The sequence below is a fragment of the Callorhinus ursinus genome, unplaced genomic scaffold (genome assembly GCF_003265705.2).
Source record: "Callorhinus ursinus isolate GAN/ISIS: 27379988/994484 unplaced genomic scaffold, GSC_fseal_2.0 scaffold2, whole genome shotgun sequence".
Taxonomy (NCBI): Eukaryota; Metazoa; Chordata; class Mammalia; order Carnivora; family Otariidae; genus Callorhinus; species Callorhinus ursinus.
Genome location: NW_027397064.1, coordinates 92,929,829 through 93,001,917, shown reverse-complemented (window position 1 = coordinate 93,001,917; position 72,089 = coordinate 92,929,829). Strand labels below are relative to the sequence as shown.

The following is a 72,089-nucleotide window of genomic DNA, read 5'->3' as shown; positions in this document are numbered from 1 at the left end:
CCATTGGACATTCTTTCCTGCTTTGTCGAAGATCAGTTGACCATAGACTTGAGGGTCCATTTCTGGGCTCTCGATTCTGTTCCATTGATCTATGTGTCTGTTTTTGTGCCAGTACCATACTGTCTTGATGATGATAGCTTTGTAATAGAGCTGGAAGTCCGGAATTCTGATGCCGCCAGTTTTGCTTTACTTTTTCAATATTCCCCTGGCTATTCGGGATCTCTTCTGGTTCCATACAAATTTTAGGATTATTTGTTCCATTTCTTTGAAAAAAGTGGATGGTATTTTGATGGGGATTGCATTGAATGTGTAGATTGCTCTAGGTAGCATTGACATCTTCACAATGTTTGTTCTTCCAATCCATGAGCATGGAACGTTTTTCCATTTCTTTGTGTCTTCTTCAATTTCTTTCAGGAGTATTTTACAGTTTTCTGAGTACAGATCCTTTGCCTCTTTGGTTAAATTTATTCCTAGGTATCTTATGGTTTTGGGTGCAATTGTAAATGGGATCGACTCCTTGATTTGTCTCTCTTCTGTCTTGTTGTTGGTGTATAGGAATGCCACTGATTTCTGTGCATTGATTTTATATCCTGCTACTTTACTCAAATCCTGTATGACTTCTAGCAGTTTTGGGGTGGAGTCTTTTGGGTTTTCCACATACAGTATCATATCATCTGCAAAGAGTGAGAGTTTGACTTCCTCTTTGCCGATTTGGATGCCTTTGATTTCTTTTTGTTGTCTGATTGCTGTGGCTAGGACTTCTAATACTATGTTGAATAGCAGTGGTGATAGTGGACATCCCTGCCATGTTCCTGACCTTAGGGGAAAAGCTCTCAGCTTTTCTCCATTGAGAAGGATATTCGCTGTAGGTTTCTCATAGATGGCTTTTATGATATTGAGGTATGTACCCTCTATCCCTATACTCTGAAGAGTTTTGATCAAGAAAGGATGCTGGACTTTGTCAAATGCTTTTTCTGCATCTATTGAGAGGATCATATGATTCTTGTTCTTTCTTTTGTTAATGTATTGTATCACATTGATTGATTTGCGGATGTTGAACCAACCTTGCAGCCCAGGGATAAATCCCACTTGGTCATGGTGAATAACCCTTTTAATGTACTGTTGGATCCTATGGGCTAGTATTTTGGTGAGAATTTTTGCATCCATGTTCATCAAGGATATTGGTCTGTAATTCTCCTTTTTGATGGGGTCTTTGTCTGGTTTTGGGATCAAGGTAATGGTGGCCTCATAAAATGAGTTTGGAAGTTTTCCTTCCACTTCTATTTTTTGGAACAGTTTCAGGAGAATAGGTATCAACTCTTCTTAAAATGTCTGATAGAATTCCCCTGGGAAGCCATCTGGCCCTGGGTTCTTGTTTGTTGGGAGATTTTTGATGACTGCTTCAGTTTCCTTAGTGGTTATAGGTCTGTTCAGGTTTTCTATTTCTTCCTGGTTCAATTTTGGTAGTTGATACATTTCTAGGAATGCACCCATTTCTTCCAGGTTATCTAATTTGCTGGCATTGAGTTGCTCATAATATGTTCTTATAATTGCTTGTATTTCTTTGGTGTTGGTTTGATCTCTCCTCTTTCACTCATGATTTTGTTGATTTGGGTCATTTCTCTTTTCTTTTTGATAAGTCTGGCTAGGGTTTATCAATCTTGTTAATTCTTTCAAAGAACCAGCTCCTAGTTTCGTTGATCAGTTCTACTGTTCTTTTGGTTTCTATTTCATTGATTTCTGTTCTGATCTTTATTATTTCTCTTCTCCTGCTGGGTTTAGGCTTTATTTGCTGTTCTTTCTCCAGCTCCTTTAGGTGTAGGGTTAGGTTGTGCCCTTGAGACCTTTCTTGTTTCTTGAGAAAGGCTTGTATTGCTATATACTTTCCTCTCAGGACTGCCTTTGCTGTATCCCAAAGATTTTGAACAGTTGTGTTTTCATTTTCATTGGTTTCCATGAATTTCTTTAACTCTTCTTTAATTTCCTGGTTGACCCATTCATTCTTTAGTAGGATGCTCTTTAGCCTCCATGTATTTGAGTTCTTTCCGACTTTCCTCTTGTGATTGAGTTCTAGTTTCAAAGCATTGTGGTCTGAAAATATGCAGGGGATGATCCCAATCTTTTGATACCGGTTGAGACCTGATTTGTGACCTAGGATGTGATCAATTCTGGAGAATGTTCCATGGGCAATAGAGATGAATGTGTATTCTGTTGCTTTGGGATGGAATGTTCTGAATATGTCTGTAAAGTCCATTTGGTCCAGTGTGTCATTTAAAGTCTTTATTTCCTTGTTGATCTTTTGCTTAGATGATCTGTTCATTTCAGTCAGGGGGGTGTTAAAGTCCCCCACTATTATTGTATTCTTGTCAATGTATTTCTTTGCTTTTCTTATTAATTGCCTTATATAATTGGCTGCTCCCATGTTAGGGGCATAGATATTTACAATTCTTAGATCTTCTTGTTGGATAGACCCTTTAAGTAGGATATAATGTCCTTCTTCATCTCTTATTACAGTCTTTGTTTTAAAATCTAATTTGTCTGATATAAGGATTGCCACCCCAGCTTTCTTTTGGTGTCCATTAGCATGGTAAATAGTTTTCCACCCCCTCACTTTCAATCTGGCGGTGTCTTTGGGTCTAAAATGAGTCTCTTGCAGACAGCATATTGATGGGTCTTGATTTTTAATCCAATCTGATAGCCTGTGTCTTTTGATTGGGGCATTGAGCCCATTTACATTCAGGGTAACTATTGAAAGGTATGAATTTAGTGCCATTGTTTGCCTGTAAGGTGACTGTTACTGTATATTGTCTGTGTTCCTCTCTGATCTATGCTGCTTTTAGGCTCTCTCTTTGCTTAGAGGACCCCTTTCAATATTTTTTGGAGAGCTGGTTTCGTGTTTGCAAATTCCTTTAGTTTTTGTTTCTCCTGGGAGCTTTTTATCTCTCCTTCAATTCTCAATGACAGCCTAGCTGGATATAGTATTCTTGGCTGCATATTTTTCTCGTTTAGTGCTCTGAAGATATCATGCCAGTCCTTTCTGGCCTGCCAGGTCTCTGTGGTTAGGTCTGTTGCCAATCTAATATTTCTACCATTGTAGGTTACATATCTCTTCTCCCGAGCTGCTTTCAGGATTTTCTCTTTATCTCTGGGACTCGTAAGTTTTACTAGTAGATGTCGGGGTGTTGACCTATTTTTATTGATTTTGAGAGGGGTTCTCTGTGCCTCCTGGATTTTGATGCCTGTTTCCTTCCACACATTAGGGAAGTTCTTTGCTATTATTTGCTCCAATATACCTTCTGCCCCTCTCTCTCTTCTTCTTCTGGGATCCCCATTATTCTAATATTGTTTCATCTTATTGTATCGCTTATCTCTCGAATTCTGCCCTCGTGATCCTGTAGTTGTTTCTCTCTCTTTTTCTCAGCCTCTTTATTTTCCATCATTTGGTCTTCTATATCGCTGATTCTCTCTTCTGCCTCATTTATCCTAGCAGTTAGTGCCCCCATTTTTTAATTGCACCTCATTAATAGCCTTTTTGATCTCGACTTGGTTAGATTTTAGTTCTTTTATTTCTCCAGAAAGGGTTTCTCTAATAACTTCCACGCTTTTTTCAAGCCCAGCTAGTATCTTTAAAGTCATGATTCTGAACTCTAGGTCTGACATTGTACTAATGTCCATATTGAATAGGTCCCTGGCTGACGGTACTACCTCTTGTTCTTTTTGCTGAGGTGATTTTTTTCGTCTTGTCATTTTGTCCAGAGGAGAACAGATAAATGAGAGAACAAAATGCTAACAAGTTAACAAGGTCCCCAGCAAATATACTCTATACAAATCAGAAAAGACCTGAAACCAGGGGAAAAGAAAGGGAAGGAAAGAAAGAAGAAAGAGAAAAGTAAGAAGAAAGAAAAGAAAAAAAAGAAAAAGATAAAAACAAAAACAGAACAATACAAAAAATATGATTAAATATGATCAGGCTAGTGCATAGATCAGTGCCACACACTAGATTTTGGGCGTATTTTGGTCTGTTAGAAAAAAGTGCCTCCTAAAATTTTAAAGGAAGAAAGACTTATATATGTACAAAATAAGGGTTGATACAATGAAGGGATGGAAGATGACTTAAAGATGAAAATTTTAAAAGATTTTATAAAAGGAATTGATAAGATAAGAAGTTGTTTGAAAAAAGAAAGAAGAAGATTTAAAAAAAAAAGGAAAAAAAGGGAGAGGATGTGATCAGGCAGGAGACTAGAACAAAGCCATACACTAGTGACTTAGGGTATATTTTGATCTATTAGAAGAAACTGTATCTCAAAATTTTAAAGAGAGACAACTTATATATATATATGCCAAAAATAAGAGTAACTACTATGAAGGGATAAATTATGACTCTAAAAATGAAAAATAAAAAATGTTTTTTTAAAAAAGGGATTGATAAAATGTTGGTTGAAAAAGGAAAAAAGAAAAATTAAAAAAAAGTTAAGAAAATTAACTTCAAAAAACTAATGAATCATGGTAAAAAAAAGCCATGACTTCTATGTGCAGTATTCCCCTAGCGCTGGAGTTCTCCTGTTCTCCTTGATCGGTAAACTTGGTCTTGGCCTGCTGGCTGTTTCTGCTGATCTTCTGGGGGACGGGCCTGTTGCCGTGGTTCCCAAATGTCTTTGCCAGAGGCGGAATTGCCCGGCCCTTGTCGGTCCGGGCTAAGCACTCTGCTGCTCGGGTTGGCTCTCAGGAGCTTTTGTTCCCTGCAAGCTCTGGTACAGCTTTGGAGGACCAAGGTGAAAATGGTGGCATCCCAATCTCCACCCAGAGGAGCTGAGAACTGGGGGCCGCACTCCTCAGTGCGTCCCCAGAGAAAAGCAGTCACTCCCGTCTCCCTGGTCTCCGGCCGCATTGCATGCTCAACCGGCCTGTGACCGAGCGTTTCTATCTCTGGCACCCAACCCAGTGTGGAGTCTCCAAACCCAGCAGATCCCTGCGGTGCGCTCCTGCACCACTCCTCCCCAGGGAGGAAGGGGAGTCTCCCCGGATCTGCTGCTTGTTGGGTCCCTGCTGGAGGATCAGTGGCCCGACTGGGCCGCAGATCACAGTTTATGGCAACCCCGAGCTGAGAGTCCGCGCCTCGGTTCCGTCTCTGCAGTCGGCTTCCCCGCTCCAATACCTGGGAGTTCTGCTGCACTCAGGCACCCCCAGTCTTTCTGTGACCCCGAGGGTCCTGAGACCACACTGTCCCGTGGGGGTTCCACCCCCCCACTTAGCCACTGGAGCAACGTCCCTCAGCGGAGCCGACTTCTAAAAGTTCCGATTTTGTGCTCCGCTGCTCTATCACTTGCCAGAAGCGGCCAACGGAGGCCCCCTCCCCCGCCGTCTATCCTCCCGAATATCGCCTCGGATTCACTTCGCACGTCCTACCTTCCAGTAAGTGGTCGCTTCTCTGTTCAGAGAGTTGTTGTTACTCTGTTCTTCGGTCTCCTGTTGAGTTCGTAGGTGTTCAGAATGGTTTGATCCCTATTCAGCTGAATTCCTGAGACCAGACGAAATCCAGGTCTCCTATTCCTCCGCCATCTTGCTCTGCCCCCCAATCTTTCTTGTTTCTTGATAAAGGCTTGTATTGCTACATATTTTCCTCTTAGGACTGCCTTTGCTGCATCGCACAGATTTTGAACAGTTGTGTTTTCATTTTCATTTGTTTCCGTGATTTTTTTAATTCTTCTTTAATTTCCAGGTTGACCCATTCATTCTTTTTTTTTTTAAGATTTTATTTATTTATTTGAGAGAAAGAATGAGAGAGAGAGAGAGCACATGAGAGGGGAGAGGGTCAGAGGGAGAAGCAGACTTCCTGCCGAGCAGGGAGCCCAATGCGGGACTCGATCCCGGGACTCCAGGATCATGACCTGAGCCGAAGGCAGTGGCTTAACCAACTGAGCCACCCAAGCGCCCGACCCATTCATTCTTTAGTAGGATGCTCTTTACCCTCCATGTATTTGAGTTCATTCCAACTTTCCTCTTGTGGCTGACCTCTAGTTTCAAAGCACTGTGGTCTGAAAATATGCAGGGGATGATCCCAATCTTTTGGTACCAGTTGAGACCTGACTTGTGACCTAGGATGTGATCTATTCTGGAGAATGTTCCGTGGGCACTAGAGATGAATGTGTATTCTCTTGCTTTGGGATGGAATGTTCTGAATATATCTGTGAAGTCCATTTGGTCCAGTGTGTCATTTAAAGTCTTTATTTCCTTGTTGATCTTTTGCTTAGATGATCTGTCCATTTCAGTGAGGGGAGTGTTAAAGTCCCCTACTATTATTGTATTGTTGTCGATGTGTTTCTTTGCTTTTCTTATTAATTGCCTTATATAATTGGCTGCTCCCATGTTAGGGGCATAGATATTTACAACTGTTAGATCTTCTTGTTGGATAGACCCTTTAAGTAAGATATAATGTCCTTCTTCATCTCTTATTACAGTCTTTGTTTTAAAATCTAATTTGTCTGATATAAGGATTGCCATCCCATCTTTCATTTGATGTCCATTAGCATGGTAAATAGTTTTCCACCCCCTCACTTTAAACCTGGAGGTGTCTTTGGGTCTAAAAGAGTCTATTTCAGGCAGCATATTGATGGGTCATGTTTTTTAATCCAATCTGATAGCCTGTGTCTTTTGATTGGGACATTTAGCCCATTTATATTCAGGGTAACTATTGAAAGATATGAATTTGGGACGCCTGGGTGACTCAGTTGTTAAGCATCTGCCTTTGGCTTAGGTCATGATCCCAGTGTCCTGGGATCGAGTCCCACATCAGGCTCCTTGCTCAGTGAGGAGCCTGCTTCTCTCTCTCTCCCTCTGCTACTCCCCCCCTTGTGCTCTCTCTCTCTCTCTCTCTGACAAATAAATAAATAAAAATCTTAAAAAAAAAGAAAGATATGAATTTAGTGCCATTGTATTGCATGTAAGGTGGCTGTTACTGTATATTCTTTCTATTCCTTTCTGGACTATCTTACTTTTAGGCTCTCTCTTTGCTTAGAGGACCCCTTTCAATATTTCTGTAGGGCTGGCTTGGTGTTTGCAAACTCTTTTAGTTTTTTTTGTCCTGGAAGGTTTTTATCTCTCCTTCTATTTTCAATGACAGCCTAGCTGGATATAGTATTCTTGGCTGCATATTTTTTTCATTTAGTGCTCTGAATATATCATGCCAGTCCTTTCTGACCTGCCAGGTCTCTGTGGATAGGTCTGCTGCCAATCTAATATTTCTACTGTTGTAAGTTACAGACCTCTTGTCCTGAGCTGCTTTCAGGATTTTCTCTTTGTCTCTGAGACTTGTAAGTTTTACTATTAGATGTCGGGGTGTTGACCTATTTTTATTGATTTTAAGGGGGATTCTCTGTGCCTCCTGGATTTTGGTGCCTATTTCCTTCCCCAGATTAGGGAAGTTCTTTGCTATAATTTGCTCCAATATACCTTCTGCCCTTCTCTCTCTTTCTTCTTCTTCTGGGATCCCAATTATTCTAATATTGTTTCATCTTATCTCTCGAATTCTGACCTTGTGATCCAGTAGTTGTTTTTCTCCGTTTTTGTCAGCTTCTTTGTTCTCCATCATTTGGTCTTCTATATCACTAATTCTCTCTTCTGCCTCATTTATCAGCTAGAGCCTCCATTTTTTATTGCACCTCATTAATAGCCTTTTTTTTTCAACTTGTTTAGATTTTAGTTCTTTTATTTCTCCAGAAAGGGATTCTCTAGTATTTTCCATGCTTTTTTCAAGCCCAGCTAGTATCTTTATGATCATCAGTCTGAACTCTAGTTCTGACACCTTACTAATGTCCATATTGATTAGGTCCCTGGCAGTCAATACTGCCTCTGGTTCTTTTTTTTGAGGTGAGTTTTTCTGTCTTGTCATTTTGTCCAGAGGCTAGATGAATGAGAGAGCAAAATGTTAAAAGGGTAACAATGACCCCAGAAAAATATACACTAAAAAATCCAAGGAGACCTTCCAGAAAGTGGTCGCCTTTCTGTTCATAGAGTTGCTGCTATTCTTTTCTTCAATCTCCTGTTGAGTTTGAAGGTGTTCAGAATGGTTTGATATCTATCCAGCTGAATTCCTGGGACCAGGCGAAATTTAGGTCTCCTACTACTGCGCCATCTTGCTCCTCCTCCTAAATTACTCCTTTTCTAGATTATGTATCCACATCAGAAAGAGTCTTGCTCAATTTTAGGACTTTGATTATCAATTTTCCATTTTTCTTCTAAGGCAGGAAAAGATCCAAACTTTGCAGCTTTTTTTTTTTAAAACTGGCTGTCACTCTTGGTATGTGATGCTCAGCTGTTTTCATAGATTATGAATTTTCAGTGAAACTTTGTCTCCAGATTTGGAGCTATGAAGAAACAGCAGTCAGTTTGCTATCACACAAGTTCTAAGGACCAAAGTTTTCTTCTCTCTTCAATCTGTTCCATCCGAAGATAAAGGCTTAGGGAGGGTTTATAGTTGTACTAAAGTGGAGCCAATATTATGACTGTGAAACTGCCCAGAAACAAGAGCTGATCTTAGTGAGATGAGTTTAATCTATTCCACAACACCTTTAATCTGAGATTATATCTGAGGAAACCGGATGTTTGCTCATCCTTTCAACAGTGTTCCAGGAAGAAGTATGAGTAGTAATCACAGAGAATGCTCCAGAGCACCATTCACAGGGTGCTTGCCACTGCCCGCAGTCCGGCCCTGGATCCCTGCATCTGTCTGTCGGTCCCACAAGCCTCGGGTGGAGGACAAAAAGGGGTGTCTCTGCGGCAAGGACTAGGTCTCAGTGAGGTGATGGGAAGGACTCAAGAGAGGAGCCGAGGCGGCCACCGCTCCCGCCGATGATGCTGCCGACTCTCTGGGGCTGGAGGTGTCGGAGAGGTCGTGTCCTCGGGATTGCAGCGCCCAGAGCGAACCTCTCGCCTCTGGCATGGAGGCTGAGTGCGGGGGTGCGGTGAGCTGGGGCGGCGAGGCGGGGCTCTATAAAGGGATCTTGATGCTCTAAACTCTTGGCAATCATTGATGCAAGTTATCTAGATGATCCATTCTCACACATTCTGGAAGCAAAAGGATTAAAACTGATCTTGGAATACTGCCCAACATGATTTATGGATTAATGTAATCTCTATCAAAATCCTAGCTGGCTATTTTTTCAGAAATTGGCAGGGTTACCTAAAATCATATGGAAATATAAGGAACCCAAAATAGCCAAAACAATCTTGAAAAGGAAGAACAAAGTTGAAGGACTCATACTTCCCAATTACAAAACCTATTACAAAACTTCAGTAATCAAGACTGTGGTACTAGCATAAGGATAGACATACAGATTGATGGACTGGAACTGAAAGTCAATTAATAAACCCTAACATTTATAGTTCACTGATTTTTCAGTGAGGATGTAAAGACAATTTAATGGGGAAATAATAGTCTTTTCAACAATAGTGTCACATGCAAAAGAATGAAAGTGGATCCCAACCTCATACTATATAAAAAAAAAATTAAAATTGTTGATAAACCTCAATGTAAAAGTTAAAACTTTAACACTCTTAGGAAAAAAAAAAACATGGGAGTAAGTCTTTGGATTAGGCAATGGTTTCTTTGATATGGTACCAAAAACATAAGTCACACACACACACACACACAAAAAACAGATAAATAAGACATCAAAATTATAAGCTTTTTTTACCTCCAAGAAAACCATCAAGAAGTGAAAAGACAACCCATAGAATGGAGGAACATATTTGCAAATCTGATAAGAGACTAGAATCTATGATATGTAAAGAATTCTTACAACTCAACAATAAAAAAATCAAATAACCCAATTTAAAAATGAACAAAGTATTTGATAGACATTTCTCCAAAGAAAATGTATAAATGGCAGATAAATGCATGAAAAGATCACCATCACTTTTCATGAGGGAAATTCAAATCAAAACTACAAGAAAATACCACTTAATACCCACTAGGATGACTAGAATTAAAAAAAAAAAACAGTCAATAATAAGTGTTAGCAAGAATGTGGACATCCTTTGTAAAACAGTTCACCAGTTCCTCAAAATGTTAAGCATTTGTTAAAAGCCACTGTATGACCTAGCAATTCCCACACCTAAGTATATACCAAAGAGAATTGAAAACTTATGATCACACAAAACCCATATGCAAGTGTTCATAACAGTATTATCCATAACAGCTAAAAAGTGGAAACAACCTAAATATTCATCACCTGATAAATAAATCAAATGTGCTATATCCACACAATAGAATATAATTTGACAATAAAAATAAATGAGGTATTGGTACATGCTATAACATGGATGAACCTTGAAAACAATACACTAAGTGAAAGAAGCCAGTCACAAAAGGGCACGTATTGCATTATTCCATTTATATGAAATGTCAAAAATGGGCAAATCCATAGAAATAGTAGATTAGTGGTTGCCAGGGGCCGGGAGCTGACTGCTAATGGAGATGTCTCCTGGGGTGATGAAAATATTCTGAAATGTGATAATGTAACAGTTATATAATTCTGTAAACATACCACAAACCACTGAGTTGTGCAGAGGTGGACAGTTTCTGTAAGGGTCAGATATTAAGTATTTTAGGCCCTGTGGGTCATACAGTCTTTGTTATAACTACCCAACTCTGCTATTGTAGAGCAAAAGCAACCGTAGGCCATGCGTAAATGAGTGGTGTGGTTGTGTTCTAATAAAACTTTATTTACAAAAACAGGCAACAATCATCAGCACACAGATGTAGTTTTTGCTAACCTTTACTCTAGATGGTGAGCTCTTTGAGGCAGGGGCCATGCTTTATTCATCTCTAGGTCCCCTGAGTGGGTAGAAGGTACTCAGTATATACTTACTTGAACTGAACAAGAATGCCCTTGCACCATTTCCCTTCCATAGACAAAGGGAGTTGCTAGCATTTCTTAACCCTCTTGGCCTCTGGCAGCACATGGGGATGTAATAAACAGCTATCCTTTGGTTGGCTGTGAAAGTACTGCAACCTGCAGATACCTGGCCTAAGATTGAAAAGAAAAGGATGGAAATAGAATAAAAGCAACTACCTACCAAGTGATGAAGATTAAAACATGGAACCCATTTAACAATTGAGTTAAATGCATCTAGAGCATTCCTAAAGCAACAGCACTGGTCAGAGGAAAGAGCTCTGGCCTAGGTGTCTGCCCAGAGCCACAACATAGTGCAGACCCAAGCATATCTAGCACGTCTATCCCACCATGTGGAATAGAGTCTGTGGTTCTCCTCCAAAAAAGGACTTTGACCCGTTGTTCTAAATCTAGCTAAGGCTCTGTTTTAGTCTTTACCTAGGAGGCCCACTTGCAACATTTATCCAACTTCTCCAAGGAGGAAGGAGGGTAAATGCATTACATTTGCCATCGTGACATAATGGGGTTGTTTCAAACTGTGCATGTCCCCAAACTATTTGCTCCAACGCAGGCTAAGAAGAGAGATGGAGCAGTAAGATTGTGTTCCATTAAGGGCAGGGAGAGAAAATAGGGCACATTTTCCCTCTCTGGGTTTTCCCAGTGATGAACGATGGGGATGCTGCATTGATCATTTCTGACCCTCTGCATTCATACGTCTCAGCGCTCTCCAAATAACACAGCCCTGCTGTCCTGTCTTTGGGAAGACACCACAGAGTGAGCAGTAAGAGCAAGCTTTGAGCTGTCTCCCAGTGGTTGGGATAGATGAAAGTCACCCTCACCCTCTGACCTATTTAGAACTTAGTGACTTCACTACAGTGGCTTATTGTAGATACAGTTGAAGACAATTAAGGATAAATACTAATTTCCGAAAGACCATCTTACAGTTGTTTGATATTCAAGTAGAGAATACATTGGGGGAAAATTAAGGACTGTCTTAAGGAATCTTCTATGTCAGAACACGTCAGACAGAAATGGTTGCTATAAGCTGTGCTTCTGTTTTTGCACGAGGCTAATTTGCATGCTTGTTATGTCTAGAAAAAACAGAATATGATATTTGGAAGATACAGGTTTTCAACATATTGATCTGTGTGCCTTTTATTGTCTTTCTAAGTTTCAGCTACCAGAGGGAGAAGTTAACCGGTGTTTAGACACCAGGCTTGAAGGGGCAAAGTATCTGGTATCTCCTCAAAGCCCTGTGGGAACTAGGATAAATGGGTATTGCCAATTTGGTTACAAGCTGACAATTGGACTCAAAGGTCTGTCTTAGCTCAAGACGAGTACACATAACCTGTCATAATTCTGCATGGCTGTGATGCTCTGAAAATACCAGCCTGGCTCCTTGCTGCATCCTAATGGCAGGCATTTCAGAAATTGGTCCTGAGGGTACCAGGTCAGGAGAAGCGGTGGACACAGGCTAGAGCCTCCCCATTGAAGATGTGAAGTGGTTTGCAAGCATTTTTACTTACAGAATTTCTACCTTGCAATAAAATTTGTGAATTTTACAGGCATAAATTAAAAACACAACAAAACACAAGGCTATGCCATTTGGACACTTGTAGCTGCCAAGTAACTGAACTTACTGAGAAACTTAAACAATAAGTTATTAAATCACATAACAGGAAGACCAGAGGCAAGAAAGAGACCAGGAATGTTCTATTACAGTTCAGCTCCATATCTCTGGAACTCTCTTAGTTTACCCATTCCTCGTGTGTTGCTTTCATCAACAGGCTAGTAGTGGCTAGACGGTTATAAGCTGGTCAAGGCATCTGGACAGTAGCAGTGCTAAAAGTAAAAGGACTCTATATAATAGCCCTTTTTTGGGATCAAGAAATCATAGATGCCCCCATGCAGGATCACCTTCATACTTCATAGACTAATGGTTGGAGGGCCAATTCTGACCTGAGATGGAAACTCTGTAGGTAGGAGGCCACCTGTTTCAGTTATCCAATGTTGCATAACAAACTGTTCCCAAACTTAGTGGCTTAAAGCAACAATTATTTTATTTGCTCATAATGCTGTGAGTCAGGAATTTGGTTGGACACAATGGAGAAGATTCATTTCTGTTCAATTGGGCAACTGGCTAAGACTGTTCAATCAGGGCTATATATCTGGGACCTAGAGTTTTGTTCTTGTCTGAGTTCCTTGGTTGTCCTCCATGTTGAGAGCTCACATGGCTAACATGAGCTTCCTCACAGCATTGTGATCTCAGAGTTCAAAGAACATAGTTCCAATGTGCAAATGCTTATCAGACCTCTAATTTATCACATTTGCCATTATCTCATTGGCCAAAGCAAGTTACCTGGCTGAGCCCAGAGTCAATATAGGAGGGACTATACAGTGTGAAGACTGGGAGACATGGCTTACTGGGGCCATGAATGTAACAGTTACCACATCAAGCTGGTTCATCCTGAGTTCTGTCCAGCCCTGATCTTGTGCGCCAGTTCTGATGATTATGCTTCTGCTGTCTCCAGGAAACTGTCACCTTTAGCAGCTTACTCTATACCCACAACCTAAGTCACAGGTAATCTATAAAAAGCAGCTACACCTCTCTTTTCTTTAGCTCAGGAATTTTTCCAGACTCTGCCTTTTTCACTCCTCTTTGAAACACTTCTCTCTCATCTGCTTATCCATCTTTCTACCTATAAATATTATTATATCCACCCTCTCTGCCTAGTGTCTTTCAAATGACAGCTATTACATAGGGCAAGCTGTTTGAGTCTGGGTTTCAACCCACATTCTGCCCCTTAGACTATCTCCTTATTTCTATGCATCAGAGACTACTGGAAGGGATTCCCATCCCAGGGTTCTGCCTGGACTTCTGGGTCTAGCACCTTGGACTCTGCTTGGCTGAGGAAAGCACTCAGATTTCTTTATTCACCTCATGATCCTGAGCCCATGACTTGGAACTCATTTAGGACCCCAGTCCAGTTCCTCTAGAACTGTCAGCTACCCCTGCTCTCCCCACAGGAGAAGCCCAGCCCAGAAGTGGAGACTTGGCGGTTGGCTGACATATTATCATGGTACTAAGAGCTACCTATCTTCTAAGAAGTCCAACATCTCCAGGTCCAGGGATCCCTTTGTACACTATCTGCCTGGAAGGACAACCCTGCTGCTTCATTATGAATGGGACAAACCAGCTTAAGCAGGAGATGGTGATTTATGGGTAACATAATCAAATCATGGGGAGGTGGAACCGGCCTCAGAAATAATGGATGCCAGGACTGGAGCATAGTCAGGACCTGCTTTCTAGTTCCACCTCTCACCATTGATGTCTCTAAATGTTGGCTTCACCTTCACTCTCTAAAGACAGCTTTCTCTAATGTCAGGAACCATGGCCATCAACAGTCCTGGAATCTCTAGTGGGTATGAATTTCAACACTCAAATTAAAATTCTTTAGCCTTCTCTCAGAGTGGATGATTTTATGCCAAAGCTTGTTAGCAATAAAAAGAGAAGAAAGACAGGTGTATATCTTCTTTTGAAACATTTATTTTTGCTTCTCTTCCCACCCTGTTGTGACCTATGGAAGAAAAGGAGACTAGAAGCAGGTCAGGCCCACAGGTCCCCTGAGGTCTGGGAGTCCTCATAGTATTCCTCACAGTGGTCGCAGGTGGGTCCAAGTTCCGTGAAGCTGCACCACCTTAGGGTGGCTTAGGAAAGGCTTTTACATACTTGGTTGGGTATATAAATCCAAAACCATTAGCCAAGACCTTTGGAGTCAGATGAGTTTTAGAACTTTTCTGATTTTGGAAACGTAATATGGAGTACATACCATGTATTATATATCACTTCCACTGGGATGTGAAGCCACACTCCATAATCTAACTCATTAACTGTTTTATGGTAAAACATATGAATATTCACACTTTTAAGATAAATTATGTTTACAAAGATCTTATTGTTAGGGCAGGTCAGCCTTTGCTACTAAATGCATAAAACCTTTTGGTTTTTAGAATTTGAGGATTTCAGAATAAGGGATAAGAGATTGCAGATGTGGAAAGTGATAACCAATGCCTGGGCTATTGGTTCCCAGTGTTAAAAAACTGTCTCTGATGGGAGCTGGAGTCTGTGAGCTTGTGTCATGTGCTTACTCCTATGTTCCATGCCTCTACCCTACCAATGCCATGCCTCCACCATCAGGAACACCAAGAAGCACCCCTTCCCCAATATTTTCTGCCTCACTGCTACCATCTGCCTAAGAATCTACTTTCAAAAAAGAGGTGACACTCACAATGGATTGTCCACCTCCCAGCAGAAGATCATCCCATCCAGCCCTACCTTCCTGTTCCCTAGGTTCTCATTAGATGTCCACAATCTCAAGTCTTTTTTCTCCACCTGGACTCTCATCTCCATATAGTTCAAAATATTCCCTAATCAAACCCAATTTCCTATTCTTTCAAACTCTTTCACCATGCCCTCTGAAACTCATGGTCCATCATCAGCAAATTCCCTCCATTCTTAACCTCTGAATGTTTCCCTCTCCTTACTCTGGTGAAGGCAGGCTCTTCCTGAGGACACCTTCCCTCACCCCCACAGCCCTCTCAAGTTATAGACTTATCTTATCCCACTCACACCACTAAGCCTGTGTGCGGAAAATGTCCTTACTCCTCATTGCCGTTTTCAGACCTTCATTCCTCGATATAAGCACACACATACACACACACACACACACACACACACACACACACAAATGGCTTCTTTGAAACTTCTGCACCATACTAAAGCATCTGTTGCTTCTCCTTATTGGAGTCATCTAAAAGTCTTTGGATTACTCCTCTTCATTCCCTTTCTCTCCCTCTTACTACCCCTACAATACTTGAGGATTTCAGTCTTCATATGGATGATACCTCCTGGACCTTTACCTCTTAATTTCTCAGTCTTTTCCTCTCCACTTACCTTGCCCACCTAACCTCTACTTACCCTCACTTTATTCTTGTCATTACCATTTCCCGACCCCTTCCTTAATCTGTGTTTCAAATATCCCATTCTCCAAGCACAGTCTCTCAGGCTTCCTCCTTCTATACTCCTAGACCACATTGAGATCTCTAACCCTGTCCAGTCGTACCCCAACCTCCTTCATTAGAGTCCATGCTCCATTATTATAAACATTCCTTCACATTCATAATCAACTCATTTGCTCCTTTCTTCCTCTCAGGTCATACTTACCTGGCAGAAAACTCAGTCCTGGTTAAATCCAGCTTTCTGCCTGCTCCATACCCACAGAGCTGAAAGTAGAGAAAAAGCATAAAATTAAGATGACTTGTCTCTCTTTAGTCACTCCAGTGAGCCTGTAGTGCTGTTTGTCATCCTACCACATTCCCTTAGTCAGCTCACTCCCCACTCAATGATGAGTAATTCACACCTTCTTTTCTCTTCTCAAGTTGCCCACCCTCTTCCCATTCCTACTCTAAGCTGAAGACCTTGCCTGTTATTTCATGACGAAAATAGAAATAATCAAAAGAGAACTTTTTTATGCCTCCATATGGTTTTCTCACCCTCTCATACTCATACTTATTTTTTTTTTATCCTATGTGGTCTTTCATTTCAACTTTTCTCTGGGTGTTTAATTCAGTCTCTTCTTTCTGAAGATCATTGTTCCTGTCTCAGTTTTTCACTACCGTGAATTCTACCATAGCCACCTCAGATAGGTAACCTCAGCCCCCAGGACCACTTGACTTGTTTCTCAGTGCTCCAACTTCAAATTCCCGGTATGGAAACCTGACTGGCCCAGGTTGGGTCAAGTGTTCACCTCCAGTTCAGTCAGCTGTGGCCATGGAAGAGGGGTACATTGCACATGAGACTCTTATAAAGAGACCATGCTCTGAAAAGGTGGTGTAGGGCAATTAAAAATATAAGGCAGGGGGGAAAAAGGAAAAGAAAATAGAGGGCAGCAAACAGCCAAAAACAAAGCAGAAAGCCCCTCCAAAATTCTGTGTTCTACTGGAAAAAAAAAAAGCACATATCAATACAAGGCATTTAAAAATTTAGAGAACAAGGCTTTACAGGAACTACCGAGAAAAAGGGAGAGAAGATTATAAGAGGAATCTGAGGAAAGCATGGGTATAATTGCACATGTATTTTGCTCTGTATCTGGTAGACTTTAAGAGTCCCAGAGCCCAGAACTGGCCCTACTAATATTTATAATATAGTATGTAACCTGGTACCCAGCATCCACTATTTGCTGGATTGAATAAAATCCCCTGGTAGATAACAGGGGGGAAAATGACAGCATCATGAGCACTGTAATTCTCCTCATCTATTGACAGGCAGAATTCAAGTTTTCTCAGAGAGTCAAATTTTCCTCTAGCACTCAGTATTGTGAGGAATTATGAAGAGAAATCTTTATTTGGGTGACATTTGGTCACATAATGCACAATGGCTTCATCTAAGGCTTTGCAAAAGATTTAGACATGCCCTTCAACTGTCTGTTTCTTATATTATCCTTCTCTAAAAGCCAAGGGCATAACGCTACATCATAACTCCGGAATGGCATTTCCATGGAGAGATGAGTTAATGTGGTGGAGTGGGTTGTTTCTGACCAAAGGCAGGAAGAAAGCTGAGAAAATCTGGAGATGTGTCACTGAGCTATGGGTGGAGGACTGGGAGACAAAGAGGTAAATCACAATCACCTGGGAGAATTTTTCAAAATGTATATCTTCCCTCTGCCATGATTCTAATATTACCTGGGTCCCTGAGAGTAGGTAGGGGTAAGGAAAGATCAGAAAGAATCCTGGCATATATATTTTGAAAAATATAGCTCTCTTTCCCTTCCTCTCCCCTTCTCTGTCTTGAATACGACCTAGAAGGATGCATTTGTATTTGATACGTCTTTCTCAAATATCAGTATACCTTTTATGTATGCATATATGTATGTATTTATATGCCATCTCATTCCAGAAAGGATGGCAGATGGCTTACAAAGCTACATAAAATACAAAAAAAAAAAAAAAAAAAAAAGGAGCATAAAAAATAGAAACAAAATACCAAGGAGAAAAAAAAAAGTTGGAAATTTAAATGTGAGTAGCCCTAAGTGCATTTTCACAAAGTTCATTTGGCTCTGATTCAAGAGAGGCTGAGCTCACTGAAAGGAGACACAAGGGATAAATGCAAGCTTGGTGTTCAGGGAGCACATGAGCTTTAGGTACTGGAGAAACTGATCATCTGTTACCTGACTTGAGTTCTCAGAAAATGGAAGCAATCTTGCCTGAAAGGGAGGTGGGCAGCAAGGAGTCCCATTTTGTAAAACCAGGGATGTTTCAATGTCCCCCGTGAGAAAGCCTGGACAAGATAAAAGTTAGAATTTAAGGAGTCAGCAGGCAAGGTCAAGGATTGTTATTGTTAGTTGGTCTTCTTATTACCTCTCCTAACCAGAGAGATGCCTCAGATTGAAGCACCTGGAATCCAGCCTTTTATACTCAGATTCCATCTTGACCAATGTCTGAATTACAGATTAGATGTCTGGGTCTTCCTAATCCTGATTCTGTTTGATTAATTTTGCCAACTACACACAACAAATTTGTGCTTGGATGTGACCAGGCATTTATGTAAGATCTCATGATAGGAATGAAAATGGTGGTATATCTGTGGAATGTTGGGGCTGGAAAGGCATAGGTGACAGAGGGTAGAATATCAATTAATTCCATCCCTGGATAATAATTATTATAGCTAATATTACTCAGGACTTGCTAGGTGCTGGATATATAAAATAAACCAATCATGGATATGTCTTAATGATCCAGGAAGAGTACCTCCTGGTTCTCTCTATGATTGCAGATCCTTCAAGTAGTTATCATGAGAAATGGCATATAGGTATTAAATATATAGTTTGCTGATTATACAAAATTCAGGATAGATAGAGAGAAATGAACAAACTAAAAGCCAAAATGCCCTCAAAAGTATTCATGCAAAAAGGATGAGAAGAAATGTTTCTCTCATGGTTAGGTCTAATGAAAAGAATAGATACCAACTACTTATTAAGTGTCTACTATATGCCAAACTCTTTACAGTCTCTCTAATCCTTACAACTTCCATGAAGCAGTATCCCATTCAAAGAGGAAGAAACTGGAATCCAAGCTACTTTCCCTACAAAAAAGAAGGAATAGGAATAGACTCCAAGTGACAAGAACATCCTTTCCCAATTCTGTCATCTCTTCACCTCAATGCTGAAAGCTAACAATGCAAAGATAAACAAATTAAAGGGAAAATTAGCCAGCCTGTTAATTGGGGGGGGGTGCCTTACTAAACTTTTTGGGACCCAGTAGAATGTACATCATGATATAAATGGTGACCATTAAGGTCCTTAAATCGTGTTGGCTCTGTATCCTACCTTTCTCTTCCACTCCCTCTCCACTCCTACTAAGTTCAGGTGGAAGAAATGTAAACTTGAATCAGGCTAAATTTACTGATAAGGGCTCTATAATTGTTAATTTTATGTGTCACCTTGACTGGGCTACAAGGTGCCCAGTTATTTGGTCAAACATTATTCTGAGTGTTTCTGTGATGATGTTTTTGGATAAGATTAACATTTAAGTCAGCACACTGAGTAAATCAGACTGCCCTTCCTAATGTGACTGAATGGGTCAGAAAGGCTGACCTCAGTAGGGGAGAGTTCACCTGCCTGAGAGCCTTCAAACTAGGATATCAACATTTTCTTCTCTTCATACTTGAAATGAAACCTCAATTCTTCCTGGCTATCAAGCCTGCCCACTGTCAGACTGGAACTAAACCATCACCCCCACCCCGGGTCTCCAGCTTGCCAACTCACCTTGCAAATCTTGGGACTGGCTAACCTCCATAATTGCATGAGCCAATTCCTTATAATAAATTTCTTTATTTGTATGTGTGTGTGTATACATTTGATTAGTTCTCTTGAGAACTCTAATACAGGCTCACTGAGCAGAGAATCCCTATTTTGATGATTTAGCCCAAGGAGATGGGAATATGGGAATAGCTCTAACATTTTGCTTGGTTAACCAAAATATGTATCCCAAGGTGGTCTACGGTAAACGAAGATGAAATAGCATAACTTCCATTGGTGTACTGTATAGGAGGGTATTCAAAGGCCTAAGGAGATTAGAAAGCTAGAAGGGACTGATCACATAAGACTTCCTCATCCATTTGGGAAGGGCCCAGAGGATACACCCTTCACTAAGGCTGTAATAAATTCATGAGGGGACCTTCTCCCCCAGCATCCTTGAAAGAGTTGGTGGTTGCTGTTCTCTGTAAGTCAGATATTAGGGTGTGAATTGTGATTCCTAAATGCAATAGGGATGTTAGGATTCTGTGGGGCCAAGTGACAGAAGAGTAATCAAAGCAGTAATCAAAATAGTCTGGCTCACAGAGATCTTTGGCATTGGCTGGTTGATCATGCTGTCTTTAGTACTAAAATAGTTAGAGAACCTATTAAAGTCTTATTGTATCTGTATAGGCAGAAAAGCTCTAAGTCTAGTGAACAGAAATCTGGCTTATGTCACCAAATTAGAGAGTCACAGCCTCTCAATCAATTCCCAGACTGTAGCTGATTTACCAACCCAGAGTCAGTGGGTCCTTAAAGAAAAAGCCTGCTGCACTGTCAAAAATTTATGTTGTTTACCTTCCTCCCTGCCTTCTCCAAAAGGACCTGTAACTATTTACCGGGGTGACTGTGCATTAAGGAAGGAGAAACAATCAGACTCTCCAGCTATTGTGGGACACCCTGTGTCCCACAATAATTCCTGAAAGTCTGAGGTGTCACTGTGGTTCGCCAGCTTGAGTAGGGGGTTATGAAGGTCAACGTCTAATGGCTTTTTGGTTCAGACCATCTCAAAGTGGGCCCAGTGGGTCCATCCTGTGGTTATTTCCCCAGTTCTGGAGTGCACTGTTGGAATAGATGTACTCAGCAGAATCCCCACATTCGTTCCCTAATCTGTAGAGTGAGAGTTATTATGGTAGGAAAAGCCAGGTGGGAGTCACTAGTACTCTATACCTAGGAAAATAGGAAACCAAATGCAATACTACATTTCTGGAGAGATCGAAGGGATTAGTGTCACCATCAAGAACCTGAGAGATGGTGAGTACCACTACCACATCTTTGTACAACTAGCCTATAATAGTATGCCTCTGAGGAAAACAGCTGGGCTGTGGCTGTCTTAAACTTAATCACGTGGTGACTTCTATTGTAGCTCCTCTTCCAGATTGTGGTTTTGTTGTTGGGGGAAATCAGCACATCTCCTGGGACCTGGTATATACAGCTATTGGTCAAATGCCCTTTTCTCTATAAATCTTAATAAGACCATCAGAAGTAGTTTTCTTTCAGCTGACAAGGCCAGGAATTCACCTTCACTGTTCTACAACAGGGCTATAGAAACTCTCCAGTCCTAGCCTATTATCTAGTCCATAGGGACATGACCACCTGGGCAAGATGATGGAATGGTCTTTTGAAGACTCAGTTACCACCAACTCTGGGTAGGTGGTAAAATATTGAAGGGGTGGAACTGTCCCCTCTAGGGTGCAGAATATACTCTGAATCAGCATATGGTGCTATTTCTCTATAGCCAAGATTCAGAGGTTTAGAAGGCAAATGGAACTTGCACCACTTATTAAGGCCCCTAGTGATCTACTAGTAAAATTTTGCTTTCCGTCCCCTTAACTTTAGATTCTGCTGGGCTAGAGGTCTTAGTTCCAAAGGGAGAAATGCTTCCACTAGCAGCACAACAATGATTCCATTGAACTCGACTGCCATCTGGCCATTTGGAGCTCCCTGTGCAAGTGAATCAACAGGCCAGAAAGAGGTGGGTGGGGAGAGTTACTTTACAGGTTGAGGAAATTGACCCTGCCTATCAAGGGAAAACTGGGTTGCTACTACACAGGAATGGTCAGGAGGAGTATATCTGGATTGCAGATAATCCTCTGAGCCACTTCTTAGTATTTCCATGCTCTGAATTAAATTCAACAACCCCATTCAGACAGGACTACTAAGGGCCCCGACCCTACAGCAATGAAGGTTTGGGTCATCCACCACTAGGCAAGGAAGCTCAATAAGCTGAGGTGAGTGTTGAAGGCAAAAATATGGAAGGTAGTAGAAGAAGGTAGTTAGAAAAACCAGCTACGACTCTGACCAGTTACATACAAGACTATAATAGTTATGAATATTCCTTATTTTAGTCTGAGTGTTCAGACGCATATTAACTGAATATTTTTCTTTCTCTCTGTCTTCCACTTATCATCTTACATCAACTGTATTACTGTATTAATAGATATTAACTTTATATTATAGTATTTAAAGCAGAAGATACAAAAGGGGGAGTATGAATGTCCTGGGGAAGAATGAAAATTACCCAGAGCCAAAAAAAGAACTTTATATCCTCTTTCAGAGAAAGAGTATTTCTGTTTGCACCCCGGATAGTTGTATTATGTTAGATGGGAGCATGACTTTGTTATTGTCTTTATTTGGAGATTAAATATGCTTTCAGGAGTGTGTATGAATGCCAAGTGGTCAAGAAGAGGACTGTGGTGACTTTGTAATGTAGCAACTTGATTAGGCTGAGCGACATTTTCTGGAATTCCCTTTCCTGTGTGTTTCTGGTTAGGGTGAGCCACAACAGCCATTCTTGTGGGAGACTGGGGTTGGGTGGGTGTTGGCAATGGAAGGGAAGCGGGAGGTGCTTTGTAGCTTGCACATGTTCTCACTTATCTGCTGGTACATCTCCTTGGTGTGAGCGAGTAGTCAGGCCTACGACTGCCCTAACATCCCCTAAATCCTTTTCCAACATAGGCAACTCTTGGGCCGGGTGTGTGTTTCGCTCTTAGATGAAGAGACTGAGCTTCCTCCAGGATGCCCATACCACCAAGGCCAGATGCAAAGAGAACTGACATGGGTTTCAGTTCATCCTCACAGGGTCCCACTCGTGCTCAAGGGCTCCAGCTTGTCCCTGCTCACTTGTACTTTACATTTACATAAATGTATATGTATATACAATGTATTACCAGTATTTGACGTTTTTGACTCTATGCAGAACAAGACAGTTCCCATTATTTACTGGTAATGTCATATATATATTCCCCTAGTGGTTCTGCTTCTCTGATTGAATCCTGACAGGTCTGATACCGGAGACGTTGTAGTTCTTGGTGCTGGAGACCTCAACCACCAGCCGGTGCCAGGTTCTTGACTTTGCCAGAGAAAGAATTCAAGGATGAGTCAGAGTAAGTATATCAGAAGAAGCTTTATTGCAAAAAAGTACACAGTAGAGAAGAGGAAGTGCGAGTGCACTCAGAGAGAGAATCTGAGCCGCCCTGGGTGGATGTGGGGCTCTGATTCCTAAAGGTGGTTATAATTTGGGCACAGAAGAGTCACACGAGGCTCTGAGAGCGGGCGGGGAATTCCAAGAACTCTGTATATCATTACGCACGCTCTGTGTTAGCTATGATGCGCAGGCGCAGTCTGATTTTTCTGACAGACTTCCAAATATACTCTAAATATACTATTGTCCCTCTAGCGCCCCCAGTGGAGGGGTCATTCTCGGTCACTTGCAAGCTAACTGGGTCTGTGGGCACATGCGTGCTGTTGAGCAACAACGGGATTTTTGTGGCCGTGGGAGCAACAACGGGATTTTTGTGGCCGTGGGAAACCGCAGGGGTCTCGCAAGGTCTCGCAAGGTTGCCTGATGACCACAAACGCTGTTAGGTGTCAGACTCAGTTCCCGGTTTGTTTTTCCTCCTGCATTTACCCAGAATTTCTCTATTCTACCTGCTTCAGGTACCTAGCTCTAGCTCAAAGTATTAGAGACCCATGACCAGCAGGTACACGTACCATGAGACTTTGAAGAGCTCCCATCCAGGGCAACTGCCACCATAAAACTCTCAGCTTTGTGTTTAAAGGAGAAGACTTCACACCTTCTGCTCTCTTCTGCTAGGCTGATCCTTTTCCCCCATTGCACCATCTCGGGGAAGGGTTTATGAGAGGGATGATTCCAGAGCAAGACATGCTGAGGAAATGAGAAATAACTGCCAAGACCCTTGAATTATGTCCCTGGACTAGAATAATCATACATCAGCCAGGCTTTTCAAGGCCCCAAGATTCCTTCCTTATCTTTGCCCATCTTGGGAGAATGTGATTTCCTGCTCCTTCCCAGTGAACCATGAACCTCCTCCAGCTTTTCACTAGGAAGCACATGTTCCTGTCATGTGAAACTGCACATATTCCTGCTCTTGTCTGAGAAAGGTCTGTGAGTTCCCATTCTGAAAGCCTTCTGTCCTGCCATCCACTGTCTCTAGTGCTTTCTCTGTGAATCCCCCCTCTCCCCTACGCGCCAGCAGTTGCCCTGACCGTTCCCGAAGGGCTGATAACATCGCCCTCTACCTTTAATCTTCCTGAGAATTTCAGATGTTTCCTCTCCCAGAGCTATTTTTCTAGTGTGGCTCAGGAGCAGGGATGGAGACAGAGACTTCCACTCAGAGGTAAAGGGGAAAGCAGGGCTCCTCTCCTCCCTGCCTCCTCACTCTGTGTGTCAGAGGTAGTGATAGGAACCCTTCTCTCTCCAGACATCTCTACCCCTTTGAATCCCGCACCCTTTTCCTTCCTATAGGACAGTGCCACCCCTGAGTTATAACCAGGGAGACCTGGGTCTCAGTGAGCCACACTGTAGCGGGCACCCAAAGGGGCTTGAGAGACTGACCAGAGTGAGGGGTGAAGTCAGGAGTCAAGGTGAGACCAAAGTCAAGAGCACTATTTGGAGGGTAAATCCTTAATACTGACTTGCTTAGTGTATAAGAGCCATTAAAAATACCCTTACCTCCTATAAACAAGTATATATAAAATGTTCATCTCAAGCATTCTTTAGAATATAAAAATGCCAAACAAGATGAGCGTTCAGTAACAGAATATTGAGCAGCTATGAAAAATCACATTTTCATTATTTTTAGTAAAAAAGAAGTGACCACAAAATTGCTAAATCTTTTTTTAAGAGTAAATGGCAGAATGATATAAGTCCATTTTTTGATTTGCTTTAAATTTTAAATTACTGACTATGCTCCCCCACCCCCCACCCCTCCACCCAAAGTCTCAAGCCCTTGGCAGTGATTTCCCTTGGGGAGTGCATTTGGAAAGGAGAAAATTTCTCATTCCCATTATCTACAATTCTGAATCCTTGGGTCTCCTGAACAGCAATTATTATAGTAATTAAAAAATAAGGATTAAAAATCATGTTTTTGAAGACTGGAAAATGACAGAAAATGCTTACGATACAAGGTTAATTTTTGAAAGCAGGATGCAGAATATATAAAAGCTAAAATCGCATAAAATGTCACCAAGAAAAGGGAGGGGGGAGGGAGGAAGATACTGGAAGGAAGGAAAAATAATTCAACACGCAAATGCAGATCATTTGGGGCTATTAATATTAGAGGTGACTTATGTCCTCCAGGATACTTTTTGTATTCTCAAAACTTCTAATTTGTGAATGAATTTTTTAAATCAGAAAAGATAGACATTTATTTTTATAGTCAGGCTTTATATTAATATACAGTGAAGCACTAGGCCGGGGCAGCTGTGTAGAGCCCACATTTCCTTCTTTTTTTTTCCTCCAAACAAAAATTCTTCGGGGATAGTTTTTCCCATGGATGCTGCAGTAGCTGTGTTCTTGTGGCAAAAGTTAAGGAACAGAACTTGGAACTCTCTGCCCGAGAAGCAGCTCCATGGGCCACCTGGACTGTTGGCTGCCTGGTCAACCATTCCCGCTGCCAGGGGCAGCTGTGGTCTCCACCTTATCAATTCACTGGTTGTTAATTAACCTTCTTCTTAGACAGACTTTTTTTTTTTAATCCAGTTCTCTAATTCATTCCTACTTTGAGGCATCATTCTCTTTATTTTACCAATAATAAATGTTGAATCGACAGTATTTAACTCACTGCCCAAAAAGGGAATTCAATAGCAGGGCCAGAACCAGACACCCAGCCCAATTATTGCTGCATTTATTCAAGCTCCTAGTGTGTGCCAGTCGTCATTGACACTAAGGATGTAAAAATTACACTGGCATAATCTTTGTCATTTGGGTGCTCATAATAAGTGGTTGGAGAAGGGGAAGAGAGCCAGGGAGGAGCAGGAAACAGTTTTAAAACTAAAGGAATCACTAGTAGTGATGCTAGTGAGCAAAGGAAGACCATAGCCATTGCCATAGAAACGGAGAGAAAACGTAGGACATGGCAGTGGAGGAAAGCAGAGCTTACACTTGTCCATTTTCTGAGAGGTATGGTCCCAGGACCAAAGCAGCAGCATCTCCTGGGGCCTTATTAGAAATGCATATCACTGGATCCCACCCCAGTCCTCCTGGAAATCGGAAACTCTGGAGGTGGGACCCAGCCATCTGCATTTCCCGCCCTCCTCCTCCTTCCCCGCCTCCAGTTCCCTCAGCCCGGCCCCCACCACCACCACCAGGGTGCGATTCTAACACCTGCTGAAGCTTGAGGACCACCTCAAGTTCAGTGAGTGGCAGCTTCTAAATAACTCGGGAAGGCGAACCTACAGCAGAAAACCTGGCGCAGATGAGTCCCCTACGTCCCCTGGAAAGGTGTCCGTGATAGAGGCACTCTCAAGATAAGCTCCCCCCAAATGCCCTGATCCAGTTGCAGATGGAGATCTGGGACCGTTTATGATACACTAGTTCCAAAGGTAAGTTAAATGCCTATTGGAACAACTCCAAGCAAGTAATCTATCGTCTGTGTTTCAGCCATTCCCAGGGGTGCTGAGCTCAACAACAGCCAAAGTCCGTGAATCTAGAGAATCATGTAAATTCCAACCTGCACAGGTGGTAGGACGTGATAAGTGCTTTATTAGAAATGTGAACACAATGCCACGGAGTACACAGGAAGCATCCCTGCTGCCTAGAGACAGTTAACAGAAGGCATTACCGACAGACAGCATTTAATATGGAGCTTTGATGACCAGTAGAATTTTACCAGGTAGAGGAAGGACCAGGAGCAAAGTTTAGGGAGGTCTCAAAGGCCTCCGGGTAGGAGGGAAGGATAGAAAGGTAGACCCCAGAAGAGCCCAGGGCCCGACCAAGGAGGATAAACTTGCTTCTGTCGGAAGTGGAGAAAACCTTGCAAGTTTTGAAGCAGAGAAATGGTGTGTTGAAATCCACGAATAGATCATCTTGTGCGGGTGGCAACGGGTTGTAGAGGGGCCAGTTAAATAAGATTCTGGGTGATTTTTATTTTTAGTGCTTTGTATTTTTTTCTACCGTGAATGTCTTTTAACCACCACTTTCTTTGCAATTAAGAAGTGTGGCCTTGAAGGGAAGTGACCCAGGGCATGGCCACCCCAGAGACCCAGACTTAGGAGACGAGAAGAGCAGGAACCCAGGCCACAAGTAGAGCATTAGCACTGGCCAAGAGGAGGGGCCCTTTGCCCTTTGAGATCAGGAAGGAGGGGATGCAAATTCATGAAATGTAAATCTTTGAAGTAGAGTCGAGTCCAGATCCTTTGTAGCCGAGGCCTCCGTTTCCTCAGCAGTGAAAACAGTAACCTCATCGCCTGAGAATCCAGGGTCAGGGCTGGAGGTGGGAGCTGGGGGAGAGCTGCAGAGGTTTGGCACAAGTTACCGCCAACACCCCCCACAATGTGTGTTATGTGTCAGGCACAGTCCTAAGTGTTTTATGTAGATACTGATGCATTTAATCCTCACAGCGATATCAGGCGGTAGACACTATTATTATCAGACCCGTTTTACAGAAGAGAACACTGAGGCCCCAGAGAGGTACAGTCATGCACGTGGTAGGAGCCAAAGGTAGGAGTGGAACCCAGGCAGCCACCAATGGGTGCCAGGCTTTGGAGAAGGAATACCCCTGATGACTGAAAGATCATTAAGTAGTATTGAAACGTCACAGGAGTTTAAAAGCCATCTCTGGGGTTGGGGGGGGCACTGGTGTGATGCAGTCAGTTAGGCATCAGACTCTTGATTTCGGCTCAGGTCATGATCTCAGGGTCCTGGGATCGAGCCCCGCGTGGGGCTCTGCCCTCAGAGCAGAGTCTGCTTGAGATTCTCTCTCCCTGTGCCCCACCTCCTCCATGTGTGTTCGCCTGCTCTCTCTAAAATAAATAAATACATCTTAAAAAACTAAAAAATAAAAAACCCATTTCTGTGCCATGGCGTCCGTCCTGTTTGGCCCACTGGCACAGAGAGAAGCTTTAGAAGGGCCGTGGCGGTTCTCTGGAGGAAAGCCTTGCAGGGCCACCCTCAGCGTCGCCGGGGGCTGCGTCTACAGCCAGTGAGAAAGCCTGGGCTGGCTCGTTCCCGCCGCCGGGAAAGCCGCCTGTGGGCCTCGGTCCTCATCGGGCAGAGCAGGGAGCTGCGGTGGGAAGGGGGCCCGCTTCCCAGCCCCGAGTCCTGGCCTCCGCCGAAATGCTGAATTGGAAGTTCTTCAAGTATTTGGGGGAAGAGCCGCGGCCAACTAAGCGGAATCAAAGGATCTAAAAATAGTTAAAGAAAACATAAAGACAGAATGTGAAAATCCGATTATTTGGGAAGCCAAGCCGAACTTAGGAAACCTACAGGATGGGTGGGGAGCAAGAAAACAGAAGGACAGCCTCCGTCCCCAGTGACCTTGGCAGCTCGGGCTGTCGTCTGGCTGCTTAGCCGTGCTCCCTCAGGCCACCCTCACTGTACACCAGAGCGTCCAGGGCAGGTAAGCAAGCCGCCTGGTCCAGTCCTGTGCTGGCATCAAACACAATCCTGGGCCGGGAGAGGAGTCCCTACACCATTCCCTACCATCGGTGGGATAGACCTGCCTTCCTTGCAAACCCTAAGTGTCTCCAAAAAGTGCCCAGGCCCCTGGACCTTACATGCAACATTTTGAGGTGCCCACAGGGGACGCAGCCGACGTTTGGGTCAGTTAGGATGCATTCGGTGGCCACATCATGACTTCACCCGAGTGTATACATATTCCCCCTGCATTCTCAGTGCATCAGTCAGTGCATGGCGGTGGGGAGGGGTGCACAACCTCAGTGTTGGCCACAGGCCGACTTCTGAACACCCTGCCCTTAGCAGGGGGCAGTAACATATTTCCCAGCTATAACCCATGTCAGTCTCTCTGACCTTTTCTGTCTTCTGGAGGCCACCCGCCTTCCTTGGCTCATGGCCCCTTTGTCCATCTTCAGAGCACACCACGGCAACCTCCACTTCATTACCATGTCTCTTGCCCCCTCCTCTGACCCTCTTGTCACCTCTTTATAAGGACCTTTATGGTTGCATTGGGCCCACCTGGACCATCCAGAGCAGTCTCCCCATCTCAAGATCCTTAATGACATCTGCAAAGTCCCTTTTGCCCTTGTGAGTTAACACATTCATAGGTCCTGAGGATTAGGAGGTGGACATCCTTAGGGGGACGTTGTTCAGCCTACCATAAGGGCTTGGAAATATTTCCTTAGCCATGTTCTCTATGCTCTCCCACTAAAGAAACAAGCTACCCTTCCTAAAGATTTATGTCAGATAATTCTGGAAATTTCCACATGTGTTCCTTAGCCCTATTGGCTACCCCATGGCAGTTTGGCTGTCCCATGGCAGATATAATTAGGTTAGTGGTGGCCCTTTAATTTGGGTCACCATGGGGATGCTTCTTGACAGTATGTATTAGGGTTTCCCAGAGAAACAGAATCAACAGAATATATATATATGTAGAGAGAGAGAGAGAATTTATATGTATATATATATATATATATATATATAGAGAGAGAGAGAGAGAGAGAGGTGTTATTGAAAATTGGATCACACAATTATGTAGTCCAACAAGTCCAAAATCTGCAGAGCCCAGTTTGAGTCCAAAGGCCGGAAGCTGCTATAGAACCAGGAAGAGCTGGTGTCCCCCATTTGACATGTATCAGGAAGAATTCTCTCTTACTCAGGGAGGATCAGCCTTTTTGTTTTATTCAGGCCTTCACCTGATTGGATAAGTCCCACCCACATTCAGGAAGTCAATCTGTTTTACTCAATCTGACAGTTTAAATGTTAATCTCATCCAAAAACACCCTGTGAGAAGCACCCAGAATAATGTTTGATCAACTATCTGGGCACTTCCCGGCACAGGCAAGCTGACCCTTAAAATTAACCATCACACGCGCTGAGGTAGAGGGTGGTAGCTGTCCTGCTCAGGCCCCACTGAGCCCTGCTGGGTTGAGGGTAACCAAGTATGGACACAGTCCCTGGTACCCTCTTGTCTGCACTGGGGGTGCCCTGAGGTCCCCAACCCCATCGCCTGTCAGCACAGTCAACATACCACCTGGAACCAGTGGGTTGCTGCAGACAGCCTAAGGTCCCACAAAGAAGGCAAAATCATAACTAGGGCTGTTTGCACCAACCCCTTTATCGGGGATCCCTCTTCCCAGCAGAGGCACACGGCGTGGCCCACCTCACTTCATCCCCTTCCTTACCCTTTGAGCCAAACTATGCACTTGAACTTTCTCTTCCCTTGTCTCTCACACCCCCTCCCCCACCATCAGCTCTGCCTGTGATCAGCAAGCCTGAGCACAAAGATAAACACAATCCACAATTTCAGCCAGGCTGGGGAGCCTGCTGGAGATCTCAAAGTCTTCAAGAGGAAAGGAATTACTTTCTGACATCAGCAGCTACTTGAGTTTCTGGGGGCAGAAAAGAAGCGGGAAGTTAGGGGACCTGGGATATGATGGGGGTGCGGGGGCCTCAAGTTATACAAGATAGGCCCTCCCTGTCCTGTCTATTGGCTGAACGGTTTTCTTAAAAACAATCCTGTTTCCCAGCCACCCCCCACAGAACCTGTCCTTGGGCAGCCTTGCTGGTCCTGAGCTGCCCTGGAAACCTGAGTATGCTCCAGCCAGGACTCCTCTCCCTCTCCTGTCCGTGAAGGGCAAAGCAGTGGAACAAAAGAGTGCCTCCCCTCGGCCTGATTTATCAATCAGCCTGGCTGATCTGGATAGATACAGATTTCCCCAGACCATAGGAAAAGGCATCAATATTTCATGGAATCCTAATCTATTTGAGTGTGTGGAGGTTGGATAAGAAAATCCTTGGCCAGGGGGGCGAGGGGGGGCAAGAAGGATCAGAATGTGCAGGTGGCCTCCTGGAAGCTGAGAGCTCGAAGGCCCCAGGAGGGAGGCTGACGTCTTGGGCCTGGCCTACAGAGGTAGGGGGACAGCAGAGCCCCTGAGCAGGCTTCAGGTTTAGGGAGCACAAGCTGCTCGGGGGCCCTTCATGGAAACAAAAGCCGGGTCAAGAAAGGGGCTGACTGGCAGCTCTGCCCCAAACAGACACCCATACAGCTTGTTTCCCAAAGCTTAGCCATGAGTACTCTTGCCTCACAGTGATACAGGGTAGCCGCTAAGGGCACAGGCTTGGACTCAGATAGCTCTGGGTCTCAATTCCCGCTTGGCCCTTTATAAGAAGAAGTGAAGCCAATTACTTCCTCTCAGAGCTATCTCAGAGATAGAGATTATATATCTATAAAGACCTGTCTCATATGAGATTTAATAACAGCATCTTTAACAGCTCCACAGTGTCATTCAGGACCCAGATTTCTCTTTTTACCTTGTCTTCCTAGCATGTGGCTTCCATTCTCAAGGTTACTGATGATCCGAGATATCCTTGGAGCTTCCACATTGCGGGCTAGAAGGAGGAGGAAAGTCAAAATGGCAAAAAAATAAACAAAAAAAACACAAGTCTTTCCAGTTTATTTAGCTCGTTTTAAGCAGCCTGTCCTGCTCATGTGGCATATATTTATGCTTTTCTTTCAAAGAGGGAAGCCTGGTCTCATGACCAAGCTGTAAGGTACAAGGGCACCTGGGAAATACCTTTTTATGGGATTTGTTAAACTAGGTTTATTGCTCACCACCCCCAAATAAAAATCAGGCTCCTGTTACAAAGGAAGAAGGAGAAATGAATGTCTGGGGAGGCAACAAACAGTTGCCACAAAAGCTCCCATCCTCCCAAGTCCTCTCCTAGGTCACCCCCATGACAGCCATCCTGCTCACTACCCGCTCCCATAAGGACTAGGGGCAGGCTTCCAGAGAGCAGGACTGGGACTAGGGCACAAAATTTGAGGAGACCCTCACTCTCAGGTTTGTGCCGGGGCCGACACTATACTTGCGTGGACCTGGAAGTGAGAGCCTCCTTAAATTTTGCCTTGCAGGCCTCACCCTGGTCCCAGCTCTACTGTCGAGTTGCCAGGGAGAAAATTCTCCTCTGTTCTTTCTTCTCACCACACTGTGCAGGGCAACTTCTTCCCATTATGTCTGTTTTTCCAAAATGGACAAATCTTCTATGTGAACCTCAGAATTTCTATTAGTTTAGGGTTCTCAGAAATCTCAGGCCTCTTCAGACCCTCTAGAACACACAGGCCTCACGCTCATAGCCATGCACCCTGTAGGGAGCAAAATGGAGTCTCTCATGTCAAGCAGGGTCCCGGTCAAACAGGGGCCCGGTCAAGCAATGACGCAAGCAGTTAAAGTACTGCCGCTAGGAGATATCTCCGGGACCAAAGTCAGCTGACACCCAGAACTGATAATGAGCAGAACAGAGGAGGTCTGCAGACACCCAAAACTGATGAAATCCCTTTAAAAAGGGAAGGATTTGGGTAGCAAACTGTTAGACTCTTCAGACATGATGCCCCTATGTCTGACCACTTAAAAAAGGCAACTGCTGCCGAAGGCTCTGCCCGATGGCTCTCCAAACAAAGCCAAGAGCCTTCCCTGCGTGAACATCAGAGGCAGTAAGTGGCAAGGGCTTATCTCAACTGCGCGCCTCCAGACTGACATTGTGTTGGGTTCGTTCACTTCCTGCGCCTTCTGTTATCTTGTTTGTTGTGTGGCTTGTCTCTGTCCTGCTCTGTGTGCTGTGCAAGAAGCCAAGTTTAATCCCATGGTGACTTGTCATTGAGTTTGGAATCCTGAACCGGCTTTATCATTGTGATTTAACTTTGCTTTATGATTGGATAAAGCTGCCATTGTGGAAAGACACAACTCGTGTCTTTCACACACATGCCTTCACACACCCATTCCCCCAGAGAACAGGGGAACACATGTGGACAGTCAGGCTGGATGCCGCTTTGCCAGGAGGGGCAAAAACAATCAGCCCTGTGGCACAGCTTCTCATTGCTCTGGATTTCAGATGTGCTGCAGAGGCTGGGAAGAAGCAAGGGCTGCAGCCGCCACTGTCCCCCCCACCTCCCACCTCTTCTTTGAGTTCTTCCAAGAACACACCAACCATGCTAACGTTAGCACTTCTACACCAGCTGCCCTGAAACAAGTTTGGATATGTTGTGGCTTCCATATACAGTGGGTTAATTTCCAGTCCAATTATAATAATGGTAGTAATTGGTCACACTCAGGGGGCTGGCAATTACCACTATTTTTAACTTGCATCACTAAGGCAAATAGCTTTAGATACAGCTGGTTCCAAGAGGGCTGAGTTTTCTCCAGCTGGGAAAATCATGCACCAGAGCTATGGCCCATCCCTCTTTTCTCTGATGTTCTTCTTCCAGTATGGCATCACCCACGAATCCCAGGTTCATGGGACCATCAACCTGTTTCTTCCTTCTTGCCCTTCCTTCCCAGCTGGCTCTCCAAGCCAGCAGAGATCTGACTTATCCTGTTACTACCGGTGGATCCCCAGTGGCCCTTGAACTCTGAGGCCCACTCCAGGGCCCCATCCTTACCCCACCATTCCCAAAGAATGTGTATTCTTAGTTCTATTTTGACAGCGCTCTTTCTGAACCCTGACGTGGGTCTCCTGGCTCCGGGAGTTTTTCTGACATCATCATGGGCCTGATCTCCTCTCTCACAACCTTGGCCAAGAGAGAAGAGGTGTTGGCAGAACACCAGGAGGCCCACACCTACTGGGAATCAGGAGGAAGGGAACAGGACAAAGGAGACATTCAGCTTTCAACTCTTGCCCCATGGATGAGAAGGAGTGGGTCTAGAGAATTTCTTGTGAAGGGCCTGGAAGGATTCTGGGGCAGCCAAAAACCTCTGGAGGAGCATGACCCCTGCTTTGCACCACCCCTTTCTGTGATACTTGTGTCTCTCTCTTATCTCCCTTTCTAAACCATGAACTCCTTAAAGGCAGAGATTGTGTATTTTGCTCTTGTCAGCCAGCACAATTTCTGACACTGTCTGGGCCTAGTAAGTATTTTTAAGTGAACAAATACCCCTGGACACAAATATCCACAGCCTGGATATGTTCAGACCTTGCCAACCGAGGATTCAAAATAAGTCACATTAATATCATTCATGGATTGTATATGTCATATTGGAAGGAGCCCATAGACAATTTTCCTCTGTGTGTTCTTCCTTGGGTTGTTAAGAAGAGATAAAGGAGAGGACAGAGACACCACCAGGGTAAGGAGAGAAAGGCATTCAACGCAGGTACAGAATTTAAGAGGGCGCCAAAAAACTCTGCGATTGAGATAAATCATATTTTAATGCACTCGCGATGGTTTCCTTGGGCTGCTGCCATTAGAAAGTCCCACAGACTGGAGAGCTCCAAACACCAGAAATTGATTCTGTCGCAGTTCTGGAGGCTAGAAGTCAGAAGTCAGGGCGTCAGCAGGGCCGTTCTTCCCCCAACAGCTCTAAGGATGACGCTTGCCTTGCCTCTTCCCAGCTTCTGCTGGTTGCCGCCATCTTTGCCCTTCCTTGGCTTGTCACTGCATCCCTCTGGTCTCCACCTCTGTCTTCACGTGTGGGTCTTCCATTTGTGTCTCTGTGTATCACATGGTCCTCTCATAAAGACACCAGTCCCTGGACTTAGAGATTGCCCTGCTCCCTTGTGACCCTTTTTTTTTTTTAAGGGTAGCACTAGGATTTATTGAACTGTGCCTTAGTACAGGCGCTGGGGCTTGCCCATGGTGCTCTTGATGGATAAAGCCCGGACATTCTGCCAATTCTTCTTGAGCAAGGACACCAGGAAATTGACCACTAAGTGGATGTTGTACACAAGCTCGTCATCTGTCATCTTCACATGGCCAACAGCCACTGCCAGACACAGCACCTTCTTCCAATCTGGAATTTGATGGTGGACTTCACTTCATCCACTTTGGCCACCATGTTCTCATTGTGGGTCAGCAAGGAAGGGAACTTGCCAGCCTTATTCTGGCCTGGGCCCAGGATTCATGGGATCTGCTTGATCAGAGATTCTGAAGCCAAAAGGGCATCATACTTCTTGGCCACTTCTTGACTAATTTCTTATTCTTGTTGAGTTTCTTCAGCACCTCAGTGTCCATGTGGGGAATATCCACTGCCTTGGCCTCATCACAGTGCTGCTGATCCTCCAAAACGCATACGGAGAACGTGGGGTGGGAGTGGACTTAAGCCTGATAGTGCCGGAGAAGTGTTTGTCCTTCTGAGGGTCAGAATTCTTCAGGTTGATCTGCAGCTCCACCGTCTCCAAAAACTTCCGGCGCTTTCGCTGGCTCCCGTGCAGGACTTCCCACACCACCTTGTACAGGGGTGTCACAGGAGACTTTGCTGCTCATGGTTCTTCGCGCCACAGTAGCCGGAAAAGAGAGTCCATGTGACCTATCTTAATGGACTACACCCACAAAGACTGTTTCCAAATCAGTTCCCGTTCTAAGGTTCTGAACTTAAGGAGGGGGACACTATTCAATCCAATAGAGCAGTATCTTTTAATCAAAATTCATGCAAAAAAAATCCATGAAAAGCAAAATTCTAGAATTCTAAATAAAGATGGGATCCACCCCTGCAGAGCGTGACGCACCTCCTTCAGCCACCCCCCAGGCCCAGCCCTGATGGAAGAGCGTCTGTAAAAAGCCTCCACAACGACATCAGGGAGCTAGAGAGACAGGACCATCATGGATTTCTCCTCCCGATTTGCCCTGTTCACGTGCTCCTGAGCAACTCTTGTCTGTGTGTGGGATTTGACCTCGCAGGTGTCAAGGAGCACGAGCTCATTTGCAAACACTTCCTGCCCCTCTGGTACCAGCCGGCCATACTGACATGACTCATTCTTAACGAAAGAAAGGCGTTGCAGAGACAGGCGGGCCCCCTGCTCTCTGCCAGATGAGCTGTAATGATTGCCAGGGTCTGAGAGAAGAAGCACCAGTCAGGACAAGAGGAACCCTCGCCCAGGCTCCAGCCTGGTGAGTCCTAGGGAAACATACGTGTGTTTACACAGCGGACTTTCCAGAATTTCCAGATCTGCCCCTTTACAGAACACACAATTTCTACTTGTCCGTTGGTTTCTCTGCAAGGGAACATAAGAAACAGCACCGCCTGGGTGGCAGCTTTTCAGAAGTGGGTCATAAATATCCTTGAATCAAATTACTCAGGCTAATGGCTGGCAGAGGACACCCAAGCACACAGGTTCCACATGGCTTATGTTTCTTCCCTTTCTGGAGCTGCGGAGACAAAAACACTGAAATCTTCAAGTCTCTCTCACTATGAACAAAAAGGGCAGATAATTCGGTATTTTTAGTATCTATGGATTTTTAGTATCTATAAAATTCTATGAACTTTCTAAATGTAATTTCCATGAAATCAAACTTAGGAGGTTGATACCAAATCATCTTTGTTTTTGAAGTGAGGAAAATCTGAGAGAGAGAGAGAGAGAGAGAGAGATCTGACTCACCCAGTGTTTCCCAAGCCGTAAGTGTGGTATGAGGATTTGAACTCAGGACATAGGCATTCCTCCAGACACCTGGAATCCTCCATCTGGTTCACAGACGACAAGCAAAGTAGCGATTCTAATAGATTCATGTCCCTACAGGTTCTTCTGGGAAATTCAAAGACTGAAAACAAATTTGTTCTACATCACAAGTCTTTGAAATGGGCATTCCATCACCCAAGCAATCCCACTTCAGGGAATTTGCCTCAGGGACACAATGACTAATATACCCAAACTTTACCTATAAGGCTGCTTATACCAGTGTTATGAATGACAGCAGAAAATGGGGAAAAAATACACCAAATAAGGCATGTTTAAACAAATTAATATACACTTATGGCTAAAGTGTCCCAGGCTTTCCAGCCTTGTGTGGTCACCCTGTTATTTAATACTCAAATAAAATAACTGGACTTCTCATTCTTTATGACACAGGGATTCCTGAATGTTTCTCATAATCCGTGGGAGTAGCTGCAGTGGTTGGAGGTAGCTGACACCCCCTGATTCATGTTGCTCTCAATGTCTAATGTCTTTTGGCCATATTTCTACCCTCCTTCCACTTCACTGCAAACATGAAAATATCCCCCTTCCTTCATTTTTCAAGGCATCAATGGGGTGTGCAACTGTGTGTGCAATAGTCTTTCCTTGATTTTTATGATAAAAGAAGACAAGACAGGAAAATAAAACTTATGTCAAAGTGAGACATCAATATTCCTAAATCCATCTTTTGTGCCTCAGTGCAATGGACTTCTTGCTGACCATCTCACCTCTGTCCTGGCCCACTTCCCCCTGCTGGAGTTCATTTGTACTTGTATCCAAGTCCTCCTCCCTTTCCTGTATCCGAGGCTGCAACCCCTGACTCCAAACTCCCAAAGAAAGCCAAAACTCTACAACCGTCAGAACAACTCAAGGAGACAACTTTTTCACCACCATTTATCTCCTTCTTAACCTAAAACTTTGGCTCCAGTGAAGGCATTACTTCTTGCCTTCGTATAATCAAAAGGCTCATTAAAGTGTTTCTTTTATCCCAATTAAAACAAAATAATAATCTCTCCCTTAAATAAATTGTGCCACCACGCCCCAGAGAAACCAAGACAAACTGCCAATGGCTTTGAAAATAGCAATGTAGTTTCCTTCCCACCACACATTTAATTGAATTCCTCAGAGCCATTAAAAGTCATGTTGTAGAAAAGTATTTAATGACATGGAAACAATGTTCATGGCATATGGATAAGTGACAAAAAAAAAAGACCCATCACAAAGTACGTGCAGCAGAATCCAAATTATGTGAACGTTGTGTATATATTTGATTATGAAAAGAGGGTAAGATTTGGAAACATATTGTTGTGTTTTTCTATTTTGCCTTCCTACATCCATCTGCCTCGAGGCCAGGCATATTACAGATGCCAAGAGAAAGAATTACTCTTTAGCTTTTGACATTCAAAATAGGCGTTTACACCTGAGATGAGCTTGAAAGCTGGGAACTAGGAGAAGAGGGTCATTCAACATATCAGTGGCTTTGCATAAGAGATTAAAGGGGAGAGAAATGGACACAGAGTTGGGGAGATTTGAGGGAGAAGAAGCTATGCCCCCTGAGCTAGAGGGACCATGGGCAGACAGAACCTTCACCTAATCTCCTCTGGGTACTCAGGGCAGAGACCACTGTGCAAGGCAAGCTCAAGGCACGTGACCAATAAGGCCGAGAGACAGGGCTGAGTCCAGCAAGCATCCCCTCAGGGTATGGACCCCAAGTTAGGACATGGACAGGTGACCGCATGAGGGAGCCAAGCCAGTTAAGAGTAAATAGAAGATGTGGCAGAAACTCAGGGGTCTACAGTAACTGCTGGAGCTATGGAAAGACCTAGATAGCAGAGGGAGGCCCCTGGTCCCTGGACAATCTGAGAAAGAACAGGATTGTCACAAATGTGTCAGCGGTCACAAATGTGTCAGTGGTCACAAATGTCGGGGCAAATGCCTGCAGAATGTCCAAAGATGAGATCGGGCCAGCTATCTCTCAGCACCAGCACTCAGCACCAAGGGGAACATCAGCACAAGGCCATGTGTCCCTCTAGCCCTGTGGACATGGACACGCAAAGCCCACATTCCCAGACACCGTCTTTAGAGGAGTGGATAAGTTTGACAGGGAAAATATCTGAAAGACTGAGCAATTGTCCCAAGAAGACAAAGTTAAACCTAAATGGGCTGTATAAATGATTGGCTTGGACTAAGTTTAAACTCCAATGAGCTAAATTGAGAATCTTTTCTGGCAATCCCATATAGCAGATGGGGAAGGGGTCAGAGTGGGGCATGGTTTAGAGGGCAGGTGAGTTATAGAGCAGTAGTTCTCAGACTTTAGTATACATTAGAATCACCTGCAAGGCTGGTTAAATGAGACATCTCTGGGCCCACCCCCAGACTCTTACTCCCAGGAGGTCTGAAAATTTGCATTACTAAAAAGGTCCCAAAGCATGCCTATGTTGCTAGTCTGAGAATGACACCTTGTGAAACCCACTCTTCTGGAGAGTCAAGAACTCCCTTGTCTTGGCACAGCCAAATGTAGTGATGTTGTGGCTTGTGTGTCTACCTACCTACCAACCTACATGCTGTCTCTGACCAGAAGTACACATACGAAATGGCAGTGTGGTTACTTTTTTTTAATTATTATTTTTTTTCTTTAAAGGCAGTGTGGTTATAACTAGACAGAAGGATTATGGATGATTTGTATTTCTCACCTTGTATATTCTGGACTTTTCTAATTACCTAAAGTAAGCATGTATTACTTTTGAAATCTGCCCCCCCCAAATATATCAAAAGTGTTACTCAAAAGATAAAAGGAGTTGGTGGGGGGAACCGTCTATCACAATCCAAGAAAACGAGGCTGACCAAAGGGTCAGCCTCAGTGTTTCTTCCAGGCCCGGGCTGGTGCTTCCCTTACCTGAACCCTATTCTGCGGAAACTTTACAGCAAAGACCAGTCTCTTTTATAGACAAAGAAAGCAGTCACAAAATAGGTGTGATATAAGTGGTAAAGCAAATCCCACAGGCCCTTAAATATCTCCCTCACCTACCTGCTGTGGTACCAGAAATTGCTCAGTAGGCACATCCCTAAAGAATTTTTGAAGATGTGTGCTGGTACTAATGCAACCTGTGTGTTACCTGGTGAGGATCCTTGTTCACTTTGCAGCCAGGAAAGTTGTACTATAATACAACACCTGGATTGACCACAGGTCACTAAGAGACAGCAGGAGTCTAAGGGGTCGGGACAGGTGACAGATTGATTTTTCTGGCAGGTTTAGTACCAAAAGTTCAGTGCACCCAGCCCAGCCTGAACAAAACAGCAGACTGCTGGGGCATCTAGGACTCAGCCTGGGGAAAGGGGGAGAAAGAGGAGACAGAGAATAAAAAGACTGAGAAGCTCCTGCCCCTGCGAGTTCTCCTGGGCTGCACTGCAGTCCCAAGCTGGGCCCATGCTGCCTCAGGACAGGTGACATGCACAGGGGTTTGGCAGGAGGCCTGCCGCAAAGGCCAAATGGCCAATACAGGTGGAAGTAGTACATTTCACGCATGATTAAGTTTTAAAAGCAGTTGCAGGCTTGTCCTTTGAATGTCTTGAGACATCTTATTTTCCCTAAGGCAAGATTTTCTGGACAAGAAGTGCTGGAGTCCCAAATCTGGCTCTTAATGAAAACCACAGAATGCATGGCAATGGTTTTTGAAAAGAAATCTCAATTCTTACAGAGACCCAGCTTGCCCCCTGCAAGCACACGGTCTCACCTTATTTCCAGTCTATCGCCTTTGTTTATATAAATAACTCAAATATAGATTTCTTAAACTCGGCTTCAGGGGTGTCCCAAGCTTAGAGGCTGAGCAGGCTGATGTATAGCTCTGAGCAGACCAAAAGGATCCATTTAGTTAAGGCATTAGACTCTGTCTTATTTGGCTCTAATACTCTGTTGATGTTATTTGCCTCCCAGCTCAGGAAATAAATCCCTCCGTGGGCGACATTAGCAAGCTGTGCAGTGGTTCTTCTGAAGTCTGCGCCAGAGCTGACGATCCATGGCCTCTGTAGAAAAGGTGATGCATGCATTGCACGCAGGGACACAGGGGAAGTCCTGGTCCAGCTCAAGGTGCTGGAGGTTTCCAGCGGAGCTGGCAGAGCACACCATCTGGAGGGGCTGACCGGAGCCTGGCACCATGCCGAGACAGCAGTCAGCACCAAGAATCTGACAAGAGTGACCTGCTGGACAGCAGGCCCTGGCAAAAGGACTCTCCCTGCTGGTCAGATGTGAAAACCAAGCGGGCAGGCTTGGTACAAGTCTGTCAGCAAGTAGTGAAGCCGGAGATGCCGGATTAGGAACAAGAGACCGGACTCTAATCCAACGTTACAAACAGAGAGGCAGGAATCCAGTTCAGGACAGAAGCACGAGGGGAGACCAGGCAAGGTGTTGGTCAGACTCCTGAGGGAAGATGTTTAATATATTCACCTCCTGGTTTGTTTTTAAAGTAAGGACATCCTTACTGGGCGGGGGGTGGGGGGGTGGGGGGGCGTGATCATTATAAAATAAAATTAAGCAATACAAAATAGAACAAAGATCAAAGAATAAAACTCATTAGATATCATTACCGAGGAGTAAACCTTGTTATTGTTAGATAGATTTCATTTCAGACAACTTTCTAAGCACATATACACAGAGAAACATAGATAAATAAGTGGATGGACTCACAGATGGATGCTTGAACAGACAGGTAGATATTTACTAAACATTATTTTTAGAGTATTAAAGTTTATTTTACTTGATTTTACTTAAATTAATTTAAATTTCACTTAAATTTGTAACCCAAATTCATATTTCCTCATGATTTGAAAAACCTCAACCTAAAAGGGTGTTTTCAAATCATACCAGACTGTGATATTGCTTTAAGGCATTGAGTGGAGCAACTGCATTTCCTCTCTGAAGATCCCACCTTCATCCCAGGTCCCTGAGAATTTCTACAAATCAGGTTCCAAGGAAAATGAGCAGCTTAGAATTTAATGTCACAAAACACAGAGGAAAACAAGTTGCCATGGTTGAGAGTAAGCCAAAACAAAAGAGGGCTGAAACAATATGAAATATTTCAGGTATTAGAATTATCAGACACATAATTTGTAATTATGTTTAATATGTTAAAAGAAATAGAGGGACGCTTGAAAATCAGCAAGGAACTATAAATACAAAGTATACCCAAACAAGAAGAACCAAATGGAACTTTGAGAAATGAAAACAAAAATATTTAAAAACAAACAAACAAACAAAAGTTTAAAAAGCATGAAGGATGGAGTATGAAGGTACAACATATGTATACTGAGAATTCCAGAAAGGAGAGTGAAGCAGAAGCAATCTTTGAAGAAATAAGAGCTAACACTTTCTAAAGATGACAAATTACTCTTGTCTGCAGATTTTAAAAGGAGAATGGATAAAGAGAAATATAGCCTGAGATACATCATAATCAAATGGGAAAATATCCAAAACAAAAAACATAAAAGTAACAAGGCAGAAAAGACAAATTCATTTCAAAGGAATAAAAATTAAACTACAAATCTCTTCTCAACATAAACCAGAATGTAGTGGAATGAGATCCTTCAGTAGCAGAAATAAGCAATTATGTGGTATCTGTAATGTGCCTAGAAACTTTCTAAGGGCTTCACTTGCATTAACCCATTTAATCTTCAAAACCACAATGAGGTAGGCACTACTATTTTACTATTTTCTTATTTTGTACACAAGAAAAACTGGAGTAAAAAACTTAAATAATTTCTCCACATTCATTCAGCTATTAAGTGTCAGAGTTGGAATTCAAATTAAGTTAGCCTTGTTTCTGAAACTATGCCACTGACCGCTACATTTAAATTAATTAAATAATTTAAATAATTAAGTAATTCAGAAATAAATGAATTTTTTACCTGTAAAATTATCTTTCTATAATGAGGCCACAGTAATTTCCTCCTCTGGTAATGGCAGGCTACGTAATTCAATTAAATCTTGAATCTGTAATTAAAAGCTTTCCCACAAGGAAAACTCCAGGTCCAGATGGCTTCCCTAGAAAATTCTACCAGATATTTAATAAAAAATAAAGCAAATCTTACACAAACTCTACCAAAGTAAAGAAAAAAGGGAACAGCCCAAATTCATTTTTTGAGGCAAACATAATCCTGATACCCAAATCTAGCAAGAACATTACAAGAAAGCAAAACTGTAAGCCAGTCTTACTCATGAACATAGATGCAAAAATCTTAATCTAAGTAGTCGTAAACCAAACCTACGAGGACAGTTTGGAAAAATCTGTTCAATTAAAAATGTATTTACTCTATGACACTGTGTTCTTGCAGGTAGGTATTATTTCACTTGTGTTATTGCTCCCCCAGTTCTTTTTACCATGGCCTCTCCATTCACCTCTTGGGTGACTGGATTTTATCATGAAGTAGTTGTTCACAATTCTGGGAATTTGTTCTATAGATTTAACTATCCTTATATAAAATGACAGTGTTCACTATACTATTCATTACATCATTGTTTGTATTAGTAAAAGATTGGAGATAACCCAAGGTTTTAACAATACAGTCCTCATTAAATAAATCATTGTACATCCATACAGTGGAATATTGAACAATACATTGAAATGAATAATAACAACCTTTATGTATTGATATGAAAAAATTCTAAAATATACTGTTAAATTTTAAAAATCAAAGTACAGAACATATATTTACAGAATGCTGGCTATCATATAAGAAAGTAGAAAATAAGAATTTGTATTCATAGCTATTTGCATATGAATACTAAGAAATACCAGATTACAAAAACCATTTTTGTGGGAAAGTGTGTGAGGAGGTGGATTGTAGTCAGTGTTAGGAGAAAGAATTTTTTATTGAACTTCCCCTTTTTTATTGTGTTTTGAATTTTTGAACCATGGAACTATATTATAAAAACTACATGAGGGGCACCTGGGTGGTGCAGTCAGTTAAGCATCCAACTCTTGGTTTCAGCTCAGTTCGTGATCTCTGGGTCGTGAGATCAAAGCCCTGTGTCAGGTTTGGTGTAAGGAATCTGCTTAAGAATCTCTCTCTGCCCCTCACCCCCAACTCTCTAAATAAATAAATAAATCTTTAAAATTTTTAAAATTAAAAAAACAAATGAATAAATATCAAAGAATAATAATGTCTTGTGGGAGAAAGTAAAATAAGGTTACAGTGAAAATATATGACAAAAGCATATAAGGAAAAAAGAGCATGACTGGAATTGGCAACCATTGTTTGATATATTGAGCAAACATATTGGTTAACTTTGGAATGTAGTAAGTTAAGCATTCATGTTTTTCATTCATGTTCATAAGCTTTTACTAAAAGAATAGATATAGTATTACTTAACTTCTGAATCCATAGAAGAAAAAAATGGAATTTAAAAAAATATTCAATTTCTCCAAAAGAAGAAAGAAAAACTACAATGTAAAAGGTACAATAGGGGCACCTGGGTGGCTCAGTCGTTAAGCGTCTGCCTTCGGCTCAGGTCATGATTCCGGGGTCCTGGGATCAAGGCCCTCATCGGGCTCCCTGCTCAGCAGAGAACCTGCTTCTCCCTCTCCCACTCCCCACTGCTCGAGTTCCCTCTCTCACTGTTTCTCTCTCTATCAAATAAATTTAAAAAATCTTTAAAAAAAAATAAAAGATACAATAAATACTACACACAACATAAGACAATGGAAATAAACTAAAAATACAATAGCAATATATATAAATAGATTGAACATTCATTAATCCACAGACTGTCAGAATTTTTAAAATCCAATTACATGCTGTTTATAAGAGCATGTAAATAAAATGTGAAGATACAGGAAGGTTGAAAAAAAGTAAAAACAATAGAATGGAAAAGCTGTGCCAGGTAAATATTAATCAAAATAAAGCTATTCAAGTTATATTAATACAATAATATTAATACAATTAATACACTTAATACATTAATAATAATTAATACAATAAATATATTAATACAATAATATATTGATACAATACAATATTAATATGATTAATATATAATAATATATTCATAAATCATGCCAATTTTAAGGCATAAAGACTTTCTGGAAATGAAGTTTAACTTATACAACATTTGCTATAAGATTGACTTAATTGATGTAATATATATATATACCCCACAATCATAGTGGGAGATTTTAATATACCTATCAGAAATGTATGGCTTCAAGAAGACAAAAAGTAAGTAAGGATATAGAAGATTTGAACAACATAAATGATCTTGACCTAATGCGTAACTCTGGACCCAATGATAAGAGAACACATGAAGCACACATTAGCATTTGTAAGAATTGACTTAGTACTGGGCCATAAAATACATCTCAGTAAATTCCAAGCAACTGGTAGCATCAGACTATGCTTTCTTACTACTACACTTATATTAATATATAAATTCACAACTAAAATGCATATTACATTATAACATCTAAAGAAAATTAATTCCAGTCTAACATAACTACCCAAAGGTTATAAAATAAGAATAATACACTCCAACTCATATTATGAGGTGAACATAACCTTGATTTGAAAACAAAGCAAAACGCTATAAGAAAATAACATTACAGGGGCACCTGGGTGGCTCAGTCAGTTGAAAGCTCAGATCATGACCTCAGGGTCATGATCTCAGGCTCATGAGATCAAGCACCCCCTCAGACTCCACAATGAGCATGGAGTCTGCTTAAGATTCTCTCTTTCCCGCTGCCCCTCCTCCCCACTCATGTGCACTCTCTCTCTCTAAAAAAAAAAAGTAACAAAAGTCCAACCCCACTCATGAACATAAATCCAAAAGCTCTACACTAAACATCATGCTCTATTAGAAGAGCAAGGAAAAGATAGAAATCAAAGTGGTAGAGATACTGAGGCCAGAATAGGGCATGGTATAAAGGCAGCAGCAGGCCAAGGAAGAAGGTCCCCAGAGTTCCTGCTCATCACTAGAGGACTTCAGCTCTATGTTTTGCAAGAGTTCTGGGTCTCAGCATCAAACCGAGCTCTGACATGTGTGGTTTGGGGGCAGGGCGCAGAGGGGAGTCCTCACCTTTCTACCATATGATCAACTTAGCCATAAACTTATCTTTACCTCAGAACTTGGTAGGTACTATTTCACTGTGTTCTTGCAGGTAGGTATTATTTCACTTGTGTTATTGCTCCCCCAGTTCTTTTTACCATGGCCTCTCCATTCACCTCTTGGGTGACTGGATTTTATCATGAAGTAGTTGTTGACTTATTTGCTTCCAGAATGGCTCACATGTGTTTAATCCCCTGATTCTTTCATGTTTGTTAATTGCTGATAATAAGTCGTCACAACATACCTTCCCTCATATGATTGTAGATACTGTTTCACTGAATGTTGCTGTGCAGAGTCTAAAGATCATCTGACCCTTGTTAAAAAGACTTCCTTATTCTTGGGGTGACTGGGTGGCTCCATTAGTTAAATGTCTGTTTTCGGCTCAGGTCATGATCCCAGGGTCCTGGGATCAAGCCCCGCATCAGGATCTCTGCTCCGTGGGGAGCCTGCTTCTCCCTCTCCCTCTGCCTGCCACTCTGCCTGCTTGTGTGCTCTCTCTGTCAAATAAATAAGTTAAAAACCCTTTTTAAAAAAAGACTTCTTATTCTTCATGGCGACCTAGAGAATGATTTTTTTCTTCTCCAATAAATTTAAAAGGATATACCTCAGAGTCTACCATCCAGATGAATGTTTTTCTACAGCACAGCTTGTTTTTTACATCCATCTCGGGCATTCCTTTCAGGGAAATTTTTCTTCTATTGAATCTTTTAATGATTGTTCTATTCCATTCATTGTGTTTTCTACTTCCTGTTTATCATCACCTGATTATTATTACCTTTCTTCATAGCTGTTATCTTCTTCTCCTCTAATTCCTTTAGTCTCTTTCTAAGTCATTTAAATTTGTTGAAATTGTCTCTAGCTTTTCCTGGATTTCAAAGATTACATTTCCAGCCACACTTATTATGTTCCTTCTTATTTCTAATCTGGTTATTACTTCTATAGTGATCATGCTTTAGTCTTCATTTTTGTTCCTTAGTTTTGCAACCTTCATTTCTAGTTCATTCAGTTGATGTATCATATAATTTCTGAGCTCTTCTAAAAACTGAATTTAAATTCTTGTTAAATGGTATAGAATTTAAATATTTGCAAAGAATTTTCTTCTGTTCCTTAGGTTACTTCTCCCCCAGAATGGAATCTTCGGCTGTCAACTACATTCTATGTTCCTTTCACTTATTGTTATTATTTATATTATTACTATTATTTTTGGTTGCTATAGTACATTGACTTAGTGTCATGTGGTTTCTTTTGATCTTGCTTGGTTTAACGGGGATGCTTTCTCCTCCAATGGAAGGTGGGTGAATTCTCAAGGGCTCTCCACTTGAAATCTGTTTCCCATCACTCCAAACTTTGATTGAAGGGCTGAGTGTGAAACTCTATCCACTTGAAGACAGAGGAAGAAATCAGCTTGTTCTGGGTGCAGTTTTTGTTGAAAAACGTGTCTCTGACCTTTTTCATGTCAGATTCAGTTAAATGTCTTATAAAAGGGTTCATTCCACTTAATAAAATGGGCAACGTTAGTCCTACATGTCAGCTCTAGATTATACTCTAAATTCAGTGTGACTCCCTGGAGACTACATGTCATATGAGACTGTCAGTTCCAGTTGCTTACTTCCTCTTTGCACCCATGTCTTTCCAACAGCTGCTTTTACTTCCCTACACAGAGAAGATCCTAATCTTCCTGTTCAACTTTTGTTCTTTTTCCCTACAAATTTGAGGATATTTGCAAAAATTCCCAGGATTTTTTTGAGTGACCTTCTTTTTTCATATCCTACTTCCGGGAGTTGGAAAGAGAAGCCTTCATCTTCTCAATCACTATCTTATGATGGTGTTGTGTTTTTCTTTAATTTGGTTGCTGTTGGGTTTTATATTTGTATTCGGTTTTGTTTTTTTGCTGCTTTTATTTCTTTAGACATAGAAGGAAATCAATTCTATGCTCCACCTTCATTCTATACATTTATGCGTAAACTAGATGGATACATACTGACATGGAGAGATAATATATAAATTGTTGAATAAAAAAAGATTATAAAATATTATTTACAATTATTTTGTTATTAGAACACATATTTGATCAATTTGGGTGTGCATGTATATCTATATTGGTGTCTCTAGATACAGATATGCAGATACAGGCTGTATATGTATCAATATGCGTAGATACATATAACTGTAATATATACATATTGTATTATATTTATATTTATACATTTTACGTAAAAATTTGTCAAGGTATATACCAAAATGTTAATATTGGTATTCCCTAAATGAATAGTTTTCACTGTCTTCTTTATCCCTATCTACATTTCATAAACTTTCTGTAATACACGTATTGCTTTTTTTTGGTATTGCTCTTTTTTAAAAAGACATGCTATTGTTTCCTTTTTTTCTTGATTTTATTTATAGCCTGCCTTTTTCCAAAATGCATTTTACATGGTTTTCAGCAGAAGAAATATGCAATGAGATTAATGAAATAGAAAATTGGGACCAAGGGAAAAACAAAGAAAGCAAATAAGAAAAGGGGGAAGGAAAAGAATCATGAAGGATGATTTGATTGTGTCGTGAAGTTGCTGCCATGAGTAGGCTGGCTCTGTTAGGAAGTCAGTGGGATCCAGTTAGGAAAAGGGGAGTCATACAAGGTAATGAAACAGAGACTGAGCCTACATCTGTCCTTGAGCTGGAGGTTATTTCCCCATAGATCCCAGCAGAAAGTACAATATGCAGACAGGTCTTCAATAAGGAAGCTGCACTTTACACCTAGAAGCAGCCCAGCCAATACCATCGAGAACCATATATGAATGTGCTTACAGGGCAATTTAAACAAATCAACATTTGGAACAATAAATAGGACATTAAAACTGAAAGCTAACATGGGGACAATTCAGAAATTGGCTAATTATGCTCCACTGCAAGAACAATACCTTCATATGACTGTAATGTTTGAGGTAGATTATTATCTAGGCATGTGGTTTGGACAGGCAACCCAGTTGTTCTGCCCAGGTACACATACCTAGACTGTTCTTTTGTTTGATGCTGCCTCATTTTTGTTAAGCACGGCAGAGTCCATTTCATCACCTACCGCCCACCCTGCCCCAGTCCTGATGCCTCCCCACTGTCTACAAGATGAAATACAACTTCTACAGACTGACATTTAAAGCTCCCAACACTCAGTCACACCCCGTCCATCTAAATTATTTCCGACTCAATTAGCAAAGACTTACTTATACTGATAGATGGGGGTGTATAATTGCATAAGCTGCTCCCTAAAATCTGATTGCCTCACAGGAGAGATAAGTATACAAATGCCAATAATACAACCTTATAGAGAGGTGAAGGGGCTGATAGAAAAACCCAGAAGTGGCTAAGAGTCATCTGAGTAGGGTCTTGGAGTAGGAAGGGGAATTTTGCCAGTAAGTAAGCTAAAAAAGTTATTCCAGGTAGGATGAGAAAAGAGTACAAAAGTGTACATGTAAATTTTGGGGAGGAAGGAGACAGAGAGCAATCCAGAGATGGTAAAGTATAGCAGGGCTATTCCTATGAAACTCCAGAACACTGACAACACCATGTGGAGTGGGAGACCATTTATATGAAATACCGTGTGCATGGCGCCCCTAAGCATGCACATGTGACTAGAAAGATAGGTTTAGGCTAGGTTATAAGGGACTGAATTCTAAGTAATTTATACTGTGTTCTGTGGAAATTAAGAGAGCTATCAGGAATTGGTAAGTTCTTGGAGTGACTCAATCATGTTTGAGTATTCAAAAAGATAATAATTTTTGAAAGATCAGTCTTCAAGTAGTCAAGAAGATTTTGTGTGTGTGTGTGTGTAGAGGAAGAGAGGTGGGGAGAGACAGAGACTAGAAATCAGTTAGGAGGTGATTCTAATAGCTTTGGTCAATGATCATGAAGGCCTTGGGTAGAGCAGTGGGAGGAGAATCAAAGGAATAGAATGTGGGAGACTCCAGTGAAATCAGTAACCTGGTGATGTGGTGGTAAGAGAGAAGGAGGAGTCAACCGTCCAGATATTGGGTGGACTGGGTTGATGAGAATGGAATTCACCAAGACAAGAAATTCCAGGTAGGAACCCATTTGTGGAAAAAAAAGATTATGAGTTCCATGTAAGATATGTAAATTTAAGAGGCTTATAGAACATTAGAATAACTAGAGATAAAGGTCTGGGATTCCTTAGCAAAGTCCTGGCTCAAAAGAGAGAACTGAGAATTATCATGTCGGTATTAGTTGAAAGTCATGTGACCAGGTTTCCAGCTTCCTGTTCTGATGTAGACAATTGCTATGGATCCTAACACTCACCATAACAACCAGAAAAAAGAGAATGTGCATTTTTTTTTAAATAACATTAGAGAATTGCAGAAGCAAAGACGTTGAAAGGAACAAAGTGCCAGCAAAGGGTGAGACCTCCTGAGGGAGAAGAGACCAGCGTGTCTCTCTGTGAGCCTTGGCACAAATCTGTGGAGAATCCAGTGTATGGTGGATACAGGGACTTTACAGGGATAAGGAGAAACCAGTGAAGCTTCGAACAACTTTGCGGCTGGCAAGAGACATTGCAATCTGTAAGAGCTTTGAATGCAGAACTAGTTCTCCACGTGCGCCAGTTGTCCCTGTGTCATTTTTGCTGGGTCTGCAGTCATAGCAGTGAGGCAAGTTGGAGCTGGACTGGAGAACAGAGAGAGGAAGTGCTTGGCAGCCAGAGTCCTGCTAGGGGCAAGGGTTCATAACATACACAGGATGGCACCTTAGCCTCTATCTCTCACCATGTGCAAAAATTAATGTAAGGTAGATAATATGAACTGTGAAAGCTAAAATTATTTTTAAAAAGTGACAAATTGGACTTGGTCAAAACAAAAACCTTTTGTTCATGACAAAACACCATTAAGAGAATTGAAAAGTAAGCCACAGTCTGGGAGAAAATATTCACTGTGTATATCTGACATAACTTGTATCCAGAATATGTAAAGAGGGCCTAGAAATCAATAGGTAAAGCTACCCAATTAAGAAACAGGCAAAAGAATTGAGAAGGCATTTCACAAAAGAAGATACCTGGATGATCAAAAAGCATGTGAAAAAATGCTTAAAATAATTAGTCATCAGGGAAATGCCAAAGAAAACCACGGAGTTATTACTGTACAACCCCCAGAATGAGCTAAAATAAAAAGGTGACAACTGCAAGCATTGGTGAGGATGTGGAGCAACTGGAATTCTCCATAAACAGCTGGTATGAGTGTAAAATGTAAACCACTTTAGAAAACTAGCACTTTCTAAAAAAGGTAAGCATAATCTTTCTCTATGGCCCAGCAATTCTACTGCAAGCTAATTACCCAAGATATATAAGACTATATATCCACAAAAAGCTCATAAATGGTTTTTCATTACAATTTTATTCACAATGGCTGAAAACTAAAAATACTGCCCATCAACAAGAAAATGAATAAACAAATTGTGAGAAATTCATACAATGAAATACTCAATGACAATTTAAAAAAAAGAATGGACTATTGATGTATCTATCCAACATGGAAGAATCTCAAAAAATTATGTTAAATGAAGGAAGTAAGACATAAAAGAATACCGACTACACGATTCCATTTATATGCAATCCAAAGACATGGAAGAGTAATATTCAATAATAGAAGGAAGAATAATGTTTCCCTTGGTCTGGGGAGTAGGAGTAGGCATTGACTGGCAAGGGGCACAAGAAAACTTCTTGAGTGGATGGAAATATTCTAGATTCTGATTCTGTTGGTTATGTGGGTATATGAATATGCCAAAAAGTCACCAAGACATACACTTATGATTCATGCATTTTTCTGCATGTAAGTTATACCTCTCGATGTAATTAATACCCTGCAAAGACAATAATCTCACCTACTCAGTATTCTGGCAAAGAATGCATAACCTTGACCTAATCACAAGGAAATATCAGGTGAACCCCAAATGAGGAAATTTCTATTTTAAAAAAAAAACAAAACAAAAACAAAAGGTAATGTCATAAAATACAAAGAAACACTGTGGAAAAGTTTCATATTAAAGAAAGTTGGAGGGACATGACAAGTAAATGTAATACCTGACCTTAAATGGAAGGAAGGACAAGTGCTATAAAAGACATTATTCAAAGAACTGACCAAACTCGTTTGTAGACAGTAGATTAAAATATCAGCATAAACTTATGAAGTTGACAACTGTACCACAGTGATATAAGAGAATATCCTTATTCTTAGAATATACACCTTCAAGAATTTAGAGATAAAGGCCTTCAAATGATAAAAAGAGAGAGAATGAATGATAAAGCTAATGAGATAAGGTAAATCTAGGTGAGTTGTCCTTTCATAGTATTGTTTCAATTTTTCAAATTCTTGTTAATATGAAATTATCTCCAAATAAAAAGGTTTTTAAAACAGAAATGTTTTAGGGCACCTGGTGGCTCAGTCGTTAAGCGTCTGCCTTCGGCTCAGGTCATGATCCCAGGGTCCTGGGGTTGAACTCCGTGTTAGGCTCCCTGCTCCGCGGGAAGCCTGCTTCTCCCTCTCCCGCTCCCCCTGCTTGTGTTCCCTCTCTCGTTGTGTCTCTCTCTTTCAAATAAATACATAAAAATCTTAAAAAAGAAAAAAAAAACAGAAATGTTTTAAAAGATGCCCATAGTAAGGAAAGAGCAGATTACATTGGATATGTGTTAGATAACCCTATCAAATTGTTAGTAGTGGTTATTTCTGGAGGGTGGGTTTTTGTAGAGATAGGGGAGAAACATTAAATTTTTCTCGATTATTTGAAATTTTCTGTTTTTAATATTTTCAGGGGAAAGGTTATTTCAACCCTTCAGGAAAAAGGTATTTTGTTAAGTACAAAATGATCACTGAAATGTGATTTGACTCATTTTCTTTGGTAACTTAGGCTTGGGGCAAAAGCCAAAACTTGAAACACCTAAGTCCTTTTCATTATTTAAAACTCAGCTCAGATTTCACCTCCTCTGCGAAGCCTTCACAAGGATTCTTTTAGTTACAAGTCACACACACCCAACCCAAACTAACAAATACCAGTGGTGAGTATGTTAGCTGTTGAAATACAAGGAAGTCTTGGACAAACAGTACAAGCGAAGGAAGAAGTTATGACTGGGCTGTCTGAACAACTAGAGAACCATGAGAATAAAGGCCACCAGACTCCACTTCCTGAATCTCTCTTCGTTTAGGCCCCTTCTTTCACGGCAGCCCATTTTTCTCCAAGTGGCAAGAAATATGCTGCCTAAAGCTCACTGCAACTTTCCCTCCTAAAATGAAAGCTCTTAGAAAAAAACCCAAAACTCTCAGTTTTAGTATGAAATATTTCAGCGAAAGAAGCAGACTGGTCAAGCTTGGCCTGGTTCCTTCCCTGGATCAATTAACCATGAAACCGGGGGTATGGATCAACTTGAGTGATGTCCCAAAAGTTGGACCAAGAGTTGAAATTATGTACAGACATGGAAACTCTTTCAGAAACCATAAAAGGAGGTAATACAATACTCTCCTGTGATTCTTAGTTTCCAGTTCTCAGACCTTCTACTTGTGTTATGCTATTTGTGTGTTTACCATAACTCATCAGTAGACTGTAAGTTTTGTGGGGTAAGGACCATGACTTTCTCTCCATGGATAGTCTCTAAATTGATGACACAATGTTTTCCATATAACAGATGAATTACAAGCTCCAAGAGGAAAGAGATGTTTTCCACCATTTTCACTGAAACCTGAACTATGCCTGGAGCATGGCACACATTCAGTAAATGTTTGTTGAACCAAAGAATAATATATACTTAACTATATAAGATGGATGGATGGACGGATGGATGGATGGATGGATGGAAGGAAATACAGGTTTTCTTCCAGTAAAGATAAGCTTGTCTTCTGGGGAAACCGAAGTATGCTTCCTGAGCTTTGATGGAGCTAACTGTGGCCACCAGTCATGCACAGTTCATTAGCACTTGGAATGATCAGACTCCACTCTTAACTTCATTATCTGCAACATGTGCATTGTAGCCTTTGGACTGTGGGTGAACTGGAAGCTCAGTCAGTCTTCTAAAACTTTCTCTCTATGAAAGATGAAAAGATATCTAAAAACCCAGCTTAGAAACATTGATATCTGTATGAATCCAATTAGCAAATTCTTGGACACCTCCAGGGGACCAGACACTATTCTAAGTCAGGGGGCCTGGTAGAGAAAGAACCGGACAGATATAGATGTGCTAGTGCTATGAAAGAACAATACAAATGTTACCCAGGTATATAACTGGGAAGTCTAACCTAGCCTTGGGGTCATGAAAGCTCTCCAGGGGAAGTGACATTTTAAGCTCAGACTCAAAGGAATACATAGAACTTAACAAATTAGAGAGCCTGGAGACAGGGAAGTGTTTCAGGTAAAGGGTATGAAAGCCCACAGCTCGGCACTTAAGAGAACTGAAAAATAAACAAGTATGTGAGTCAAGAGTTATCTATAAGGATAACCATTATAGTATTATTTATGAGCCTGACAAATAAAAATACCAGGGGAATGATTCAATAAGCTGTGCCGGAGAGGATTTTTAGGGCAGTGTAAGTGTGATGGGTACATTCCATTAAACATTTGTCCAAATCCATAGAAAGTAAAGAGTCAGGCCTAATATAAACCATGGACTTTGAGTGATTAGATATTTCAATGTAGGCTCATCAGTTGTGATAAACGTACCACTCTGGTGGGGGATTTTCATATTGGGGGAGGCTAGGCATGTGTGGGCTCAGAGGGTATGTAGGGGTTTAACACCTTTTTTTTTTAAGTTTATTTATTTTAGTAATCACTACACCCAATGTGGGCCTCGAACCACAACCCTGACATCAAGAGTCGCATGTTCTTCTGGCTGAGCCAGCCAGGCGCCCCAGAGGGTATGTGGAAAATCTCTGTACCTTCCCCTTAATGTTGCTGTGAACCTAAAACTGCTCTAAAAAAAGTCTTAAGTTAAAAAGTCTTAAATAAAAGGGGTGCCTGGGTGGCTCAGTCAGTTAAGCGTCTGCCTTCAGCTCAGGTCACGATCCCAGGGTCTTGGGATTGAGCCCTGTGTCAGGCTCCTCGCTCAGCAGGGAGTCTGCTTCTCCCTCTGCCCCTCCTCCCCACTTGTGCTCTCTCGTGCACTCTCTCAAATAAATAAATAAAACCTTAAAAAAAAAGGTCTTAAATAAAAAATCTTAAATAAACCATGCTACCCATGCAATAGAATCCAACAAAGCATTAAAACCACACTACAGATGACAATGCTCAAGATATATTAAGTTTAGGGGCACCTGGGTGGCTCCGTTGGTTAAGCATCTGCCTTTGGCTCAGGTCATGATCTCAGAGGTCATGGGATCGAGCCCCGCATGGAGTTACCTGCTCAGCAGGTAGTCTGCTTGTCCCTCTCTCCCTGCCCCTACCCCCCTCATGTTCGAGTGCTCTCTCTCTCAAATAAATAAATAAATAATTTTTAAAAAAATAAAAAAGTACAAGGGTATACAATCAATATGATCAAAATTTTGCTCTATCTCTATTTGACTGTGTGTATGCCTCGCATGTACTGGCCAGTCACCCCACAACTCTACCTGTAGTCATATCTGGGTAGTGAATACAAGCAATGATTTTCTACTTTGTGCTTTTCAAAAAAAAAATGTTAAATGAACATGTACTCATTTTGTTGTGGAAGCAATTTTGAAGAAGAATCAGGCTTGTTTTTCTGCTCCCTCTCTGGGTGTACTGCTCCCTGGGAAGAGCATCCATGAGCGTGATCCGGTCCCGGCCGATGGCTCAGCCGAGTGGATGCAAGTCTGCATCCCTTGGGTCCCTCTGGTGCCACCTTCCACGGGAGGCCCCACATCAGGGTTGTCTGGGGTTGTGCTGTTCCTGCTTCAGCCACCCCCATGTGTGGGCGTTCTGCTCCCTCATGAGGGTTGTTTTACCTTCATCACACAAGGACAGCTGCTGCAAGGGACCTAGCTCCATGAAAGGAGATTTATGAAGGCACCTGACAGCAGGGGGAACACGAGAGCTGGAACCAAGCTGCTCCTGGCTGAGTAGTCTGGTAACAGGGGCTTACCCCTGTGGCCACAGCACCAGGACACAGGCAGGCCTACGTCTGTTTGCTGAGGGAGTAGGGGCCACTGCTTCTCCACCACCCATCGCCACCTCCCCACCCAGTGTGAAAGGAGCCCCTTCTGCCCCCAAACAATGGACTCCTAAAACCAAGGTGGGAAGATCCCATGAGCGAGGCAGGGACGGGGTGGGTGGGCACTTCTGGATGAGGATGCATGCATATCTTGGTTTCAAACCTTTGGTCTCAGCCTTGTCCCACAGGTGATATCTCTTGGAAAGCTTTCCAAAATACTAATGCCTGCGGGCCACACCTGGAGGGCCTGATTAAATCTGTGTGCGGTGTGACCTGAGCCTGGGGATCCGGTACCCTTTTTACCTCCCCCTCAAGCTTGATTCCTGCATTGCATTTCCCCCCTTGAACTCTTCCCTAGGCAAGAATGCCCTCCCCATGCCACATACCGCCATGCTCTCTCTCCTTTCCATCTTTTAAGCCAGTTCTGAAATCCCATTTCCCGGAGGAACTTCCAGTTCTGCTGTTAAGGTCATGTGGTATTAAGGCAAGTCTCTTAACCTTTGAGCCTTATTTCTTCAACTCAGACAGACATGGTTTACAGTTCTTCCAACACTGGAGAACCAGCCTTATGGTGTCCCCTCCCTGGGACACCAGCAAGAGCCAGACCGCAAGCCTCTCCTCAGCCGTCTGAGTTTGGCTCCTCCAAGTGTTAATAATTCCAGCCCTTCTATTGGTCCCCGAGTTCTAGAGAGTAAAGCTGCTTCTTACAACTACTACCTCCTTGACACCTTAATACTGAGTAGGAGTAAGAAAACCTTTCTGGCCAAGGATGAGATGGAAATTGTATTACACTTTGCACACTATGTGGTCTCTGTCGAGACTATTTAACTTTGTCATAAGTTAAAGCCCCAAGCAGCCAGAAACAATATGCAAGCAACTGAGCATGGCTGGGTTCCAATAAAACTTTATTAACAAAAACTGGCAGCAAACCAGATGTGGCCCACAGATTGTGGTTTGCACACTCCTACTTTATTCTCTTTTTACCCACTCAGTTACCTAGTTAACCACATTATACCTAGTTAAAAATTCTTTATATTAAATTCTTACTGTTCAAATAACTATTGTTATTTTTGGCTCCTAGCTGGACTCAGCCTGATACCACTTCTCCAATATATATACATATATATATATATACATATATTTAAGTAGGGGGAAAATTTAAAGTGTTCTCTTCAACACTATTGGATTGTTTGAATTTTTCATAAGCATATTCTTTTTTTTTGGAAAAATTACACCTAAAAATGTGTTCTCCTTTAATAAGTACTTAGTACTGCCTTTTGTCTGCTTTAGCAGGAGAGGGAGATTTTTTGTGTTAAATATTTCATTTCATTTAAATTTTCCCTCTGAGGTTGAAATTGTTGTATTCTCAGAAATATCGTTGCTTATTTATCATTGTGACTTTTTGCTCAGATTCTGGCAAATTGTGTTTTAAATATATATATTTTTAGGAGAACAAGTTAAAAAAAAAAAAGCACAGTAACCCCAGGGTGGTTGCAAAAAACAAATTAGATACTAGATGGACAAAAAGCTTTGAGAAGTTAAAAGTGCTGTGCAGATATGAGGAGGTGGAAGGAATCACAAAACCTTTTCAGCCTTCCTAATAGCGGCTCTTAATGTACCTTAGGGAAATATTTAATCTACTTATTTTCCGGTGCTTAAGTGCTTTCTTGTATAAGTGGATATTCACTGTGTGTTCGTCCTAGTCACCTGCATTATGTATGCACAAGATGACAGGCAGAGGCCACGTCTCCACCCTCAGCAGGGCAGAGCCATGGGTCACTGAGCACTTGGTAAGTGCCTTGGGACTGGAGATGGGGCCCCATCCTGCTTCTTTGTCCTTGACGCCTCCGAAGAGAATCTACTCACATGGAAGCAATGCATTCCAGTGTCATCATTGCTAGAGAATACCTGGGGAAGGAGGAAATTTACATCACCCTAGAGCAGAGTTCTTGTCTAGGATCTGTGTCCTTGGTTGGACAAAAAAAAAAAAAAAAAATGAAGTTAAGCATTTCCTTCCATTCTGAATATAGGCAACAGTGTTGGCCGTACTTGTGACTTTAGTCCTGACCTAACAGAAATCACAGGCATTTTCATATCACGTTACAATTGTTGTATCTGGAAAAATATCCTATGCTCATGGTTACTTCAAAATCCATGGTGGTTATTAGACCCCCTGCTTTTTTATGTAAAGTGTAAGTAACAAAGCACGTACGTTACAATACCTCAAATTTGTTTCCTTTTTTATATTTTGATAATTAGATTTCATATATAATTGGTTTCCTTTGTAATACTATGTATTTCATTTTATGCATTTAAAGAAAGCTATAGTCTTCACCAGACTGCCAAGAAGTACAGGACACAGAGTAGGCTGAGAACCCTCACCCTAGAAAGATAGATACGTTCTCCGAAGATGTTTTATTTTATTTTTTTTCTCAGTATATATCTTCATCCTCACTGGGTGGGCTCTTTAACTCCCAAATTCTTATATGCACTCATCCCAACCTCAAATCCCTCACCTGACTCACCCGACTCAACTACACTAAGCGTTCACCTCAACAACATTGTCAGGGTGCTCAACAAAATGAGGGTCCCTCTAGCTAAAAAACTCACCTTCCTTTGAAGACAGTTGACAGATTATGGGGTTTTTCTTTCCCTTGAGGAATACCTTGGAGTCTTAGCTACTACATCATAGGCTTATTAAACTACTCTGCTCAAGAATAATTTTAATAAATTATTGCAGAAAATAAGACCTCAGACTCCAGGCTTTGAGGAAGTCTTTATTTACCCAAAAGCCTCATACAGGAACACAGGAAGGAAAAACATGGACAACACATTGTATAACTCCCAGTTTCCTAACTGATCTTTTTAGGAATACAATTTAAATCTATCAAAATGAACAATGGATTCTTTTAGGTCCATTAAATTAAGAAGCAAACCGATCATGGCAAAATATGCCAACATGGCAATATAATCTCTGCCGTTCTTTCCAAAATAGAGCCTGGGTTAGCGATTTCTAGACAGCCATTTGTAAAGTATACTCATAATTGACTTTTAAAACAGGTCACCTTATTTGTTCAGGGCAACTAAAACTTAAGGTTTTTATTTGTTTCCCAAGGTCTAACCAGCAGTATGTGATACGCAGCTTTATTGTTGAGGGATGAAGTGAGAGAATAGATCTCTTCTGCCGAATGTCATGTCTCCATCTTACTATACCAAGCTTACAGTGCTCTCTGTGAATGACACAGGAAAATGTCACACAGTAACTATCAAGTCAAGGAGTTGCAGGGCAGAGAGAAAACAGTTTTTCCTGATAAGCAGTAACAAGCTAAAACACAAGCAAAGACTACTGAAAGTCATATGGGCCATATGAAAACCCAAATGGGGCTCTGAACCCATAATATGGGACCTGAGATATTTGACCTGAATCTCTGTACATGTCACTGGGACTTCCTTACAATCCTGAGTACCCCTACAGTGGATGCCAGAAAGCAATACCTCTTGACTTTGTCCTCATTCTTGGAAGATATTTTCACTGGGTGCAGGATTCTAAGTTGACAGTTGTTTTCTTGAACCCCATTGAGGATATAGTTTTCTGGCTTCCATGCTTGGTATTTGGAAGTCGGGTGTCAGTCTGATAGCAACTCCTTTGGTGGTGGTCTGTCTTTTCTCTCGGTCTGCTTTTAAGATACTCTCTTTGCCATTAGTTTTCTATAGTTGTGGATTTCTTTTCTTTTCTTTGTAATCTTCCTTGGAGTTTCTGATTCTCCTAAATCTGAGGCTTTGGGCAATATTCTTTTTCTTTTTTTCCTTAAGAGAGAGAGTATGCCCACGTGAGTGGGGGGAGGGGCAGAGGGTGAGGGAGAGAGAGAATCCCAAGCAGACTCCTGCCAAGTACGGAGCCTGACATGGGGCTCGATCTCACAACCCTGAGATCATGACCTGAGCCAAAGTCAAGAATCAGATGTTCAACCTACCGAGCCACCCAAGAGCCCCTAGGCAATATTCTAAAAAATCAGTAAATAAAAATCTCATAACATTGCCTCTGTCCTATTCTCTATCTCTTCTATTTCTGAAATTCCAATTCATGTGTTAGACCTTTTCACTCTATTCTCCTTGTCTCTTCATTGCTTTTTCATATTTTCCACCTCTCTGTCTCTCTGAGCTGCCATCCATAATTTTCCTCTCACTTAGATTTTGGCCTGAAAATTATACGCACCCTTGTCATCTCTTCAATGCTTTCAAGAAGATTTTAAAACTGCATTTTGTACAGCATTTCTGGTAGTTTTCATTAGTATGGTTGCTTTGCACCCTTAGTCCACCACATTCCCAGAGGCTGAGGTTTGTGGTTGGAATCTGATGATTTAGGCTATCCTTACATTTTGGAAAATTTGTCCCATTAAATGGGAACCTGGTCTAGGTGATTTGTGGGGAACCTAAAATATATAAATATTTTCGACCACATGCATGTGTTTGTTTCTGGGCTCTCTGTTGTATTTCATTGATCTGTGTGCCTGTTTTTAATGCCAGTACTCTACTGTTTTGATAATATAGCTATGGCGTAGAGTTTGAGATCAGGGAGTGTGATGCCTCCAGCTTTGTTCTTCTTTCTCAAGACTGTTTAGTCTATTTTGGGTCTTTTATGGTTCCATACAAATTTTAGGATTGTTTTTTCTATTTCTTTGAAAAATGCCATTGAAATGTTGATAGTGATTGCATTGAATCTACAGATGGCTTTGGGTAGTGTGGATATTTAACAATATTAATTCTTACAGTTGATGAACATGGAATATCTTTCTAATTATTTGTGTCTTCCTCAATTTCTTTTATCAGTGTTTCATAGCTTTCAGTGTACAGATCTCTGACCTCCTTGGTTAAATTTGTTCCTAAGTATTTCATTGTCTTTAATGCTATTGCAAATGAAATTGTTTTCTTTGTTTTTTCTATCAAATATTTTGTTGTTAGTATATAGAAATGCAACTGATTGCTGTATGTTGATTTTTCTAGCCTGCAACTTTACTGAATTCTTTTATTCTAACAGCCTCTGTGTGTGTGTGTGTAATTTTTAAAATTATCTCTATATAAGATCATGTCATCTGCAAACACAGATAGTTTTACTTCTTCCCTTCCAGTTTGGATGCCTTTTATTTCTTCTTGCCTAATTGGGACTAGGCTAGGACTTCTAGAGTTGAGTGTGATGTTAGCTAGGGGCTTGTCATATAGGCCTTTATTATGTTTTATTACAGTCCTCTATACCCAATGTGTTGAAAACTTTTTTATCATGAAGTGGTGTTGAATTTTGTCAAACACTTTTCTACATCTCCTGAGAGGATAATATGATTTTTATCCCTTATTCTATTAATGTGGTATATTATATTTATTCATTTGCATATGTTAAACTACCTTTGTATCCCAAGGATAGATACCAATTGATCATGGTATATGATCCTTTTAAAGTGGAGTCAATGTAGCTTGCTAGAATTTTGTTCAGAATATTTGTTTCTATATTCATCAGGTATATTGGCCTATAATTTTCCTTTCTTGTAGTCCTTAATCTGGATTTGATATCAGGGTAATGCTGGCCTCATAGAATGAATTTGGGAGTGTTCTGTCCTCTTTAATTTTTTGGAAGAGTTTAAAAAGGATTTACATCAATTCTTCTTTAAAATCTGGTAGAATTCACTGGTGAAATCATCCAGTCCTGGGCTTTTGTTTGTTGGGAAATGTTTGACTGTTAATCCAAACTCCTTATTCATTATTCATCTGTTCAGATTTTCTATGTCTTCCTGATTCAGTCTTGTTAGGTTGTATGTTTCTAGGAATTTTTCCATTTATGCTATTTTATCCAATCTCTGCTAGGTGATTTTTTTGTATTTTTGTGGTGTCAGTTATAATGTTTCTTCTTTCATTTGTTTATTTGAGTCCTCTTTTTTTTTTCTTGGTTAGTCTAGCTAAAGGTATAACAATTTTGTTTATCTTTTCTAAAACCAACTCTTAGTTTCATTGTTTTTTTTCTATTTTCTAATTTCTATTTTATTTATTTGTGCTACAATCTTTATCATTTCCTTCCTCCTGCTAACTTTTGGTTTACCTTGCTCTCCTTCCAGTTCCTTGAGATATAAAAATGTTATTTATTTGAAATATTTCTTTTTCCTTAATGTAGGCATTTATCACTATAGATGTTCTTATTAGAACTGCTTTTGGCTACATCCTGTAAGTTTCAGTATGCTGTATTTTTATTTTCCTTTGTCTGAAGATACTTTCTGATTTCCCTTTGATTTCTTCTTTGACCCATTGGTTATTCAGTAGTGTGTGGTTTAATTTCCACATATTTGTGAACTTTCCAGTCTTCCTCCTGCTGCTAATTCCTAGTTTCATACCATCGTGGTTGGAAAAATACTGGATATTATTTCAGTCTTCTTAATTTTTTTTTAAAGATTTTATTTATTTATTTGAGAGAGAGAATGAGATAGAACATGAGAGAGGGGAGGGTCAGAGGGAGAAGCAGACTCACTGCTGAGCAGGGAGCCCGATGCGGGACTCGATCCCGGAACTCCAGGATCATGACCTGAGCTGAAGGCAGTCGCTTAACCAACTGAGCCACCCAGGCGCCCTCAGTCTTCTTAAATTTGTTTAGGGTTTCTTCATGGCCCAACATATGATCTGTGTGGGCTAATATTCCATATGTGTTTGAGAAGAATGTGTATTCTGGTGCTATTGGATGAAATGTTCTGTATGTCTGTTAGGTCCATTGGGTCCATAACATTATTCAAGACCACTATTTCCTGAATAGTTTTCTGTCTGAATGATCAATGTCAACAGTAGATCATCGAAGTCCCCTACTATTAGTGTATTGCTATCTATTTTTTCTTTTACTTCTTTTAATATTTGCTTTAAATAGATGGTCCAATGTTGGGTGCATGTATATTTACAATTGTTATATCTTCTTGATGAATTGACCCCTTTACCTCTACATAGTGGCCTTCTTTGTCTCTTGTGATCAATTTTGACTAAAAGTTTATCTTATCTGATATAACTACTCCTGTTCTCTGTTGGTTACCATTTTCATGGGAGACCTTTTACCCACCTCTTCACTTTCAGCTTATATGTTTTGTTAAAACAAGCATGACTCTCTTGTAGGCAACATATTGTTGCATCTTGGTATTTTTATCCTTTTAGCTATTATCTTTTGATTGGAAAATTCAGTTTATTTAACTTAAAGTAATTATTGATGGGTAAGAACATACTATTGTCATTTTGCTCATTGTTTTCAGATTGTTTTTTAGTCCCTTTCTCTCTTACTGTCTTCCTTTGTGATACATTTTTTACAGAGGTATGCTTTATTCTTTCTTTATCTTTTTTAATCTACTATAGAACTTTTCTTTATGGTTACCATGAGACTTACATAAACATTTTATAGATGTAACAGTCTATTTTAAACTGACAACAAGTTATCTTCAATTGCATCCAAAAACTCTACACTTTTGCTTTTCCTTCCTGCAACATGCTATGCTATTATTGTCACACTTTACATATTTTTATATTGTGCACTCAATATCAACTTACTGTACCTGTAATTATTTTTAATATTATCATTTTTTAACTTTTATACTAGAAATACAGTGACTTACACACCACCATTACAGTATTAGGGTATTCTGAATTTGACTATATCTTTACCTTTACCAGTGAATTTTTTTACTTTTATGTGCTTTCATGTTGTTACTAGTATCCCTTCATTTCAACCTGAAGAACTCCCTTTGGCATTTCTTGTAAGCCAGGTCTTGTGGGGATGAACTCCCTTAGCTTTTGTTTCTCTGGGAGTATCTATTTCTCCTTCATTTCTCAGGGACAGTTTTTCCCCAGTGCAGTATTCTTCGTTGGCAGGTTTTTTTTTTTTTCTTTCTTTCAGAACTTTGAATTTTTCATCCCACTCCTTCCTGGCCTGCAGAGTTTCACAGAGAAATTCACTGACAACCTTATTGGGAGTGGAGATTCCCTTGCATATGATGAGTTGTTTTTCTCTTGCTGCTTTCAGAATTCTTGCTTGTCTTTGACTTTTAAGATTATGATTATAATGGGTCTCATAGTAGTCTTTGTGATGATCACGTTTGGGATCCTTTGAACTTCTTGTACATGAATGTCCACATCTCTCCCAAGATTTGGGAAGTTTTCAGCTGCTATTTCTTTAAGTAAAACTTCTGCCCCCTTTTCTCTCTCTACTTCTTCTGGGACTCCCATGATATACACGTTTATTTGCTTGATGTGTCCTGTAATTTACATAGGCCTTCTTTACTTTTTTTAATTCTTTTTTCTTTTTGTTCCTCTAAGTGGTTATTTTCAAATGATCTGTATTTGAGTTCACTGATTCTTTCTTCTCTATGACTATCTGGAGTTGAAACTCTTTACTGAACTTTTCAGTTCTGTTATTTTATTCTTCAGCTCTAGGATTTCTGTTTGAGTCTTTTGTATGGCTTCTATTCTCTTTATTGAACTTCTCATTTTCATCATGTGTTGTTTTTCTGATTTTGTTTAGTTGTCAGTCTGTGTTCTCTTGGATTTCATTCAGTTTCACTAAGATAATTATTTTGAATTGCCAGGTAAACCATAGATTTCTACTTCTTTGGGGTCAGTTGCTGAAGCTTTCTTACATTCACTTGGCGGTATTATGTTGGTGATTCTTTGTGATCCATGTCATCTTGCACTGGTGTCTGTACCTTTGAAGGAACAAACATCTCTTCCATTCTTTATCGACTGGTTTAATCAGGTAAAGCCCTTCTCCTGTCTGTTCCCTGGGCTGATAGGATCACCTCTGGAATCGTAGTTGTGTGGGTTGGAGCCAGTTATACAGCTGTTGCTTCGTCTCCATTGGAGTCCACAATTGGCCAGCTTGTCACCAGGGGCTCAAGTGGGCATGGATCATATCTAGTCCCTGGATGGATGGCACTGTTTTCAGTACTTTGTTCAGTTGGTGGCTCTAGTACAAGAATTTCCATGGCAGCGTCCTCAGTCAGCAAGCCTATTACCATATGCATGGTGGGAATGGCTCCCATCAGATTCCTGGGAAGGCTGCTGACTGACAACTGGATAGGTTCCTGGCTGAGCAGAATGGCCCTGCGCTATGGCTGAAAAGGCCTGGAACAAAGCCCTTGAGCTGTTTTAGATTCCACAGACATGATTCAGGTATATAGACCCAGCTCTGTTTATAAAGGCAACAAAAATAAAAATAAACAAGTGGAACTACATCAAACTAAAAAGCTTCTGCACAGCAAAAGGAACCATTAATAAAAAGAAGGGCAACCTTCCAAATGGGCGAAAATATTTGAAAATCATATATCTCATAAGAGATTAATATCCAAAATACATAAAGAACTTACACAATTCAATAGCAGAAAACTAAACAATATGATTTTTAAAAGGGCAGAAGATCTGAATAGATTTTTTTTTCCAAATAAGACACATAGATGGCCAACGAGTATATGAAAAGATGTTCAATATCACTAAGCATCAGAGAAATGCTAACCAAACCACAATGAGACATCACCTCACTCCTGTTGGAATGGCTCTTATCAAGAAGCCAAGAGATAACAAGTGTTGGCAAGGATATGGAAAAGAGGGAACCCTTGTGCACTGTTGGTGGGAATGCAAACTGGTGCAGCTACTGTGGAGAACAGTACGGAGGTTCCTCAAAAAATTAATAATAGAACTACCATATGATTCAGCAGTTTCACTTTGGGGCATTTATCCGAAAAAAAGTAAAAACACTAACTTAAAAAGATATGTTCACCCTCAAGTTTATTGCAGCATTATTTACATTAGCCACGATATGGAGCAACCTATGTGTCCATCAATGAATGAATGGATAAAGAAAATGTTATACACACACACACACACACACACACGCACACACACACTGGAATATTATCCAACCATAAAAAAGAAGGAAAACTTGCCATTTGTGATAACATTTGGGTGGACCTTGAGGGCATTATGCTAAGCAAAATAAGTCAAACAGAGAAAGATAAATACCCTATGATCTCACTTATATGTGGAATCTAGGGGAAAAAAAAATACCAAGCTCATAAATACAGAGAACAGATTGATAGTCACTAGAGGCAAGGGGTGGAGGGTGGGAGAAATGGATGAAGGTGGTCAAAAGGTACAAATTTCGAATTATAAAATAAGTCATGGGGATATAATGTACATCATGGTGACTACAGTTAATAAGACTGTATTGCATATTTGAAAATTTCTAAGAGAGTAGATCTTAAAAGCTCTCATCACAAGAAAAAAATGTATAACTATGTATGGTAACACATGTTAACTAGACTTATTGTGGTGATCATTTCACTACATATAAATATTGAATCCTTATGTTGTACACCTGAAACTAATACAAATTCTTTGTCAATTATGTTTCAATTTAAAAAAAGAATAATAGAAAATATAATTGAGTTTAACCAGATAAAATACATTGTAAGATAAACAAATATTAGAAAAAAGTGACAGATACTACACTGTAAAATTTTACTCAGAACAAGATAAAGAACTGCATATAAACAAAAAACAGTTGTTTAACAGGAGATGTACAAAACCTATCCAGGAAAACTTGAAAAAATTCCTGAAGGTCACAAGAGCAAAAGAGTGAAAACAAGTAGGGTCCAGCAGTAAGAGATCAGGCTAATAGATCATGGCAAAGCCACAGAAAAGAATACCATACAGCTAAACCAAAAAGAATGTAGAGGCTCTCTATGTACAAAAATAAAAAAAGACCTACAAGTTGTATAGTAAGTGAAGAAAGCAAGGTATTTAACAGTGTCTTTATTATGCTACTTTTTTATGAGAGAAAGCAGAGAAATAAGAATAAATACTCATACTTGCTTATATTGCAAAAACAAACACTAGGATGATAAATGAAAAATTAATGTAAATAGTTGCCCTTTGGGGAACTAGCTGGAGGGAGTGGCTGGGAAAAAGGTAAGCGTAAACATCTAGTGCATACTTTTTTATGTTGTTTTGATTTGATTGAACCATGAAACCATATTACCTATTCAAATAAAATGAAATTTATCCAAAATGTTCAAGTGGAAACATTTCTCTAGATGCATATGTTTTTTAGATTCTACTAAAGGTTTTACTAGCACCAATTCACAAAAGGCGCCATTTTTTATAATTGTAGCTAGCATAACACAATTACAATGCATTTCAACTGAAATCCCACATCATGTTACATTTGCATAAAGCAATTACTCCTTTCTCTATGGAAAAAAACAACAAATCACATTTTTAATATTAGAGTAAAATGTTAAATTTCCCATTCTCATTATGTAATTGTTTTTTAACCACCTTTTGAAGTTTAAAGGGATATTATACAGACGTCTCTATATTAAAAAAAATTTTAGAAATACAAGATTCTAAAAGTCACACAAGAGTCCCGAAAACAAACAAACAAACAAACAAATACCTCCACATTCTTGCTGTTTCTAGAACCAGGACTTTTTATTCCTAGGCTTGTGTTCTCTTAGTAACAAGTTAAAAGTTTTTGAGCTTAAGACTAAAATGGAAAATAGAATTCTTGTTTTTCAAGCAGTTTAATTCATAATTTTTAAACAAATAAATTCCCACATGTTTCCTGGCCATGAGAGCACACATTTTAATAAAATATTTAAGTAGAAGCACTTACAGCCTTATCAACGGAAGCTTCATATTTTCAATCAAGTATTTTTTAACTGTTTAGTTGGAAAGAGTGTTCCAAGTTCTCAGTCATCCTTCAGACTCTGTCATCACAAAATAGCGTTTCAAAAAGCATTTGAAAAGATTTTTCAAAAAAAATCTGTTTTGCTGAATGATTGTATCTTTGGGGAATTTACTATGATCCAATATGTTCCGTTAACGATCAGTCATAGGAAATTGTGAGACCTAACGGTCATTTGTCACTCTTGTGAAGCTTGCAGGGCCTATGTGTGACCATACTGATGGATATGCAGCACCTTGCGTGGCATCGTTCCACCTGTATTTCTATCTAGAGGGCTTCACCCAACACTTGGAATTGTTCCAAAAGGAAATATTTATAGTAAGGCCAGAAAGAGAAGACTCACCATCACCAAGGAGGCCATACACACAAGCCCATCACTGACTTGCTTTCCAGTGCATCTGCTGGGGCTAGGGAACTGATCACAAAACTGTTCACTGGGGGTATTGGGCACAGATGATGCAGAGCAATGGGAGCTCAGAGACACTAAGAAATGAGGAATGTGGCAGGAGGGCAGGAGGAAATGTCTTTCTAGCAAACATAGCCAACAGTGACAGGAAATAAAGTAAAAACAGGTAATAATTCTATGGGAATAAGGAAATTCAGCATTTTCTAGTCTATGTCTCAAGTCCTGAGGTCATATGACCTGGATCTCCAAGGAGTTCTCTACTACCTCTTTGCCAGCTTCACATAATCTTCACTCAGTGATTGCTACATGGTAACTCCCTTACCCTCTAGAGTAGGGGTCAGCAACTGTCTTTTCTAAAGAATCAGAAAGTAAATATTTCAGGCTTTGTGGGTCCTACTATCCCCGTTACAACTTTGCAACTCACCAAAGACAACGACATGGCTGTGTTCCAATAAAACTTTATGGACAATAAAATTTGAATTTCATATAGTTCTCACATTTAATGAAATAGCTGTCTTTTTTTCTTTTTCTTTCAACCATTTAAAATGTAAAAACCATTCTTAGTTTGCAGGCCATACAAAAACAGGTGGCAGGCCAGATTTGACCAGTGGGCCATAGTTTGCCAACTGCTGTTAGTGGAAAACAACTAGAATGTACATTGGATCCATCCTAGGCCATCCCCTTACAATGTCATATGGGCTGAACTCTCTGATTGCAGAACCACATATTCATTATGATAACTGGTAAGGCCTCAGACCATTCACTGAAAAGTCTACCAAATTCTTGCTTAATGTCATAATTTTTGCTCTCTGTCTTGGCCAAAGCAATTCAAGCGTATGGATTTTGTGGTTAGAATTTAATGTTTAAAGCTTTACATAAAAACTGAAAAACTTATCCCATATAATTGGAAACTTAATCTGGGTCTATGTTGAGGAATGTGTTTTTAGAGCAAGGTCTTGGCAAAGTAATAATAACATCTGCTTTCCTCTAGGGTGATGGTTGTCAAAGTGTGGTCACCAGGTCTACAGCATCAGCATCTGGGAACTTAGAAATGTAGATCCTTAGGGCCCACTTTGGACCTACTAAATGAAAAATTGAAGATGTATCCCAGAAATCTGTGTTTTAACAACCCGTTCAAGTAGTCCTCGTATATACTAAAGTTTGGAAACTACTCTCCCAGTGGAAATCTTTGGAAGACTTTGGGTTACCACTTTGTAAGAGAAGGCTGATGTGTTTAATTTGCTGGTGGGTAGAAGGCATCCGATTCCTGGTCAAGTCCAGGATGGTTCTGGACCAACTTCCCTGCATTACAAGCAGAGCACACGTGATGACAAGGTGCTATACTGGATAATCCAGGCACACAGGTGGTCCCAATTTGTTCTTTTCCTTCTCCTTTCCCAGGTGTCCCCTCCAACTGATAATATTGACTAGTAGAAAGGACATGAAAGTTATGGGATGACTGTATGGGTGTAAAGAGGTTGTAAACAGAGTAAAGGAGTCAACTGCTATTTTCATGATAGACTTTTTCTAATCAGGGGCCCCATTCTTGAAGTCATATAGTTGTTTTACGGTTGGTAAGTGGCAAGAGGAAATAAACAGTCCTTAAGAAAAGCATCTTTAGTGGCCACAACAGCCCGAGCAATTTGCAGATTAATCTCATCTGTGTAATTGATGTAAGATATTGGTCATGGTAGAAGAGTCAAAATGTACTGGGAATGAGAATATACTGGAGAGGAAAAATAATGCATTGGCCAGGTGAAACAACAGAGACCTGAGTTGGGATCCTGAGTTGGGAATGATGGGATGAACAGGGCTGACATATGCATTCAGGTGAGATAGTTTCTCAACAGAGCAGTAGACTCGTCTGCTCATTTTGAACACAGGTATTAGGGGATCAAAGTGGCCACATAGGAAATTCGACTTTGGTTTTAGCAGGAGGTGCTCTAAGCTGATTTCTCATCTCATTCGAGTAGGTGCCCACAAAGAGATAGAACTTCTGCAAGGGTCAAATCCAAGCTGGATGGTGCCTGTGTCTTAGTCATTGTCAGTTTTTGACTGAAGTTTGTCCGGATAGGAAGATCTGGTCCATATATACCATGTTCAAAGTGCAGAACATCGCTATATTTAATTTACAAAGTAAGTCTCAATTCAATATACATACAGGCCAAGGAGGAAGCAATGTTCCTTCATGAAGGGTTCAGGGATAGTTTGAAGTTGTCTAGTGAGATGATGGCTGACTGCTTTCTTTTGGTTCTTATAGCAATAATCATCTCACACGATAGTGGACAGCATAAACAAATGACAACATTGAGTAAGAAACCTAAGTATAAGAAAACTATGTATTTCTGTCTGTGACAGGATGAAGGATTGGCAGGTGAAAGCGGGAGAAATTTTACTAGGAATGGTTGAAGCAAGCTGGAGGGTTATCCTATGTTCTGTTTAAATATAGGGCCAACATGTGGGAGTCGTGGACGTCTCTTAGGACATTGGTTTTTCCAATGCCTTGGGTTTTAAAATAGTAACAATATATTGGATGGGGTTTAAAGAAGAGTTAACTATATAGTGTGAGGTTATGATCCATTATTCTTGTAGCTTTTAACCTGGAGGAAGTTAAAATTTAGCTTCCTCCCTTTTGTTAGGTTTTAAATCTTATTGTGTTGTGCCCATGGATGGCTGCTTGAATGAATTCAGTAGTCAGTCTTGGCTTCTTACTGAGGGCTGCATTTGGATTCTTTCAGAAACCTTGGGAAACTGTCCATAGACAAAACTTTAGAGAATGTCCCCCACAGGGTCTTCAATATTCTCCACCATGAAAAATAGCCTGTAGAATTTCTATTCAAGCATAAGACTAAGATAGGCAATTCCCATCCATAATGTTTGCCAGGGCCTGGGGTAAAAGTACAAATGGATTATCTGCATACTATTTCTCCAAATATTTAAAAATTATAAACCAAAGTAGCAAACTATTAAATAAAAGATGTTCTATCACCCTATCTAGAAAAAAGGTACTTTCATAATGACCTGGAAGCACGTATTCAAGTCAAAATTCTCAGACTCCTCAAAATTCCCTGTCAAACTCGGGGACATAGAGAGAATCAGGCTCAGGTCTGGCCTTACTCTTCCCAGCCCTGCTCTGTTGCATAGTCCCAGGGACTTCTTCATACATAGAGCCCCCAGCCATATGGCTAAGTTCCATCCACATACCTGCAATGAACCCCCTTCTCCCCATACACTCATTGTGGGCCTAGGAGAGTGAATACCAACGGTATTCACAATCAAGAGCAAACCCAGGAGAAAGGACTATGCAGGTTCCCGAAGCAGGCTTAGGTCCATTTGTGCAAGGAATTCTGGGGTTCCAGGTACCCAGAGCATGATTTGAAAGGTGGTAGTGATAGAGGTGGGGTGGGCTTCTGGAAGACAACTAGGGTGACCAAACTGATTTGTCTAGATCTGCCTTGCTTTTAGCTCTGAACGTCCCATGTTCTGGGAAACACTTCATCAGGATGCTAAAAGTCCCACTTTTCAATCTTGTGCCAAAAGATTAAAGGAAGAGTACAAAATCCATAGGAGAGCCCTCTAAATAGAAGCTGAAAGTAACACTGTTTTTAATCTCAAATGAATACGGTGTAGATTATCCATCTTCGATAATCGCTGTCACTGGTTCCCCCGCCCCCCACCAAAAGAGGAAGATTTTCCTAAAGTTATTCTGTCTGACTTCTGTTTATACCCCACTAATTTTTGGATAACTATCTCTAATATAAAACTAGTGGGTATACTTCCCTCATGTCACGTATTAATTCTTTTCTATTCCAAGCTAGCCTATCACAGAACTGAGGAATTCTGGAGGAATCTAAAATTCTCTGGATTGGGAACAAGGATGTGTGGCGGATTGGCCTCAGGAAGAATCAACACTCACCCTTGCTGAGGCTCAAAGCTCCTGCCAGGAGAGTTTGAACCTTCTCTTCTGTAAGATCTGCTACATCAAAAATACTTGCAAGCTTTGTGGTGAGTCTTTCCAGTTCCTCTCTAAGTTTCAGGAACACTGTAGCCATGGTTACTACTTTAGACCCAGCCCAGAAGACACAGGA

General features: G+C 41.1%; 1 long non-coding RNA gene and 1 pseudogene across 1 annotated transcript; one reads left to right on the top strand and one right to left on the bottom strand.

Annotated features, from left to right (window-relative positions):
• The first annotated feature begins 13,317 nt into the window (after positions 1-13,317).
• LOC141374872 (uncharacterized) lies at positions 13,318-41,064 on the top strand. The gene is made up of 3 exons (XR_012382039.1): positions 13,318-13,473; positions 23,027-23,130; positions 40,537-41,064. It is a non-coding gene; the product is annotated as an uncharacterized lncRNA (long non-coding RNA).
• Positions 34,730-35,544, bottom strand: LOC141374871 (large ribosomal subunit protein uL1 pseudogene; annotated as a pseudogene).
• Positions 41,065-72,089: the final 31,025 nt, after the last annotated feature.